Source organism: Oncorhynchus nerka, linkage group LG6 (assembly GCF_034236695.1).
Source record: "Oncorhynchus nerka isolate Pitt River linkage group LG6, Oner_Uvic_2.0, whole genome shotgun sequence".
In the NCBI taxonomy this organism is placed as follows: Eukaryota; Metazoa; Chordata; class Actinopteri; order Salmoniformes; family Salmonidae; genus Oncorhynchus; species Oncorhynchus nerka.
Window position 1 is genome coordinate 43,682,228 of NC_088401.1, and position 61,883 is coordinate 43,744,110.

General features: G+C 42.2%; 2 long non-coding RNA genes across 5 annotated transcripts; one reads left to right on the plus strand and one right to left on the minus strand.

Annotated features, from left to right (window-relative positions):
- Nucleotides 1-31,817: 31,817 nt before the first annotated feature.
- LOC115130464 (uncharacterized) lies at nucleotides 31,818-36,593 on the plus strand. Of its 2 annotated transcripts, XR_003863780.2 has the most exons (3): nucleotides 31,818-34,598; nucleotides 34,713-34,813; nucleotides 34,905-36,593. It is a non-coding gene; the product is annotated as an uncharacterized LOC115130464 (long non-coding RNA). The 2 variants fall into 2 exon arrangements; XR_010464091.1 differs by having other exon boundaries at nucleotides 31,818-34,813.
- Nucleotides 36,550-46,484, minus strand: LOC115130463 (uncharacterized). Of its 3 annotated transcripts, XR_010464090.1 has the most exons (7): nucleotides 42,471-46,484; nucleotides 41,925-42,345; nucleotides 41,683-41,747; nucleotides 40,626-40,678; nucleotides 40,481-40,527; nucleotides 38,411-38,529; nucleotides 36,550-38,076 (listed from the first exon to the last, which is right to left on the minus strand). It is a non-coding gene; the product is annotated as an uncharacterized LOC115130463 (long non-coding RNA). The 3 variants fall into 3 exon arrangements; XR_010464089.1 differs by having other exon boundaries at nucleotides 41,925-46,484; XR_003863777.2 differs by lacking the exon at nucleotides 38,411-38,529 and having other exon boundaries at nucleotides 41,925-46,484.
- Nucleotides 46,485-61,883: the final 15,399 nt, after the last annotated feature.

A 61,883-nucleotide genomic window follows, 5' to 3' on the forward strand; every position in this document is an offset into this window, starting at 1 on the left:
ATACAGAGACAGATAGAGAAAGTGACAGACAGAGACAAAGAGAGACAGAGAAAGAGACAAAGATAGAGACAAAGACAGAGCGAGACAGAGGTAGACAGAGAAAGAAAGAGAAGGACAGAGAGAGACAGAGAGAAACAGAGAGACAGAGATAGACAGAGACAGAGAGACAGAGATAGACAGAGACAGAGACAGAAAGAGACCGAAAGAGACAGACAGGGAAAGAAACAGATACAGAGATAGAAAGAAACAGAAAGAGACAGAGAGAGACAGAAAGAGACAGAAAGAGACAAAGAAACAGACAGAGACATACATTGAGACAGAAAGAGATGGACAGAGAAAGAGACAGAAAGAGATGGACAGAGAAAGAGACAGAAAGAGATGGAGAGACAGACAGACAGACAGACAGACAGACAGACAGACAGACAGACAGACAGACAGACAGACAGACAGACAGACAGAAAGAGACAGACAGACACAGAAAGAGACAGACAGAGACAGAAATAGACAGACAGAATGAGACAGAGACATTAAGAGACGTACAGACACATAGACAGAAAGAGAGAAATAGAGACAGAGACAGAGACATAGACATAGAGACAGACAGAGAGAGACAGAGACAGACAGAGAGAGACAGAAAGAGACAGAGAGTGTTAGAGCCAATTTGGACATATTTATATAAAAGACTGAACATACGGAGCTCCATGTATATTTGTGTAAATATATTAAATATTAATGTACATGATGAAATATTAGGTACGTACCTTTATGATTTATATTTACCTGATTGAGATATATTAATTTGTTGTTAGTGTAACTCAGTTTTTGCCCCCCCCCCCCCCCACTGCGAATGAATGAGCTGCCCTGTTCAATGCGATCGTTTGATCATGCATATTATGGAAGCGCAAATGTGCTTTTAATTGGAATGTTTGATCAACTTGGGAATGGAATTCAAAACACAGCGTTGTGAAAACAATTAAGAAGTTTAAGTTTGGGAAACACTGAGATCCTACGCAAAATGTAGCCTAATCTTATGTCTAATATTTGGCCTAACGTGGAAATGCAATGCATCAACGCAACGAATGCAATCTAAGGATCTAAAGATACTGCGTGTTTAAACTTCATTAACTTCTTGGATATAGGGGGCGCTATTTTAATTTTTGGATGAAAAACGTTCCCGTTTTAAACAAGATATTTTGTCACGAAAAGATGCTCGACTATGCATGTAATTGACAGCTTTGGAAAGAAAACACTGATGTTTCCAAAACTGCAAAGATATTGTCTGTGAGTGCCACAGAACTGATGTTACAGAAAAAACCCAGATAAAAATCCAATCAGGAAGTGCCGCATTTTTTAAAACCGCCTCATGCCAATGACTCCTTATATGGCTGTGAAGGAGCTAATTTTCCACATTTCCCCAAGGTGTCTGCAGCATTGTGACGTATTTGTAGGCATATCATTGGAAGATTGACCATAAGAGACTACATCTACCAGGTGGTCGCTTGGTGTCCTCCGTCGCAATTATTGCGTAATCTCCAGCTGCAGTATTTTTCCGTTTGCTTCTGATGAGAAGCCAACTGCCACCACTGATAGATTATCAAATAGATATGTGAAAAACACCTTGAGGTTTGATTCTTAATAACAACACTGTCATCTCAGATTTTCAAAATATGCTTTTCAACCAAAGCTACACAAGCATTTGTGTAAGAGTATTGATAGCCTAGCATAGCATTAAGCCTAGCATTCAGCAGACAACATTTTCACAAAAACAAGAAAAGCATTCAAATAAAATAATTTACCTTTGAAGAACTGTTTTCAATGACGAGACTCTTAGTTAGATAGCAGAAGTGTTCATTTTTTCCAAAAAGATTATTTGTGTAAGAGAAATAGCTCCGTTTTGTTCATCACATTTGCAAGCAGCATGACCTCCTTCACATCACTATGGGTTGGTGTCCTGTCCACTATCTCTTCAATACATTTAACCAGTGTACGATATAGGGAGCCAAAAAGACCGGAAAATGCAGTCACTTACAACGCCAAACTTTTTTCCAAATTAGCTCCATAATATCGACAGAAACATGGCAAACGTTGTTAACCTCTTACGTCGACCCGACACGCATGCGTCCCATCTAGATATCTGGAAATGCAAATGCGCTACGCTAAATGCTAATAGAACTCAAAAGTTCATTAAAACACACATGCAGGGTACTGAATTAAAGCTACACTCGTTGTGAATCCAGCCAACAAAGTCAGATTTTTAAAATGCTTTTCGGCGAAAGCATGAGAAGCTATTATCTGATAGCATGCAACACCCCGAAATACCCGAAGGGGACGTAAACAAAATAATTAGCATAGCCTGGGCGACACAAAACGCAGAAATAAAATATAAAACATTCATTACCTTTGACGATCTTCTTTGTTGGCACTCCTAGATGTCCCATAAACATCACTATTGGGTCTTTTTTTCGATTAAATCGGTCCATATATACCCTAAATATCGATCTATGAAGACTGTGATCAAGGAAAAAACACAGTTTTAAAACGCAATGTCATTTTTTTAAATTAAAAAAGTCGACGATAAACTTTCACAAAACACTTCGAAATACTTTTGTAATCCAACTTTAGGTATTAGTAAACGTTAATAATCTATCAAATTGATCACGGGCGATGTGTATTCAATAGCTCCAGGTCTTGAAATCATGTTCAGAAATTTCTACTCCAAAACATCCTGTCGGAGACCGGAAGGAATGGGCTCTCTCTGACTCGTTTGACCAAGAAACAAAGCGCAGGCAATTGACAAGTCTGGCGACATCGTGTGGAAGCTGTAGGACTTGCAATCTCAGCCCCATCTAATTTGCTTTCCAATAGACAATACATGCAAGTGGCGCATTGATATATTTTCCAGTTTTCAGTGATCAGTTTTTCTTGCGCTTTTCGATGAAACGCATGTTCTGTTATAGTCACAGCCGTGATTTAACCAGTTTTAGAAACGTCAGAGTGTTTTCTATCCACACATACTAATCATATGCATATACTATATTCCTGGCATGAGTAGCAGGACACTGAAATGTTGCACGATTTTTAACAGAATGTTTGAAAAAGTAGGGCGTAGACTTAACTTAAGAGATGTACCTTTATCGTTCCTTTGCGCTTATGGTGAACGCCATGGTGTGGTATGTACAATACTTTGCCTTTCTCTCTGAGGAGCTGTTCTTGTGGTACCTTCTCGGGCGTAACCTTTTGTTATCATCTCTTCCATGAAGCCGTTGTACTCTGCAGCGTAACCTTTGTCCTTCTTGAACTTCCTGATAATATTTAGAGCCCGCTGCTTTGCCATGTCACGATTGTTTGGCAGGACTACATTGTTTTTGCGAAAGGGCAACGGTAAGTAGTAGTGATGGTCTTTGAGGGTTATGGAGCTTGATACGATCTCCATAAACCTACGATCCTCAGCTGACATCTCACTTTTCTCTTCATACCCTCTTTCAGAGAAGTCATGGTTGTACTGATTTACAAGAAGAACCCCCAGGTTGGCCATTGAGATACGATTGGCCATCACCGTAGGATGCCCAGATTCTTCTGCCATGGTAAAATCGTTAAGAGGACCGTTCATCACCCATCCAAAGAGGGTTTTCACTGCATACGGTCCGGACGGTTGCCTTGACTATTTATGATTTGCCAGGGTTCCATTGCCTTTGGAGCATTTACACCAATCAGGAGTTCGACGTCAGCGTCAATTTCCTTCAACTGAACCTCTTTCAGGTATGGCCACCTTTTGAGATCTTTCTGAGTGGGAATATTCTCTTATCTTATTTTGGGTGTAGACCTTTGGTAATGCAGGAAATGTGTCACGTTCCACATTGCCAATCTCTAATCCAGATATCTCAAAGCTCTTGGTAGGACTCTCCTGCCCCATTGTGCGTAGCAGAATTTCAGTCTCACTGCCTTTAGCCTGCCTCATGAGTCTCTCCGTACAAAATGTTGCTGAGCTACCAGAATCGAGAAATGCATAGGTTAACGTAGACTTGCTTCCATTTGTCATCTTTACTTGAACTGGCACAATCGCAAGTGCACAATCTGTACCGGCCCCGGTATCTTCACCAGCTTCCAGTGAAACAAGAGCACTGTTGACAGTCTCCTCCCGGTTTACTGCTACACCCCTCGTATCTGCCTTCACAGATCTAAATCTCTCTCTTCCTTCAATGTGCAGGATAGTGTGGTGCTTTCTTTGACATTTCTGACAGGTCATCCTTCTTTTACATTCTTTGCTTAAGTGTCCTCTCATCAAACAGCCAAAACAAAGGCCTTTTTGATCTCAGAAACTCAACCTTGGCTTCGTGTGGCTGTGCCTTCACCTGTTGGCAGTCGACCAGGAAATGCTCACCAGCGCAAAATACACATGAGATACTGGGAGCATCAGAAGGGTAGGTGCCTGGTTTCTTGTCTTTGAATGTTTGTGACTCTGAAAAAACTCTAAAAGAACAATCTGCCACTACATCTACTGCAGTGGCAAAGCTGCTTCCCCAACTCTTGGATTTGAACTGCTGTTTAAAGTCAGCTTCTGTTTTGGTTTTAAAAAACGTTTTGTTGGTCAGGGATTCTTGGATATCTCCGTACAACAGTATTTTGGCTTGTTTTTCCATGAACGTCACAAGCTCACTGAACTGGGCCCTCAGGTGGCTTCTCTCTAAAAATATCACATGCCGTAGACCTCCATTTTTCCCTTAGTTTGTAGGGAAGTTTTGACATGATCAACTTTATGTTGGAGGGAAGATTAAACCTCTTGGGGATAGGGCAGAATACTGCCCCCTTTGGAGGAAGTGCGTGCCCATAGTAAACAGAAAACAAATCTGTCCAAAATTGCTAATATATGCATATAATAATTATTATTCAGATAGAAAACACTCTAAAGCTTCTAAAACCGTTCAAATTATGTCTGTATGTAAAGCAGAACTCTCAGGGCAGCCATTCTCGCAAACTCTCTCTTGTCATCAGAAAAGTTGGGCCAACTTTGACGTCATCGCCCCCACCCTTCCCAACCAGCTACGGATCTGGGAACAGTTTCTATCTCTTCAGCGCAATGTGTCCTTTCAATGGGGCGTTTCATTGTGAGAATCGCGCGCTCCTTCGCCCTTTGGCGGGCTAAAATCTTCGTGTCACGCGAAAATACATGTACTCTATTGCGCGCGCCTGGTCTGGAGCTCTCTTTGTTCCAGGTTTCACCAAACGATGTCGGTTTGTCTGTTCGAGCTGATAATTGTTATGCACGTTTATAACATCCTAAAGCTTGATTCTGCACTTAGTTTGACCAGTTTAGTCGACATGTAATATGTAATTTTGAAGTTTTGATGCGCATCCACTAGAATTTTGGCTGCATTTCAACCGGAATTTGTCGCGTTTGGTAACCCAAAGACACAGACTTGAAAACCAAACGCAGTTTTTGGTAAGTATGACTCCTTCCACGTCTTCTGATCAAAGAACATCAAAGGTAAGGGAATATTTATGTGGTAATTTTGGGGTTTCTGTGGACTCCAAACATAGAGGAGACATAATGCTAATTTCTGAGCGCCGTCTCATATTATAGCCTAGTGAACGAATTCTGTAACGTTAAAAATAAATGTAACACAGCGGTTGCATTAAGAAGAAGTGTATCTTTCTATCTATATGTAGAACATGTATATTCAGTCAAAGTTTATGATGTGTATTGCTTGTTATCTGACATTATCTGCCGGAGCTATCATCATTTCTCCGGACATTTGCGTAGCATTTTTTGAACATGGCGTCATTGTAAACGTAGATTTATGGATATAAATAGCATATTATTGAAAAAAAAACATAAATGTACTGTGTAACATGTCCTATTACTGTCATCTGATGGAGATTTTCAAAAGGTTAGTGAATTATTTTTCTTTTAATCCTGCGTTTGTTTATTGCATATTTTGCTCAACTTGGCTATTCAAATTAGCTGTGTCTTTGGTGGTGGTTTGACATAAATATGTGCTATGTTTTCGCTGTAAAACATTTTAGAAATCTGACTTGCTGGGTAGATGAACAAGGTGTTTATCTTTCATTTGAGCTATTGGACTTGTTAATGTGTGGAGGTTAAATATTTCTAAGAATATTTTTTGCATTTTTGCGTTATGTTATTGAGCTTGAGGCTGTAGTCACGATACCGGATCCGGGATGGCTCGACGCAAGAAGTTAAGCTCTTCCATGTTCTGTAGGTCTTGCATAGCGTTACAGCAACCTCTAAGATAGAGTGCATAGCCACCCAGTCCCTTTCCATCATCCGGTTTGATGTTTATCCAGTTCCAAGCTTTTTCCATGTAAGCAGTGGTGACTTTGTTTTCATTGCCAAAGTGTTCCTTTAACAACCTCTTAGCCTCTGCATAGCCTCTTCTGGCTTCCATATGCAGAGAACTACGGACCAGATCCTTGGGCTGACCAGAGGTGTACTGTTCCAGGTAATAGAGCCTATCCTGGTGACTGCTTGTCTTATCTTCTATGCACGCATAAATGGCCTAAAGTTTACAGGATCACCGTCAAACATAGGTATCTCCCTAACAGGGAGTGTGCCCTGTTTGTGCTGTAGTACAAGGAGGTCAGCAATTTCATTCTGCCTTTGCATGACAGTAGAGAGGTTATCATGGCTGGTATTATGGCTGATACCCGCAGTGTTGATTCTGTGTTGATTGCTAGACCTTGATGTTGGCTGCTGAAGGGTGTGGTTTATGACAGTTTTCTGAATAGGTTTTCATGGCTTTGTGGTCGGTTGTTGTAAACTCTTTGTAGTGGGGTCTTTGGAACTGCACCTAATGCAGCAAACTCAACAGGTGATGGTTCAGGTTCCTTATAGACCTCGGGTTCCTGGTTCTCAAAATAAGAATTCATTCCATCTTCTTGGCTTAGAAAATGGGCTGCCACAGCATGGGATCGAGAAGTTGACTTAACACTCTCCAGAACCTTCAGTTTGGCATTATATGCTGCTATGTTCGTTTCCAGTGCCATTTTTTCCATCCTAACATTCACTTGAGCTTTCTGTTGTTCCAGTTGAGCTTTCTGTTGTTCTAGTTGAGGTTTCTCCAGTTCCAATGCATGCTTGTCCTGTAATGATGCTTGGCGAGCTAGTAGAGCTGCTAGTTCTGCCTCAGCTTTTAGGCGTGCAGAGGACACTGAGGATGCAGTCTTAGAATACTTTGTTTTACTTGATGTTTTTGACACATTGAAAATGCTGTCTTGTGGTTCAATGAGCGTTTGTGGCTCGATTTCAGCTTTTTTCCATATTTCCACCTCTTTCAGGAAATGTTCATAAGTTCTCATTCTTGGTTGATAATAGTTAATGCTCTCCTGTTCGTGTTCCTCCTCTGTGACCAGCTCTAGCACAGAATCATGAGCATTCTCAAAGTCATTGAGAACAGCATGAAATGCTTCAAGACTCTCATCCACAGTTTCAATGTTTCCTCCATCAACAAGAAGGGCTTTTATTTCATTCATTTTGCATGTACACACTCCAAGTTTGCCTCTCCGGGCTGCATAGAGTGAATTTAGATGCTCCTCTGCCCTCTCCAGTGGAGTCTTATTTGGGATCTCATCCTCCATCATTCACTTTTAGTTCACTCAATTTACAATGACACAGTTGTTGGTTTTTGATTGTTAAACGTATTGCCCCTTTAGACCTCCTTTAATGCTTTAAAACACAGTCCTCCATTTCAGCATATTGACCCATTTTGAATTGCACATGTGCAAGTTCGGCATTTTAGATGTGTTTTAAACATTTCATCCCATTATAAGTTGTCCCTTTAACCTCTAGCGTCGAGAAATCCCGTATCCGGGAGCGTAATCATAGCCTCAAGTTCATTACCATAACGCAACGTTTCCTATTCATGAAAATCGCAAATAAAATGAAATAAATATATTCAAACACAAGGTTAGCCTTTTGTTAACAGTGAACTCCTTCAAGGCCCTGACCTGGCAAACACGCTTATAGGAGTCTTGCTAAGATTTCGGCAAGAGCACATTGCCATGATGGCAGACATCGAAGGAATGTTCCATCAAGTACGTGTCCATGAAGATTACTTAGACTTCCTGCGATTCCTATGGTGGCCGGACGGTGAAACTAACAAAAGATTGGAGGAGTAAAGAATGACGGTTCATCTCTTCGGTGCTATATCCTCTTCAAGTTGTGCAAACTTTGCACTGCGAAAGACTGCAGAAGACAACTGTGAGAGGTACAATGAAGAGGTGATTCAAACAGTCAATTCCAACTTCTATGTTGATGACTGCCTCAAGTCAGTGGCCACAGAAGAACAAGCCATAGCTCTCACAAAAAACCTCAGGGATGTGTGCGCTCAGGGTGGGTTCAAATTGACCAAGTGGGTCAGCAACAGCCTCACTCTGCTGGTTTCTATCCCTGATGAACACAAAGCCAAGCAGATAAAAGAACTGGACCTGGAAAGAGAAAATCTGCCTGTTGAAAGAGCACTTGGAATCCGATGGAACATTGAAAGTGATGCATTTACCTTCCGAGTCACTGTCAAGAACAGACCCCTTACAAGAAGAGGTATTCTCTCAACTGTCAGATCTATTTATGATCCATTAGGTTTCCTCGCCCCATTTGTATTAAAGGTAAAACAAATTCTTCAAGTGCTCTGCAAGCTAAAGTGAGGATGGGATGAAGTCATCTCTGAAGAACACTCCATTTCATGGCAGAGATGGCTCTCAGAGCTGGACCAGCTCTCCAGATTCTAGATAGACAGGTGTATGATGCCTGAGAACTTTGGTCAAGTCAAGACGGCACAGCTGCATCACTTCGGTGATGCAAGTGAACAAGGTTATGGCACGGCAAGCTACCTTAGGTTCACAAATGGTATGGAAAAGGTTCACATTGCATTCATACTGGGGAAATCAAGGGTGACTCCACTCAAGCAGATGACAATCCCCAGACTGGAACTTGCTGCAGCAACATTGGCAGTGCGAGTGGACAGGATGTTACGGTTGGAGCTCCAGATTGAACTTGAGGAGTCAACTTTTTGGACGGACAGCCAGTCTGTGCTAAAGTACATCCGCAATGATACCAAGAGATTCCATACCTTTGTGGCTAATAGGGTTGCTACGATCCGTGACCTATCGAAAGCAAAACAGTGGAGGTATTTGAACTCCAAACACAACCCAGCCGATGATGCCTCAAGAGGATTACATGTTGAAATGTTCCTGAACTCAAAGAGATGGCGCAAAGGACCAGAATTCCTGGAGAAACCAGAAACTCAATGGCCGAAAGTCCCCGAGGAGCTTAGCTCCATCCCTCCGGATGATCCAGAGGTCAGAAAAGACGTAATCGTAAACAGTACAAGTGTAGAAGAAAAGAGTCCAACCAGCAAACTGATTGAGTACTATTCAACATGGAACAGCTTGAAGAAAGCAGTTGCCTGGGTGCTGAAACTGAAGAAACGTCTTCTACAGTTAAGCCAGAAAAGGAAAATTCTCTCTCAAACTGATCCAAGATCAGATCAGAGTCTGACAAACTCACTGAATGAACAAATTGACAAGTTCAAACTGACGTTTGGAAAAGAAAGTCTGTCTGTGGATTACCTAGATGAAGCAGAAAAGGTCATCATCCGATTTGAACAACGACAGTACTTTAAACAAGAAATTGCACTAGTTGTGAAAGGAAAACAATGTGCCAAGAGAACGGCTCAATCTGTAAGCTTGATCCAATTGTTGCCAATGGCATTCTGAGAGTAGGAGGAAGGATAAGCAACGCTGCTATGCCTACAGAACTAAAGAATCCCATGATCCTGCCCAAAGACTCCTACATCTCCAGACTGATCTTACTCCACATCCATGGGCAGGTTGGCCACTCTGGGAGAGGTCACATGCTTTCTAGACTTCGCCAGCGATATTGGATACCCTGTGCCAACTCCTTAGCAAGGAAGATCCTTAACCTCATAGTCCGCCCCATCCCGCATGCGGTATCGTTACTACAGCCTCAAGCTCATTACCATAACGCAACGTTAGCGATTTCTAAAAATCGCAAATGAAATGAAATAAATATGCCTGCTCTCAAGCTTATCCTTTTCTTAACAATCCTGTCGTCTCAGATTTTCAAAATATGCTTTAGAACCAGAGAAAATCAATAATTTGTGTAAGAGTGGTGATAGCTAGCTTAGCATTTAGCATTAGCATTTAGCACGCAACATATTCACAAAAACCAGCCAAGGAATCAAATAAAATAATTTACCTTTGAAGAACTTCAGATGTTTCAATGAGGAGACTCTCAGTTACATAGCAGATGTCCAGTTTTTCCTGAAAGATTCTTGTGTAGGACACATCGTTCCCTTTTGTTACTATGCATTTGGCTACCGAAACTAACCGAAAATTCAGTCACCTACACGTCAAACTTTTTTCAGAATTAACTCCATAATATCGACTGAAACATGGAAAACGTTGTTTGAATCAATCCTGAAGGTGGTTTCTCATATATCTCTCCATTGAAAGCACCGTCCTTGAAGCCTGCTTTGTTGTCTGATTCGAATGGAAAAACACAGGGAGCTGACTTTTGCGCACCAAATGCCACGCAGACACCAAGAGGGACACTTGGCAATTGTAGTCTCTTATGGTCAATCTTCCAATGATATGCCTACAAATACGTCACAATGCTGCAGAGACCTTGGGGAAACAAGATAAAGTGTCCGTTGATTCCTGTCGCATTCACAGCCATATAAGGCGATCATGGAAAACGTAGCCTCAAAAATCCTGTTCATTTCCTGGTCGGTCATACATCTTGGTTTTGCCCGAAGCATTTGTTCTAAGGGACTCACAGTGAAAATCTTTGCAGTTCTGGAAACGTAAGACTCTCGTCTTTCCAAAACTATCAATTCCAAGCATATTCGAGCATCTTTTCGTGACAAAATATTGCGCTTAAAACGGGCACGTCTTTTTATCCAAAAATAATACTGCCCCTAGAGTACTAACAGGTTAAGAGCTGTGTCTTCTGCAGGCGGATGCAAGCTAGAGCTGGAGAACAGAAGATGGCCGACCTTCCACAAGATCGGGTGTCACCTGATTTGCCGCCTTTCACCCATGTGGGCATAGATTACTTCGGCCCCATAGAGGTGAAGTGAGGCCACGTTCATGTGAAGCGGTATGGTGTGATCTTTACTTGCCTTGTGAGTCGAGCTGTCCATCTAGAAGTTGCTAGTTATCTGGATACTGATTCCTGCATCAATGCCCTGTGCAGGTTCATCTGTCGAAGGGGCCCAGTAACAAGTATCAGAACAGACAATGGCACCAACTTTGTTAGAACACACAGAGAGCTAGGAGAAGCTCTGAAAGAGCTGGATCACAACAAGATTCAAAATTAATTACTGAAAGAAGGAGTGACATGGTCATTCAACCCTGGGAGAGGTTGATCCGACTGGTGAAAAAAATCCTCTATTCAGTACTTAAAGAGCAAGTACTGGATGATGAGGCTTTGCAGACAGCCTTGTGTGAAGTTGAGGCGATTATGAACGACAGACCAATCACTCCTGTAACAAATGACCCTAATGATCGAGAACCCCTGACTCCGAACCATCTGCTTCATCTGAAAGCTAAGCCAGTCCTGCCACCAGGACTATTCCAGAGAAGTGACCTATACTCACGAAGGAGATGGAAGCAAGTACAATATATCACTGACATCTTCTGGAAGAGATGGATCAGGGAGTATCTTCCACTTATGCAGGAGCGGAACAAGTGGAACAAAACTAAGAGAAACTTCAGTCCTGGTGACCTCGTGGTCATCATCGATGACACCGCCCCAAGGAACTCTTGGCTAATGGGGCATGTGGTGGAGGCTTTGCCAGGGGCCAAAGGTCTTGTCCGGAGCGTCATGGTTAAGACTAAGACCAATATTTTACAGAGACCTATCAATAAACTCTGTCTGCTCCTTGAGAAGACGGAGTGAAACACACACACACACACACACACACACACACACACACGCACACACACAGTGCTCCATCTTAGAATCACGTGCACCTCTGATTCGTTGATGTCGTACTCTTACATTCTTTGATGTCATAGTCATACATTTTTGGACGTCAAACTCTTGACATTTTTGGAAGTTGAACACCTTCACACTTCAACTCAGACTGAGATCTATGGACTATTTTCCTATATGGCACCTTGTATATAGCTATGAACTGTAATAGTGCTCTGGTATAGAATGTTTTGTTTATTGGCTCTACGTTTGAATATTAAGTAATTGTTGTGCATTCAGTGCAGTCAACAATTAGGGGCCGGTATGTTAGAGCCGATTTGGACATATTTGTATAAAAGACTGAACATACGGAGCTCCATGTATATTTGTGTAAATATATTAAATATTAATGTACATGATGAAATATTAGGTACGTACCTTTATGATTTATATTTACCTGATTGAGATATATTCATTTGTTGTTAACTCAGTTTTGGGCCCCCCCTCTTGCCTATTCATTGTATTGTGGTAAGTGTGTTAGGCCCAACTTCCTGCCTTTATCCTTGCTAGATGCGGGAGTGGTATAGTTTTTTGACCATACAGACATACAGACATACAGACATGCCATGATATGTATTTTCCATAAGTTGATTGGTGAATCATTTATTTGTTAGATAAAAGAAGAATAAATGTTTTTGTTGCACCATATCCCTGGATGTCATTGAATATTTTTGCCGTTTGGAAACCTTGAGTGTGGACTGTATGCGTACCAAACAACCCCGCTTCAGGCTTGGGCAGTGGCTATGGTGAGAGAGACAGAGAGAGACAGAGAGACTGACAGAGACAGAGAGACAAACTCAGAGACAGACAGAGACAGAGACAGGCAGAGACTGAGACAGACAGAGACAGAAAGACAGAGACAGAGACAGGCAGAGACTGAGACAGACAGACGGAGACAGAAAGACAGAGAGTCAGACAGATAGACAGAGACAGACAGAAACAAAGACAGAAAGAGCATCTCTGTCTCTCTGTCTCTGTACCCCTCTAGCATTGACGGAAGTCACGCCTCCACGGGGATAAGTGACCCCTAATGGTAAATTATTGAATTTTTAAATAAATATTTAGTTGAGACTCAACGTTGTATCACATTTATAACAAGTCCAGACAATTTCAACCTGATTGGATATCATTGTCTCATTCAATTGAACTAAGAGGTCAAATTGCCAGACTTACATTTTTCAGGAGGATCTTTTGAATAATATCCAAATGGATTTGTTTCTACTAATGAGACAATTTAAAGTGGTGGTTAGAGAATATATATATTTGTTTTTTAATCCATTGAAGTCCACCGTTGTCTCACATTTGTAACAAGTGGTTAATCTCCTGATATCCAGCCAATCTCCACTGATTAGAAATCGTTGTATCGTTCCCTTTAACTAAATAGTAAATTGACTTCCAAACCTTTTTACTGTGGATAATTTGGTTAAGGTCCAAACTGATTTCTTTGTAACCAATGTGACAATTTAAACTTTTCCTCATCGATGCTCTAGATACTTTTGCAATCCTCTCTGGACTAAAACCAAATTATGATAAATTACGTATTGGATCACAAAAAAATTCTCATTTTACATTACTGTGTAGTTTACCAATTAAATGGTCTGACGGAGATGTGGACATACCCGGTATACAAATCCCAAAAGAAAGAAATTATCTCACTCCAATACATTTTTATAGAAAGTCAGCAAAAATAGATTGTAGTATCTGGGATCTACATCTGTTTATATTAGTTACTGTGCTGTTACTAAGCAGTAATGCATTACGGCAGTGTTACGTTACTACACCTAATAGGAAATGCACATGCACACTGGAATGCCGGGAACTGTAGAGCAAGAGGGGTTTTTGACTAAACGACAACTAACTGTACTCCCGTCTCCTGCCTGGTCATTTCTCCACAACACAAATATTACAGTGGCGACGAGGTGATTAAACTACATAAACGGACATTGCTTGAAGGGAAGAATGTTGCGTGAGTAATGAAACTCAAAAAAAGTATGTAATTCGTCAGTTATTTTTTATTTTCTTTCGCCAGTAGAGTAGGCTAGCACTGCTAGTACAGTATTCAGGAGCTGCCAAGTAGCAAGACTATTGGAGTCCAGAATAGCGACACTGCCCTCTGGTGGTTAAATAAAAGAAACTGTCATTGAACCCATTGAAATTAGGCGATCTCAGTGGAGAAATATTGTCAAGGAAGGAAAAAAAGGAAGAAGGGACGTAACACGGTGTGTACATTAATACAAATGAGTGCAGTGAATGAAGTAATTGCAGAAACTTCTGAAGTGAAGAAGTAGATGAATATTCAGAAAATTAAGGAATATAAGGAAACTGAACAATTAACTGTGAAAATGGCAACCATTGGTCGAGTACCAGAGTTTGAGGCTACAAAAGAGGATTTTGATTCCTATTTGGAGCGTTTTGAGCGTTGGCTGGCTGCAAATGAAATCAAAGATGGAAAGAAAGCAGACGTATTTCTCAGTGTTTTGGGTTGAACTGAGTATGGATTGCTGAAAGGTCTCATTGAACCAATGAAAGCAGTGGAGTTGAACTATGCAGAACTGACTGAAACTCTTTCAAGGTATTTCAAGCCTAAGCCAATTCTCATTGCAGAACGTTTCAGATTTTACCAACGTCACCAGAGTCAAGGGGAAACCGTGGCTGACTACATCCTTGCTTTGAAAAGGCTGGCAAGTACATGTGAGTTTGCACGATTTCTTGATGATGCTCTCCGAGACAAGTTTGTATGTGGTCTCACAGGTGAAGCATATCACAGAAGGCTCCTGTCAGAGAAGGACCTGACCTTTAAGAAAGCCTGTGATATAGCACTTGGACTCGAGCTTGCCCACAGGGATACTATTGAGCTATCGCGACATGCAGAACGTCAGAAAGGTGTTCACAAGGTCAGTGATGCACGTGGTGAAAAAAGCTCACAAAAGTCACACTTTTTTCAGTCCCGTCCTCAAGGTTACACAAGAACAAAGCAGCCCACATTTCAAAGGTCTAAGCCAAGTTGCTACAGATGTGGGGGAGATAATCATCAGCACAGTGAATGTCGATTCCAAAAGGAAAAGTGCCACAATTGTGGAAAGGTTGGACATTTACAGAGAGTGTGTAAAGCCTCGAAACGCACAGCAAGAGCGCACAAAGTGTCAGACACAGCACAAGAAGAGGAAGGTACAACTGAAACAGTAGTGGAACTGTTCACAGTGTACACAGCTCAACAACTAAAAGATGGAATCTATCTCAACATGGAGTTAGCGGGAAAACCAGTAAAAATGCAGCTGGACACCGGAGCGTCTGTATCCCTGGTTCCAGAGAGACTCTACAAAGAAAAACTGAAAGAGTGCCCTCTTCAGCCCGCGTCCATCCGCCTTTCTTCATACACTGGTGACACTATTCCTGTGTTAGGGCAGATCCAGGTACCAGTCTGGTATGAGGGGAAGGAGTGGACGCTACCGCTTGTCATTGTTAAAGGAGAGAAATCAGCCTTGCTAGGCAGAAACTGGCTACAAAAGATCAAGTTGAACTGGGGAGAAATCTTCAGTCTGAGAAATGACAAACCAGTGAGTCAGGCTACACTCACTAACATGCTGGAGAAGCACAAATAACTTTTCAAAGATGGCTACGGTGAAATACAAGACTTCACAGCAAAAGTCAGAGTGCAAGAAGGAACCAAGCCTATCTTTCACAAACCACGTCCAGTTCCCTATGCTCTTAAGGAAGCAGTAGAGAAGGAACTGGACCGCCTACAGAAGAATAACATAATAACGAAAGTAGCGAGGAGCGACTGGGCCGCTCCGATTGTTGTAGTCCCAAAGAAAGACAAGACCGTCAGAATGTGCGGTGACTACAAGGTCACAGTAAATCGCTGCATACTACCAGAGGAATATCCACTACCAAACGCTGAAGATCTGTTTGCCACTCTAGCTGGTGGGAAGGTTTTCAGTAAGCTGGACCTGGCATTCGCTTATCAGCAACTGAAGCTGGATCCGGAGTCAGAACAGTATCTGACCATCAATACACACAAGGGGCTATTCAGATTCAATCGCTTGGCCTATGGAATCTCGACAGCTCCAGCGATATTCCAACAAACAATGGATCAGATCTTGGACGGTATAGACCATGTTGTGTGCTTCATGGACGACATCCTCGTGTCAGCACCAACCATTGGAGAGCACCTTGTAGTGCTGGACAAAGTGATGTCAAGACTGGAGAAATACGGAGTGAGAATGAAACGCAGCAAGTGTGAGTTCCTCCAGGACTCAGTGGAGTATCTCGGATACAAGATTGATGCACAAGGCCTGCACCCAACCAACAGCAAGGTGGAAGCAATCGTAAACGCTCCAGCACCCACAAATATCTCAGAGCTGAGGTAATTTTTGGGGCTCCTGAACTATTACGGAAAGTTTGTGGCAAACTTGTCCACATTGTTGCATCCGCTTCACCAACTGCTGCAGGCCGATACAAAGTGGAATTGGTCCCCACAATGCGATGAAGCATTCAAGACTTGCAAACAGCGTCTGCTAAAGAGCAAGTGGCTTGCCCACTATAACACAGAGATGAAGCTGAGACTCGCGTGTGATGCATCTCCATACGGAGTAGGAGCCGTCATCTCACATGTTCTACCGTCAGGTGAAGAACACCCTATTGCATTTGCATCACGGACTCTGTCACCAAGTGAGAAAAATTATGCTCAAATTGAGAAGGAAGCCCTGAGCATAATATTCGGAGTGAAGAAGTTTCACAAATACCTCTACGGAAGGAAGTTCCAACTGCTGACAGATCACAAGCCTCTGTTGGCCATCCTTGGACCAAAATCAGCTATACCAACCCTTGCGGCACTTCGAATGCAACGTTGGGCTCTGATATTGTTAGCCTACGACTACGAGATTGAGTACAGACGATCCAGTGATCACGCAAATGCCGATGCACTATCAAGACTACCATGCAATAGTGACTCCGACAGTGAAGATGATAGAGCAGTCTTCCAGATCTCTCTCATTGATGAACTGCCCATATCTGCTTCTGACATAGCAGAGGAAACAAGGAAAGACCCAGTGCTTTCCAAAGTCTTGGACTTAACATTAGGCGGTTGGCCAACCTTCGTAAATGACGATAACCTTCGTCCATTCATCGACAAGAAAGACCAGTTGTCCACTGATCAAGGGTGTGTTCTGTGGGGATCAAGGGTGGTGGTACCTCACAAATTCCAGAGGAGACTGCTATCTGACCTGCATGAGGGACATCCAGGGATCACTCGAATGAAAGCACTCGCTCGCAGTTATCTGTGGTGACCTGGACTGGATCAGGACATTCAACAGCATGTAGGCCACTGCTCACCTTGTGAAGCTGTTCGCAAACAAGCCTGCTGCTGCACCTCTTCATCCATGGTCCTGGGCTGCTACACGTTGGGAACGCATCCATGTGGATTACGCCGAAATTGACAAGCAACACTTCCTTGTTGTCGTCGATGTCCATTCCAAGTGGATGGAAGTGTTCCCTACTCAACTGACCACAGCTGAGAAGACCATCAATCTTCTCAGACACCTGTTTGCATCCTTTGGACTAGTCAAGGAGCTCGTATCGGACAATGGCCCTCCGTTCACGTCAAACAATTTTGAAATGTTTCTCAAGAACAATGGGGTAAGGCACATCCTGTCACCACCTTACCATCCGGCATCAAACGGAGCAGCGGTGAGAGCCGTGCAAACCTTTAAGAAGGCCTGGACTAGACTCGAGGTTCAGTCTGTGCCCATCCACCAAAGGCTTCCCCGGTTCCTGTTTACTTACCGTAACACCCCACACACAGTAACGGAATGTACACCAGCTGAACTGTTTCTGAAACGCCAACCACGTACCCACCTGACATTGTTGAAACCAGACTTGTCAAGCACTGTGGCAAAGCACCAGCTACAGCAGAAGAAAGCTCATGACAGACACTCAAAGACTGTCAGAGAATTCAAAGAGGAAGAGAGGGTGATGGTACGTGATTTCAGACACCCCAAGCGCCTGTGGAACTCAGGTGTGATCTTGCAACGCAGAGGACCTTTGACTTACCAAGTCCAAATTGGTCATCGCCAGGTCAACGTTCATGTGGATCATCTGCTACGGTCCAACGCCCCAGCAGAGACATGCCGAGAGAACAAGAACAATAACGACCCCAGGACTATTCTCCTGACTGTGGACGTACGGGAGAGACAGAGCCTGACCTTCCACCCGAACCTGGCCCACCACAGGAAGCCCAGGAGGAGCGGAGATATCCTATTCGACAGCGAAGGGCACCTCAAAAGCTTGACCTGTGAGTTGAGCTGGTTAAGGAGGTAACGGACAGTAAAACAAACACTTTAATATGTCCTAGATAAAAGGAAAGAAAAAGGACATTACCTGGGTTAGTTATTAGGACACAAACTCCATCTTCGGGGCAGAATAATCCCCTGGATTTGTGCTGGGCTCTGAAAAGTCTGCTTCAACCCAGTAGTTGAAAAATGTTTAAGAATGCATTGTTCAGATATTGCATTAGTAGTTACCTAACATATTTACCTTGTTCTCTGGGAGTTAAACACTATGGGGGAGGAGTGTAGTATCTGGGATCTACATCTGTTTATATTAGTTACTGTGCTGTTACTAAGCAGTAATGCATTACGGCAGTGTTACGTTACTACACCTAATAGGAAATGCACATGCGCACTGGAATGCCGGGAACTGTAGAGCAAGAGGGGTTTTTGACTAAACAACAACTAACTGTACTCCTGTCTCCTGCCTGGTCATTTCTCCACAACACAAATATTACATAGATAAGATTTTGCTACCATGGAAAGGAAAATACCTGTCTATTTGTGGAAAAATCACCCTGATTAACTCCTTAGTTACATCACCGTTGACCTATTTGCTTATGGTTTTGCCTACTTCTAGTGACCTGCTTTTTAAATTATATGAACAAAAAATATGCAATTTTATTTGGAACGGCAAGCCAGGCAAAATTAAAAGGGCCTATTTATATAACGAGGGCAGCAATTATTAAATATTAAAGCATTAGACATCTCACTAAAGGCATCAGTCAAACAAAAGATATACTTAAATCCAAACTGGTTCACTAGTAAATTGGTAGCAATGTCTCATCCTATGTTCAAGAATGGCCTTTTTCCCTTTATTCAGATTACACCTGCTCACTTTCTGTTGTTTGAAAAGGAAATAATCTCCAAAATATCGTATTTCTTTAATCAAGCCTTAGAAAGTTGGTTGCAATTTCAGTTTAATCCACCTGAAAAGACAGAACAAATAATACAACAAATATTGTGGTTAAACTCAAATATACTAATTGATAAAAAATAAAAAAATATTCAAAGAGATAAAAAAAAGGTATACTTTTATAGTAAATGATATCATAAATAGGACTGGTGGAGTTGTGTCACACATGCAGCTAACACAGACATATGGAAATGTCTGCTCTACCCAAAATTACAACCAAGTCATTGCAGCATTACCACAAAAGTGTAAGAGGCATGTAAGAAGGAGAAAAAAGTAAGGAACTTGTATGTCGGCACTGTATTAAAGAACATAAATGGTTAAAAAAAAGTGTGATAAATGAAAACATATTTCAATTTCATTTAAGGACCAAAAAACTGACAGCTGTGCCTTATAAATTACAAATAGTTGGGAAGGGATTTTTGATGTACCCATTCCATGACACATGGTTTATGAATTGATACCCAAAACAACGACGGATTAAAAACGTTTAATTTTTCAATTTAAATTGCTATCCAAAATTCTTGCCACTAATAGAATGTTGTATATAGGGGAGATACAATCTTCCCAGCTCTGCAGATTCTGCTGTGAGGAGGCAGAGTCATTAGATCATTTGTTTAGGTATCGTCCATATGTTGCTCGTTTTTGGTCACAGGTCCAAAAATGGCTGAAGAATTGCAACATTTGCCGAGAACTATAGCTGCAGATAGCAATACTGGGTGATTTGAAAAGCCATAGTCAATCAATCAATAATATAAATATTATTTTAGAAAAATATATATTTTTAATTTACAATCTGTAGAAGCTATGAGAATGGAAAGGTTTAGTACTTTTGTGAAGCATCACAGCACAGTTGAAAAATATATGGCAAATAGAAATCCAAAATGGATGATGTTGAGAGATAGATGGAAGGGGTTGAATGGAGCTGAAGGGTGGGACTAATAACTAGATAACCAATGTAAAACATACGGGGTCTGTAAAATGTATATAGGTTCAGAAATGTTGTGAAATAGCACAGTTACAAATAGAAATCAAACTAGATGGACATCAGAAATATAGGACGGACTAAAAACAAACAAAATATAACTAATGTAAAATAGATTGTGTCTGTAAAATGTGTATAAGAATTATAAACTGAGGGTAGAAGCCTAAGTGATTATTAGTTTACCCTAATTGGGGGAAGGGTGGTAATGTTTGCAGGGAATAATAAAGGTATATTATTTAAAAAGTATGTGTCTATATAGGTATGTGTATGTATATATGTGAATATGTAGGCATACATTAATGTATATGGATATATATTTACCTCCAAAAATATATGGGGATTGGAAATTATGCCGCAATAATAAGCTAATACACCCCTTAAAAAATGTTGGGAAAAAAACAACTGATATCCAGCCAATCTCCACTGATTGGAAATCGTTGAATCGTTCACTTTAACTAAGTAGTAAATTGACTTCCAACCATTTTTAATGTGGATCATTTGGTTAACGTCCAAACGTGAAGGTAGGTAGCAACACATCTGCCACGTTGATTCTCAACACTGGAGCTCTCCAGGGGTGCTTGCTCAGTCCCCTCCTGCAATCCCTGTTCACACACGACTGCATGGCCAAGCCCGACTCCAACAACATCATTAAGTTTGCAGACGACACAACAGTGGTAGGCCTGATCACCGACAATGACGAGACAGCCTGTAGGGAGGAGGTCAGAGACCTATCCCTCAACGTAACCAAGACTAAGGAGATGATTATGGACTACAGGAAAAAGCCTAAAACTAAAAAGATTTGGCATGGTTCCTGAGATCCTCAAAGGATTCTACAGCTGCACCATCGAGAGCATCCAAAGCTGCCTGTCATCCAGGACCTCTACACCAGGCGGTGTCAAAGACTCCAGCCACCCCAGTCAGACTATTCTCTCTACCCTGCATGGCAAGCAGTACCGGAGTGCCAAGTCTAGGACAAAAAGGCTTCTCAACAGTTTTTACCCCCAAGCCATAAGACTCCTGAACAGGTAACCAAATGATTACCCTGACTATTTGCATTGTGCGCCGCCCCCAAACCCCTCTTTTACACTACTGCTACTCTCTGTTCATCATATATGCATAGTCACCGTAACCATACCTACATGTACATACTTCCTCAATAAGCCTGACTAACTGGTGTCTGTATATAGCCTTTGCTACTCTTATTTTCAAATGTATTTTTACTGTCGTTTTATTTCTTTACTACACACCTACACACACACACACACCTTTTTTCACACTATTGGTTAGAGCCTGTAAGTAAGTATTTCACTGTAAGGTCTACACCTGTTGTATTCAGCGCATGTGACTAATAAACTTTAATTTGATTTGATTTCTTTGTACCAATGTGACAATTTAAACTTTTCCACATACCTACATACAGCAACGCTTTCAGGTTAAGTAAAGTTTCATTCCCAAATAGCCTATACAGGTGTGATTTATCATTAACATTGATTAATCATTTAATTAAATTTGCTTTTGCAAAATCATTCACGTTCAACTCCCACATTACTGATCCTGTATTGATGGTTCATTAACATATTTAAATAGATTAAAATCATCTTTGAAGCTTCCACTGACTCGTTACCCAAACTTTGAAAAAAAATGTAATAAAATGTTTTAGTAATGTGCAAGCTGTTAGAGGGGGTGGTTCCCAGTCCCCCGCTAATTAGTGAACCCTCCCCCACAAAAGGATTGATCACTGACCTCAGCAGCGATACAAACCATAAACTATGCCATTAGCGGAAACACATCAGACATTGTAAATAACGCCCTCCAAATCAACCATCGGGCACAGGCATTGTACAACTTCTCTCCACTCTAACCCTTATGTATCGCCATCAGAGATTGGCATCGGTCCAGTACCGCAGTGTTCAGCAGAAGCATGTGCTCGAAATAGCTGATATGAAGGGACAAGTGGAGAGAACCGACGATCTAATGACTAAAGTAGGAAATGAAAACATTCTGCTAGCCAAGGAACTGTGTTTGAAAACTGAACAATTAAAAGTAATTGCAAATACTTATGAACGAGCACAAACACTTCAACAAAATAGTTTTCTAAAGGAACAACTCAATTTAGCCTGAAATAAATACATTGTAGTACACTCCAAACTAGATAAATCTGTTGAGTTATCTACAAACAGGAGCGCGCAATTTGATAACATGCAGGCAGTTTTGATAGACGTTAGTCAAAGCAATATTGTTCTAGGCCAAATGTTGCAAACCAAATACAATCAGAAAATTATTACAATTGCTTTAAGTTGGATGACAAATCAGCAGAACTCATGGAAGTCACTGACCAAATTAATGATGAGAGAACTCATGTGATGAAGATGGAAATATTGATTTCTAAGCAAGCGGAGGAAATCTGATCACTTAAAACCTGTTTGGGATAGGGGGCAGCATTTTCACGTTCGGATGAAAAGCATGCCCAGAGTAAACTTCCTGCTACTCAGGCCCAGAAGCGAATATATGCATATTATTAGTATTATTGGATAGAAAACACTCGGAAGTTTCTAAAACTGTTTGAATGATGTCTGTGAGTATAACAGAACTCATATGGCAGGCGAAAACCTGAGAAAAATCCAACCAGGAAGTCGAGGTTTGTAAGTCTTTGCCTATCCAAGATACAGTGTAAATTTGGTCCGATTGCACTTCCTAAGGCTTCCACTGTGAATGGGGAGCGAATAAGAGCTGTTTGACTAAGAGGTCTGGCAGAACGCCATGAGCTAAGTCATGCACATGGCCGTGAGAGCGAGCTGCGTTCCATTGCATACCTAAAGACAAAGGAATTGTCCGGTTGAAACATTGAAGATTCATGTTAAAAACATCCTAAAGATTGATTCTATACATCATTTGACATGTTTCTACGAACTGTAATATAACTTTTTTGACATTGTCTGGACTAAGTGCCTGCATCTCGTGAATTTGGACATAAATGAGGGACTTTATCAAACAAAACAAACATTTATTGTGGGACTGGGATTCCTGGGAGTGCATTCCGATGAAGATCAAAAGGTAAGTGAGCACTGTACTCAGATTATTGCAAAATCACCGGCTGTTTTGGGAGCAAAACATTACTGCACATAACGCGTCAATGTAAACTGAGATTTTTGGATGTAAATATGAACTTTATCAAACAAAACATACATGTATTGTGTAACATGAAGTCCTATGAGTGTCATCTGATGAAGATCATCAAAGGTTAGTGATTGATTTTATCTCTATTTCTGCTTTTTTTGACTCCTCTCTTTAGCTGGAAAAATGGCTGTGTTTTTCTGTGACTAGGCACTGACCTAACATAATCACATGGTATGCTTTCGTCGTAAAGCCTTTTTGAAATCGGACACTGTGGTGGGATTAACAACGATTTAAAATGGTTGTATAATACTTGTATGTTTGAGGAATTTCTATGAGATTTCTGTTTGAATTTGGCGCCCTGCACTTTCACTGGCTGGATTTCAGCCGTAAGGAGTTAAAAGTGGAACGATGCGACACCATACTTCAAGGTTTCACTCAGACTACCTCGTCTCTCACATTGAGACTCATGCTGATTCTACACTTTCAGGACGTATCGCTTGTTCACCCTGTGTATGTTACCAGCCTCGAATCTGAACCCCTGCTACTCAGTGCAGAATTGATGGATCGTTTTCTCCCACTGATTGATTGGAAAAGCAACCACGTATGGTCACAGGTCACTGCCATTTACTCTGACCACGCTGTCTTCTCCTAACGCTAGCTGCAACACAGTCATCCACGAGGGGTATCTATCAAAATCAAATCAAATAGTTTTTGTCACATACACATGGTTAGCAGATGTTAATATGAGTGAAGCAAAATGCTTGTGCTTCTAGTTCCAACAGTGCAGTAATATCTAACAAGTAATCTAACAATTTTCCAACTACCTAATACACACAAATCTAAAGGGGTGAATGAGAATATGTACATGTACAATATGTAAATATATGGATGAGCGATGGCTGAGCGGCACAGGCAAGGTGCAATAGATGGTATAAAATACAGTATGTACATATTATATGAGTATTGTAAGATATGTAAACATTATTAAAGTTCCATCATTTAAAGTGACATTGTTTAAAGTGACTAGTGATGCATTTATTAAAGTGGCCATTGATTGTGTCTCAATGTAAGCAGCAGCCTCTCTGAGTTAGTGATTGCTGTTTCACAGTCTGATGGTCTTGAGATAGAGACTGAAAAACAGCTTCTAAGTTACAGCTTTGATGCACCTGTACTGACCTCGCTTTCTGGATGGTAGCAGTGTGAACAGGCAGTAGCTCAGGTGGTTGTGGTCCTTGATTGTCTTTTTGGACTTCCTTTGACATCTGGAGTTGTAGATGTCAATGAGGGCAGGTAGTTTGCCCACTGGTGATGTGTTGAGGGCAGTGCAGTTGCTGTACCAGGTGGTGAAACAGCCCATCAGGCATTTGATTGTAAGGAATTCTAGGTCAGGTGAGCAGAAGGACTTAAGTCCTTAAGTTCCTGTATATGAATACACCATGAGTTGTTCATCATTAAGAAGAATACAGGCCCCTCAACGGGGATAACTTTATAATATATCTAAGATATTATTGAGGTGTACCACACTGGCCATAAAAAAGTCCAGTGGACTATCCACCTCCAAAGCAAATGGCAAAAATAGTAATTCCTTGCCGTGTGTAATTTCAATTGCAATGGAACTAGTAAAATGCTCTAATCATGTGTTCGAGTACGGTAACATTTCAGAATAAATGGGTAGGATAAATGGTCCCTTTGAGTACTAGTACCAATGCCAGCACAGTCAGTCCAGCCACAATCAGTAAGAAGGTTGTCAAATTGCTATTGATAACTGACAGAGTTACATTTACATTTAAGTCATTTAGCAGACGCTCTTATCCAGAGCGACTTACAAATTGGTGCATTCACCTTATGACATCCAGTGGAACAGCCACTTTACAATAGTGCATCTAAATCTTTTAAGGGGGGAGAAGGATTACTTTATCCTATCCTAGGTATTCCTTAAAGAGGTGGGGTTTCAGGTGTCTCCGGAAGGTGGTGATTGACTCCGCTGTCCTGGCGTCGTGAGGGAGTTTGTTCCACCATTGGGGGGCCAGAGCAGTGAACAGTTTTGACTGGGCTGAGCGGGAACTGTACTTCCTCAGTGGTAGGGAGGCGAGCAGGCCAGAGGTGGATGAACGCAGTGCCCTTGTTTGGGTGTAGGGCCTGATCAGAGCCTGGAGGTACTGAGGTGCCGTTCCCCTCACAGCTCCGTAGGCAAGCACCATGGTCTTGTAGCGGATGCGAGCTTCAACTGGAAGCCAGTGGAGAGAGCGGAGGAGCGGGGTGACGTGAGAGAACTTGGGAAGGTTGAACACCAGACGGGCTGCGGCGTTCTGGATGAGTTGTAGGGGTTTAATGGCACAGGCAGGGAGCCCAGCCAACAGCGAGTTGCAGTAATCCAGACGGGAGATGACAAGTGCCTGGATTAGGACCTGCGCCGCTTCCTGTGTGAGGCAGGGTCATACTCTGCGGATGTTGTAGAGCATGAACCTACAGGAACGGGCCACCGCCTTGATGTTATTTGAGAACGACAGGGTGTTGTCCAGGATCACGCCAAGGTTCTTAGCGCTCTGGGAGGAGGACACAATGGAGTTGTCAACCGTGATGGCGAGATCATGGAACGGGCAGTCCTTCCCCGGGAGGAAGAGCAGCTCCGTCTTGCCGAGGTTCAGCTTGAGGTGGTGATCCGTCATCCACACTGATATGTCTGCCAGACATGCAGAGATGCGATTCGCCACCTGGTCATCAGAAGGGGGAAAGGAGAAGATTAATTGTGTGTCGTCTGCATAGCAATGATAGGAGAGACCATGTGAGGTTATGACAGAGCCAAGTGACTTGGTGTATAGCGAGAATAGGAGAGGGCCTAGAACAGAGCCCTGGGGGACACCAGTGGTGAGGAGACAGATTCTCGCCACGCCACCTGGTAGGAGCGACCTGTCAGGCAGGACGCAATCCAAGCGTGGGCCGCGCCGGAGATGCCCAACTCGGAGAGGGTGGAGAGGAGGATCTGATGGTTCACAGTATCGAAGGCAGCCGATAGGTCTAGAAGGATGAGAGCAGAGGAGAGAGAGTTAGCTTTAGCAGTGCGGAGCGCCTCCGTGATACAGAGAAGAGCAGTCTCAGTTGAATGACTAGTCTTGAAACCTGACTGATTTGGATCAAGAAGGTCATTCTGAGAGAGATAGCGGGAGAGCTGGCCAAGGACGGCACGTTCAAGAGTTTTGGAGAGAAAAGAAAGAAGGGATACTGGTCTGTAGTTGTTGACATCGGAGGGATCGAGTGTAGGTTTTTTCAGAAGGGGTGCAACTCTCGCTCTCTTGAAGACGGAAGGGACGTAGCCAGCGGTCAGGGATGAGTTGATGAGCGAGGTGAGGTAAGGGAGAAGGTCTCCGGAAATGGTCTGGAGAAGAGAGGAGGGGATAGGGTCAAGCGGGCAGGTTGTTGGGCTGCCGGCCGTCACAAGACGCGAGATTTCATCTGGAGAGAGAGGGGAGAAAGAGGTCAGAGCACAGGGTAGGGCAGTGTGAGCAGAACCAGCGGTGTCGTTTGACTTCGCAAACGAGGATCGGATGTCGTCGACCTTCTTTTCAAAATGGTTGACGAAGTCATCTGCAGAGAGGGAGGAGGGGGGGGGGGAGGATTCAGGAGGGAGGAGAAGGTGGCAAAGAGCTTCCTAGGGTTAGAGGCAGATGCTTGGAATTTAGAGTGGTAGAAAGTGGCTTTAGCAGCAGAGACAGAAGAGGAAAATGTAGAGAGGAGGGAGTGAAAGGATGCCATGTCCGCAGGGAGGCGAGTTTTCCTCCATTTCCGCTCGGCTGCCTGGAGCCCTGTTCTGTTAGTTATCTCCAGAACACTCTTCTGATGGTTAACACACATGCAACTAATAAATAGAACCCTCCATTTGGGAGGGAATTTATTAGAAGTCATGAACCATGATCACACCTCATGCGACTGGTTCAGTGCTTATAGAGTACTTCCGTCATGAATAACATAGCTATGAAATAGACTTCTTCATACCTATCACCACTACAAGGGTGTAAGACACATTGACGTGTAGTAAAACTACTACAGGTCCCCTTAAGGGTCCGAACAAAATACCAGCCTTGGTAAAGTTGAAAATGTGGCCATTGACTCTACAGCTACAGTACTCACCAGTTCCTCCACATAGGTCAATAGGTCATCCCTGTAGACTGCTCGAAGCTGGTGCCTTACAGCTGTAGACGTATCATGTAGTTATCAACTTAGGATGGTGCCCTAAGCAACAAGCCACAAATTAGGAACGCCCTAGAAATGACATTAGACACAATGCCATGATAGGGTCATTTTGCCAAGACCCTGGACGTATATAGAATACAGTCCATTTAGATGATTAAGGTGTGATAACTATATTTTGTATATCTTTTGTTTATACCTTTTTGTTTCATTATATTTCCTTTGACACTTAGGAAGTGATAGAGCCTAAGACAAGTTCCCCATACAACCATCACTTAGTGCCACAATGCCGCTTATTTGGGAAGAAATGTAATTATTTATTTTGTGAGTGTTGGCGCGTTGATAACATCTGCCTATGTTACTGCCCAGATCTACCAGCCTAGACGACCAGATGATGGGTCCGGAACGAATCCCCTGGCCATTCGTGTGGTGCTTTGCAGCTTTCAGAAAGCCTACCTGGGTCAACCACCAGAGGGGGACCGTAATGATGATCCACAACCAGGACATCCCATGGTCATTGTTATGTTGGTTTGCAACTTGCAGGATAATCAGAAGATTGAAACCACCAGAGGGGGACTGTCATGACTTGCCCTTTAGGGTGAGGATCATAGTCGCCAGACCCCCCCCCCCCATCTCTCTCTCCCACAACAGTATTATGATGGTTGTAAATACCTGCAGGACATCTCTCTATCCCACACAATGAAAGGGAAGTTAACAATTCCATCAGTACAACAGAGATTTTGTAGTACTGTGACATCCAAGATTGGATAATTAAACAATATTTCTGTAATCCAAGCAGTTGGAAGGGTCCGTGGGTACTTAAAGAACAATCCTGTCAAATGTGTTACTAATTTGTGATGTAACTAAGGACAAGATAACTGTATCTCTGAATGTGTATATTTCCCAGTTGTCAGGTTCACATCCAAATGTTGGGGAACTTATATGATTAAATATGAAACTATTTGTGAAAATATAAATGTCTAAAGGAGATAATTGTTTTTCATATAAAGTCTTAACCAGTCAGTGACCACACCCACGTGAGCACAAACATTATGTCGGTGTCATGGAATGACCCTTTGTCCCAGAGTGCATAAAACCCACTTCTAGCTAAATTACAATTAGACCAGCAGGACCGACAGCGTGAGCTGGAAGGTACAAAATGGTTAGAAACTCTAAAATGTTCTTGAGTGAAGAAGACTACACAGGAACATTTCGTCTGTAGTTGTTTAAGTACTTTAGTCTAAACTCAACCGAGAACCACTGGGTGGTACTCTGAAAGATCCATTCTAAAGGACATTTCCCTATCAAACGACCATTGGTACATCTGATGTATCAATTATAACAGAGCTACAACTACGAAAGACAGATCTCTGGGGGGAATTACAACCAGAGACTTCTGATGAATTACTCTCCACAGAAAAAGGACTGGGCGATTTCAACAGAGAAAGACGATGAGACATTCAAGCGTAAATATGAACATTGCAATTATTTTATAATGAGCAGCCATTCATGTGCAAAGTATTAGCATTTCCATGAGCATATTTATCAACTGTATGTAGTTGGTCCCTTCTGTCTTTCCTGCTCTTTATCTGTCCCCACCCCTTTCCATTGTCTACCAAGCCATCATATCGGGTTTAGTCCACTAGGGGATTTTCATTGCATTATGCAGTAATCAGTGTGTAAGCTATTCTGTTTGTGAGTTTATGTAATTATGTGTGATTATTTTTGTTAGCTAGTAAATAAATAAATAAATAAATAATTTTTGCTAGGGTTCGTGCAGATATCCAAGGATTTTGTGACATTCAGAATAAGACTGATAGAAGGTAACAATTAATTAATGATTGATAAGAGATCTTTATACCTTTAGGAGTTAATTCAGAAAACAGTAACTCGTTAAATAAACTTTTTCCATGGTCCCCCAAGATTGCTAATGAGTTAATTGTTACAGTATTAATTTTGTCATCGTAATAATTACAAAGTTACAAATACTTGCTTTTGCACTACTCATAGCATCTACGCAAACAGTAAAATGCGAACACTAAACAAGTTGTAGGTGAATTCAGAATTTAAGTTAAGTTTGCCACTTTATTCATTGTTAATATTAAATTCATATTAATGTCAGTCAACAGTGTTGTGGCTAAAACTGGGCTGGATCTCCAGAGTATGCCATGTGGTTAGGCATAGCCTAGTGGGTGCTAACATAAAATTAGAATGAATAGAACGGATTTCCCCTCATTGTATTTCTTTGGGTTCTAAGCTATGCATATCTTGACAGGGCTGCGTTAGGGGAGGAAGCAGGGAGCTGCTGTCCGGACATGGCAGGGAAGTGCAGCAGGCCAATGTTGAGCAGGGGAAGGCCCTTGTACGCTGACAGAGGGTAGAAGTTATACATAATCTCCTGCTCTGCTCCAGGCAGGATCCTCCGATGCACCTGCACAGGGGAACCACAGTCGCACTCAGGTCATGTAGAGCAACAGACTTCTCAAATGGTATGGTCTATTCTAGTCTAATTCTGTTAGAAAATGATCAGTTTTCTAGTATTTGTTGTTAGACAGTCATTTACACTTTAATCCAGATAGTGGTGGAAACTCCAGCCTCAAAGCCGACCAGACAGGATATCGTTAATGATCTTAAAAATGTAAGTGTGTCAAGTCGAGCTCTGACACTCAGTTAATTTGTACCCTGTTGAAAATAGACAAATAAGGAGAGTGTAGTTGTCACGTTCTGACCTTAGTTACTTTGTTTTGTCTTTGTTTAAGTATGGTCATGGCGTGAGTTGGGGTGGGCAGTCTATGTTCCTTTTTTTCTATAATTTGGGATTTCTGTGTTTGGCCTGGTATGGTTCTGCTGTCAATCGTTGTCCCTGATTGAGAACCACACTTCGGTAGCCTGGTTTCACTTTTGAGTTGTGGGTGATTATTTTCATTGTCAGTGTTTGTTCCACACGGAACTGTTTTGGTTTTATTATTTCACGTTGTTGTTTATTGTTTTGTTCAGTGTTCATTATTCTTATATGGACACTTACCATGCTGCGCATTGGTCCTCCGATCCTTCCTACACCTCCTCCTCGTCAGAGGAGACAACCGTTATAGTAGTGGAGAGTTGCAGCGCCAACGTGACAAACTATCTAATGTTCAGCGAGATTAACAACACAATGTCAAATACAGGTAACCTAGTCAAAAAATGTATCATATTAACTGTTACTTGTGGGAATTCCACTAATGGTCTGTATGTAGCCATATGTACTAAAAGTGGAGATCATTTTTGGTTTAGTACGATAACCCGTATCACCACTTCATTGCTCCAGACAAGCGCAAGGAGGAGTTCGAGCACTGATTATGCTTTTGGGTCCTACTGTGTCTCTAACTGACAATGAATGGGCGACATAAACCTAAATAGAAACTGAACATTGTGCACAACTTCAGTATTACTTATAAAAACTGTTATTACACTAAGGTTTTTATTAATTTATTTTGTTAGGATTATTTTGCTCATACTGTAGTACTGTAGCCCACTCCCGACCAGTCACATTGTACAGGGGGACATTGGCCCCCCAATGGTGGAACAAACTCCCTCACGACGCCAGGACAGCGGAGTCAATCACCACCTTCCGGAGACACCTGAAACCCCACCTCTTTAAGGAATACCTAGGATAGGATAAAGTAATCCCTCTCACCCCCCCTCCCCCTGAAAAGATTTAGATGCACTACTGTTCCACTGGAGGTCATAAGGTGAATGCACCAATTTGTAAGTCGCTCTGGATAAGAGCGTCTGCTAAATGACTTAAATGTAAATGTTAAATGTACAGTGCCTGAGTGGTGTGAATGTCTAAGACACGGCATAGCAGTCCAAGCTGTGTTGCTAAAGATGCTGGTTCAATACATGTGCCGCCCTCGACTGGGAGACCCATTAGATGACTGTAGGTTTTTGGTTTCTCTCCGTCTAAAAACAGATATAAATAATTCTAAATTACAAACTGGCTTTATTTACAAATTAGTAACAATGTCTCAATTTTACGTTATTTGAAAACAAAATATTTTCCCCAAAATAATGTTTTAAACAAAGCGATTATTATTATTATTAATTTAGAGTTATATAAAATCCCCTTGCATATTCTCACATATATATATTATTAATCCTGCAGAACAATATATATATTGGTAATATTGGTCATGGCTCCCGAGTGGCGCACAATGGGATTGTCTTACAGTTCCCCAGCTGTATCCACTGAAAGCGTGCGAGGTTCACGGCACAAGAGCGGGGGGCATGGGATGGGCCGCAGAGCCGTGCACAGAAGACAGACCTAGCCCATGGGGAAGGGAGGAGGAGAAAGGGGGATATTTTAAGGGGTAGCACAGAGCAACCCTTTAAACACTTATTAAGGATCATTGGGTCTCCCACGTGACGGTTGAGCTAACGTAGGCTAATGCGCTTAGCATGAGGCTGTAAGTATCAAAAGAAATTCCCAGGACGTAGACATTTCTGATATTGGCAGAAAGCTTACATTTGTGTTAATCAAACTGCACTGTCCAATTTACAGTAGCTATTACAGTGAAATAATACCATGCTATTGAGAGTGCACCGTTTTGAACTTGAAAAGTTGTTAATAAACAAATTAGGCACATTCAGGCAGTCTTGATACATAATTTTGAATATAAATACAATGGTTCTTTGGATCAGTCTAAAACGTTGCACATACACTCCTGCCATCTATTGGCGAAAATCTAAATTGCATCTGGGCTGGAATAATACATTATGGCCATTTTCTTTCATTTCAAAGATGATGGTACAAAAAAATAATTTGTTTTAATTTAATTAAAAGATAATTGAAGGTGATCAAATGGTTGCTTACCCAAAAAAACTATTTCAAACACACACAGGCACGTTGTCCAGCGTCATTATGGCCATTAGCATGTAGCTGGACAATAGACTTTCCTAGGAGGAGGGTAGGGGGGAATTCTATCCTCAAATGTATTTCTTAGTTAGGTTGGCTGTATCATAACCGGTCGTGGCTGGTTACAATTTCAGGTTAATCCACCAGAAAAGACAAAACAAATAATAATAATAATAATAATATTTTTGTTGTATTGTGTATCACATCTGACTGTGATTGGGAGTCCAATAGGGCGTCGCACAATTGGCCCAATGATTCTCTCCCTCTAAAAACAGAAATAAATGTTTTAGCTTTTACAAATATTATGTTGGCCTTTATTCAGATTACTCTATTCACTCACTTTAGTTTTGGTGGTGCAAAAAGTGCAAACCAATCCCAGAACAGCAAAGCACCTTGTAAAGATGCGGGAGGAAACGGGTACAAAGTATCTATATCCACAGTAAAACGAGTCCTATATCGATATTACCTGAAAGGCTGCTCAGCAAGGCAGAAGTCACTGCTCCAAAACCACCATAAAAAAGGCAGACTACGGTTTGCAACTGCACATGGAGACAAAGATCATACTTTTTGGAGAAAGGTCCTCTGGTCTGATGAAACAAAAATATAACTGTTTGGCCATAATGACCATCGTTATGTTTGGAGGAAAAAGTGGGATACTTGCAAGCCAAAGAACACCATCCCAACCGTGAAGCATGGGGGTGGCAGCATCATGTTGTGGGGGTGCTTTGTTGCAAGAGGGACTGGTGCACTTCACAAAATTGATGGCTTCATGAGGAAGAAAAATCATGTGGATATATTGAAGCAACATCTCAAGACCTCAGTTAAAGCTTGGTCGCAAATGGGTCTTCCAAATGGACAATGATCCCAAGCATACTTCCAAAATTGTGGCAAAATGGCTTAAGGACAACAAAGTCAAGGTATTGGAGTGGCCATCACAAGGCCCTGACCTCAATCCTATAGAAAATCTGTGGGCAGAACTGAAAAAGCATGTGCGAGCAAGGAGGCCTAAAAACCTGACTCAGTTATACCAGCTCTGTCAGGAGGAATGGGCCAAAATTCACCCAACTTATTGTGGGCAGCCTGTGAAAGCTTGTGAATACCTTGACAACAAAGTCAAGGTATGGGAGTGGCCATCACAAAGCCCTGACCTCAATCCTATAGAAAATCGGTTGGCAGAACTGAAAAAAGTGTGTGCGAGCAAGGAGGCCTTTACAATCCTGACTCAGTTATACCAGCTCTGTCAGGAGGAATGGGCCAAAACTCACCCAATTTATTGCGGGCAGCTTGTGGAAGGCTACCCAAAATGTTTGACCCAAGTTAAACAATTTAAAGGCAATATTACCAAATACTAATTGAGTGTATATATACTTCTGACCCACTGGGAATGTGATGAAAGAAAGAAAAGCTGAAATAAATCATTCTCTCTATTACTATTATTCTGACATTTCACTTTCTTACATTATAGTGGTGATCCTAACTGACCTAAGACAGGGAGTTTTTACTAGGAGTAAATGTCAGGAATTGTGAAAAACTGAGTGTAAATGTATTTGGCTAAGGCGTTTGTAAACTTCCGACTTCAACTGTATATAACATTTCTTACCGAGCATTTCCATAAATCCATGCAAGTTCCTTCAACTGTCTTCTGACTGATTAGAGCGATGTTGATGTTTTGCCATGATGCCAGCAGATTACAGGTGGCCTTTGCTGATCGCTCATCATCTTCATTCATCAGTGCGTCGATGGCTTGAATAGTCTCGCTGGAAATTGAATACAATGTAAACATGTGCAGTATACAGTAAAAACCAGCAGTCGATTTATTTAAGCATTATTAGGCCGACTTTACAGTATTGTCGCCTACTGTAACTGTTCATTTCCCTGTGCTTTCAAGTTTGGCGTAAAACAAGCATCTGATGACAGTGTTTGCGAATAGCACCCTTCGTGACCAAAATTCCCAAGTCAACCAGTATTTTTGAAATGTCTCCAGTAGATTTTCCGTTCTTCCTGAATGCCCTAATCTGCTCACTTAAATTAATAGAGTTCCTGGTCATGGTGCTACAGTATGTTGTACTACATAATCTAAGTGAGGAGAATCTGCAATCTCCTGTATACTTATAGCCGTGACCAAAATGAGCCAGAACTGAGAGGATCACCAAAAATAAAAGGTATTTTGGTTTCAGTGCATTTTATATACAAAACATGTATATAGCTTATCAATGTGTAGGCATACTGTGTAATAAAATCAATAATTGTGTACTAAAAACGTGAATGTGTTTTAGCAGAGCTTACAACCCTGCAGACAACAATCCGTGGAGATCAGTGGACAAAGGGCTGGACAACGGGCCACACCGGAAAAAAACGCATGGTTGCCAAGAAAGCGGTTAGTTTCGTTAGATTCTTAACATGTTTGCGCAGCATGTGTGTGTTGGAGTCACTTTTAATTCTTAATAAATATATTGTTTCTATCATAGGCCACTGTAATCAATGGGGGCTCAGGCTGGTACCATTCTGCTCATCTGACGAAGGTGCTCATATGGATGAGATTCAAACCTTGAAGACCAAGATCGAGTAATTGAAGGCAGACCATCAGAAAGAGAAACATTCTCTGAGGGCAGAGATACGGGTGACAGCTGATGCATTGTTACAGTGCCAGGCAGTCATGTGGAGAATGATGCGTTGAAAAGGGCGAGGAACGAGATGGATTCACAATCCATGCCAGACACACCTGTGAGCTCTGGAACTCCACCTCTGACAGGCAGAGTCAACATACGTGATGGGTTCGTCAGGTCACCCTGACATTTCCATTCCTCTTCTGACAACAGAACTTGACAAACTGCTCACCAGGCATAGCAAGGGCCGTCCGGACCGTTACGTTGTTCCGCTATTCCAAGGATGTGTAACCGAAGATAGATACCCATAGTGGACACAGAATACCAACTGGGCTGGATCCCGAGGCAAATGTGGCTTACCAGTGAACCTCCGGGAGTCCATCATTAATACTGTGTCTCAGAAGTTTCTGTACAAGTTTCTGTCCAAGCATGACAACCTGCATAAGGACCTTGTGACCTAAGAGAACAGAAAACATGGACATAGAAGCTAGCTTGATGAAAACTTTCTACATAGTAAATTACTATAATGTCAACCCAAGGTTTTACATTACAATTATAACTTAATATCGCAGACCAGATTTGCCCTAACGATTAAGCACTGATTATGCTTTTGGGTCCCAATGCACTACTGTGTCTCTGACAATGAACGGGCAATATAAACCAAAAAAATAAACTAATAATTGTGCACAACTTCAAATGTAACAAATAGGGAGCAGGTTTTCGAACCCTCAACCTTCTCGCCCAAAGTCCAACACTCTATCGAGTGTGACCAAATGTATTAATTAGGGTTGGGGCCAATTGGGCGAAAAATACACTATCAAGCATTGGGGCATCATCTTGATAAATCAATGAGATTTTTATTTTCACTGTATTTCCGTTTGGGTATTGGTTACACTACAATTAGAGTGTGGAAATGTTATGCCCCTTAGATATTATGCTGTAGCCTACTCCCGGCTATCACGTTGTATAGCGCCATACGTTCCGTTTCATTCTAACAGAAACTCTGAGGGTTTGGTTTTTCGTCTCGGAATAGAAACCCCATAATATTAATCTAATTAATTAAGCCTAACTTCTTAAAATCAATCCCATAAACTATGTTATTACAAAAAGGGTTTTAAATTCTCTAGTAATGCCATTATGGAAGACTATCAAATGCTTCTCAAAGATGCCCTCTGGTGGTCAAACTAGCACTAACTTGCATTAATGTAAAACATGTCTGACATTTAATATAACATGCCATAGAATGCTGCAGCAGGCCACAAATTGTACGCTGCAGTGTGCTGCAACTTTTGAAGGAGGAACAGCTGTATGTTTGGTAATGTATTATTGAATTGTGACTGCTTTATATAAAAGTCGCATGTATGTAACATGTGTATGCAAAATGTTTATGTAAAATGTTTATGTAAAAGGTTATGTAAAATGTATGTGTATGTAGCAGAAAAGCAAAATCATTGATATCTGCAAGAACCCTAGCCCTTCTGAATATTCAGTACTATACAAATTGATTTAATCATTTATTTACTAACTAAATAAAAACACAGAATACACATACATGATTTAAAAGTCCCTTGTGGATTGACATGATATGAGGCCTTGTTTCACAATGGAAAGGGGGTGGGGAAAGATAAAGAGAGGGAGAGACAGAGAGTCAACTTATCGCACATACATTTGGACACTAGGCTCACAGTAACCAGAATACTAAGCACCCTAACCACCGCTCATTTGAATTAGAAATGCAATATATATTTATTATCTTTCTCTGTCGTCTCGCTGTTGAAACCAATCGATCCGTCTATGGGTAGTGGATCGAAATAAGGCATTGGTTGTCCATCAGAGGTCATAATGTCCTTCTTTGAAGATCTTCTCTGGTGGTAGAGTGTTTGTTGGAACAGTTACTTCAGACGTACCAATGGTTATGGGGATTCTCCTTCACACCTTTTGTCTTTAGTCAAAGTTCTAGGACCACTTTCACGTGCACAACTGCAGACAGTTAATGTTTCTGGTCTCCTAGGTGAGGTCATCTTCTCTTCCAGTGTTGAGGTTGGGAATTTCAGAGTTTCGCACCATTTCAACGTGTAGACTAACGTCTCACATCTTTTGGTATCAATGGTTGATTATTCAGGGTTTCTGCACCCGACCACTTTACACGCCAGCAGCAACCCGGCATGTTTTGGTCTGATATGTTCATTCTTAGCAAGTCCTTTTAAGCACTCTGTCAAATGGGCGTGTTCTGTCATGCTGACATGAACTCTGAGCTCACTTAGGCGTGGATACTGACTAGATTATATGAAAAACAATTCTCATTAGAAAACTAAAATCACATTTCTATCTTTTCAAAAATACAAATTTATTTCATGTAGCATTTAGATGTAAACTTGACAGATAGGATGTGTTTCCTTCCTAACTTACAGTTACATTGTTATACCATCTTTAATGACATCACAAAATAATATACATTGTGACAGGATTATCCTTTAGATCCCCGGACCACTTAATATTCCTATCTTATGAATATTGTTTCAAAGTTCATTCTCTTGGAGAGAAAACGTTTTGCCGGCAAAAGTCTAACAAAGGAGTTTCAGTCTTCCAATATTACAGGGCAAGGAAGAGAAAGTTCTCTCAAGATTTACGTGTCAAGATTGGCACAGACCCCCCGCTTCCCTTCTTCTGTGAGAGAGAGGGGGTCTGGCTATCTTAGCGTATTTTCCTAGCTAATGGGTCCTTTGATCCACTGTCAGGAGAGTCATGACAATGCTGTTACAGTCTTGTCCCATCGCTGCAACTCCCGTACGGACTCGGGGTCAAGTAAAGTGTTACCGGAAATGTCATCTTGGAGAGCTGGGTGTAGTTGAAGAATGTCCTGTACGAGAGTGTAGTGCCTCTGTAGTATACCTTTTCCGACCAGCTCCATGAAGTGATGTACTTCTTGACGTGGGTAATCAGATAGGAGCACCGTAGCACTGTGCCGAGGATGGAGGTGAGCAGGCTCAACCAGCACTCTGTACAGTAGTCACACATCACATAGTCCAGCAGTCTGCACACAGACAGGACAGTCATTTTAACACACTTAACTTCTTGCGTCGAGCCATCCCGGATCCGGGATCGTGACTACAGCCTCAAGCCCATTACCATAACGCAACGTTAACTATTCATGAAAATCGCAAATTAAATTAAATCAATATACGAGCTCTCAAGCTTAGCCTTTTGTTAACAACACTGTCATCTCAGATTTTCAAAATATGCTTCTCAACCATAGCAAAACAAGCATTTGTGTAACAGTATTGATAGCTAGCGTAGCATTTAGCGTTAGCATTCAGCAGGCAACATTTTCACAAAAACCAGAAAAGCATTCAAATAAAATCATTTACCTTTGAAGAACTTCAGATGTTTTCAATGAGGAGACTCTCAGTTAGATAGCAAATGTTCAGTTTTTCCTGAAAGATTATTTGTTTAGGAGAAATCGCTCCGTTTTCTGCGTCACGTTTGGCTACCAAAAAAAAACGAAAATTCAGTCATCAAAACGCCAAACTTTTTTCCAAATTCGTGGAAGTCTTCTCTCTCCCCTGAATCACATGGCTGAATGCAAAACAATTTATACAATTACGCACTTTTTAGAAACGGCAAAGCTCTCAGTATAATGATGCAGGTCTTTAGATGTTGTACACATGAAATTGTGTTATTCTGAACTTGATCCGCAATCTTATATTCCATTTTGTGCAACTAAAGCCATTTCCCCTACACAGCTAATGGAATATAACGTGGCGGATAAAGTTTGGAATTACACAATTTAACTTCTTGCGACTAGGGGGCGATATTTAAATTTTGGGATGAAAAACCGTCCAGTTTTAAACAAGATATTTTGTCACAAAAAGATGCTCGACTATGCATATAAATTGACAACTTTGGATAGAAAACACTGTGACGTTTCCAAAACTGCAAAGATATTGTCTGTGAGTGCAACAGAACTGATGTTACAGGCGAAACCCAGATAAAAATCCAATTTTTCCATTTTTTGAAACCTCATGCCAATGACTCATTATATGGATGTGAATGAGCTACGAATGAGCTTACGTTTCTACGTCTTCCCCAAGGTGTCTACAGCATTGTGACGCCTTTTTACGCATTTCTGTTGAAGAATAGCCGTAAGGGACCATATTTAGCAAGTGGTCACATGGTGTCTCCCGCAAAAAAATCTTGCGTAAAGTACAAAAGGAGCCCTTTTTCCAATCGCTTCTTATGAGAAACCAATTGCCTCGACAGATATATTATCGAATATATATGTTAAAAACACCTTGAGGATTGATCCTAAACAACGTTTGCCGTGTTTCTGTCGATATTATGGAGCTAATTTGGAAAAAAGTTTGGCGTTGTAGTGGTAGCATTTTCCGGTCGATTTCTCAGCCAAGCATGATGAACAAACGGGAGCTATTTTGCCTACAAAAATAATATTTTGGGAAAAAAGGAACATTTGCTATCTAACTGGGAGTCTCCTGAGTGAAAGCATCCAAAGTTCTTCAAAGGTAAATTATTTAATTTGGTTGCTTTTCTTATTTTCGTGAAAATGTTGCCTGCTGCCAGCAGAGCCTAGCATAGCATTATGCCATGATAAACTTACACAAATGCTTGTCTAGCGTTGGCTGTAACGCATATTTTGAAAATCTGAGATGACAGTGTGATTAACAAAAGGCTAAGCTTGTGTTTGAATATATTTCATTTGCGATTTTCATGAATAGGAAAAGTTTCAAGGGGTATTTATGTCCGCTGCGTTATGCTAATTAGTTTGAGGCTATGATTACGCTCCCGGATCCGGGATTGCTAGTCGCAAAATTAATGTATACAACATCTAAACACATGCATCACTATACCGAGAGCTTTGCAATTTCTAAAATTATGTATTTGGGTATTTTTGAAACCTTTGTTAATGTATTTTCAGGGCTCCCATACTGCACAACGAGGATGAGGAAGTGATTTGCTCTTTGGGGTAAGTTCATCAAAAACAAGTAATATCACAAAAAAAGTGTCTGGACTCTTCAATAACAACCCATTTACATAAAAAAATGTAGGTTTGGTTGTGAAAAGGAAAACGTATTTAATAACGAAAGGAAGAATCTTTCAGGACCCAAACACAGATAGGTAAGTTGCACAATTATTCTCTTACCTAGAACTTTATATTTTCAACCTGATTACATTTATAATATTCCAGATATGACTGCCAATATAAGTGAGTTATGGCTTAATTACTGAAATGCACAGTAAATGGTGACTTCAATAAATTGTTGGCAGCCATGATTGTCTAGTCATAGTAATTGCCTTTAAGTCTCAGGCATGCGCCCCTGACACTAGGGATTTGATATTATACCCTAATTTACTTAGTAACACATTTGACTTTAGTAACACATTTGACTTTTGTCCCACTGTGTCTGCTGAGTAAGGCTTACTTTGGTGTAGTCCTTGGCTTGGTAGTACTTCTCTCCCATCTGCGCCACTGGCGACAGACAGAGAAATTGATGAGCACATGTACACACACAAGTGATGATTTTTGATATTTTTTTAAATTGCCCCTCCAGCCCAGGTAGAACTCACTCCGGTGGCTTTTCATGCGAGGACACTTGTATTTCTTGAACTGAGCCACAGCGCTGCTGAGCAAAGCAATGATAAGCACTTGTGTGTGTGTGTGTGTGTGTGTGTGTGTGTGTGTGTGTGTGTGTGTGTGATATATATATATACATATACACATAGAAAAGAGCAAATCAGACTGTCACACAGACAGACTCTCAAACACACACAAACACAATTTGCTTGAAATAGGCATAAATTGATTAGCAGGTAATGGAGATCTTATCATAAAGGCATACATGTAAGTCATTCAGTGATAATAAGGTATAGGCTATAGATCAAAAAATTATATGGACATTTGTATCAATCTGAGGAAGCAGCAGAATATTTCTTGAAGTAGCTTTTGGCATAATAAACCAAGTTAAACCAAGAATAATCAGTATCTGCTTGGCCTAATAATCCTATAACCTATTAGAATTTCTTAATTTCCTCCTTTGTCATAGGAGATGAAGAGAACTTTGTTCTTAGAAATCATGTACCGGCTGTAGTTCTCATGGTTTTCTTACTAAAAGTGAATAATCTATAACCAGATACTGCCTTACATCCCTAGAGAGGGAAGTCTTTGGCCCTAAACAAAATATGTTTCAGACCTGGCAAAATGCTAACACTTAATTAATAAATATTCAAACCTCAGCATTCATGGAGAAAACCTGAAAATTCCAAGTCAAAACCAGTCATTTTCAGTTCTTAATGTTACAGTATTTGCAGTATCATCAAATTGCATCAAAATGTTGAATTGGATGTGCTTAGTGGTTTTATTCATTGTCATACACCATAAAACTTGACCTCACTTGACCTGAGAACCTCGCAGGGCTTCTTCCACTGTAAGTCAGTGTATTTACCATGAGGTTTAGAACTTGGTATCCATTAACCTACCGTAGGTCTACACTCATTGACTTTGCATGCGCTACCCTGTGCAGCAATGTGTAGCCTTTGTGCCCTGAGAGAGGCTTCAGAGTTTGTAGAACATGACAATGTTTGTGCCGTGGTGAATGAGTGAGTGAATTAATAAACATGCGCTAACCGAGTGGGGAACATCCTTCTCTTTCACTTGCAGTGCCAGGATGCCTCCTTTCTCCTTCCCTGCATCTGGGGGATCGACACATGCACATACAAAATATTTAAAAACTGAGCAACTGTTCTTAGACAGCATTCTTGGTTTCACGCCTAAAAACATCATATCTGTACACACAAGTTTAAACACAAAAATATTAACTTTCAGTACCTAGTATTATCAAAAATTGGTGTAGAGGTGGGCATACTCACTCCTGTCTCCAGGGTCTCTGGGTCGGGATAACAAAATAGTCTCAACAGATGATAACTGTCATGGGTGGGGATGCATGTGTGTAAGCTTGAATGATTGTACTGTCTTGTAAATGACAGCCTTCTGCGTCACACATGCATTGCCAAACCTCATGGGCACAAAGGTGAGTTGCTTGCTGCTTGTGTTCCTGGGCATCAAACAGGTCACAAAAGGACTGGAACCTGGGAGTGAGGAAATGGGTGAAGATTGGTTATATTAAGGATGGCTTCAGTGGAGTGGGAATTGACCTCTTACTGCTTTGACATCCAAGCATTGTGCTCAAACGCCAGCTCTGCTAATCTTCTTCTTGCACAAATCAATATGCTTCCTGAACTGAGCGATGGCATCCAAAGGTGTGTTGTGTTGGAAGCATAGTCGACAGATCTGAAAACGGAAAATATTTGTATGTTAAACATGTAACCCAACCGGTTTACTTGTGCACACAAGATTATAGCAAACTGTATATGTAGCACAACGTCCGCATTACAGTTCATAATGATCCAAAATACCTTGTAGTTTATGAATCCATCATGTTGGTCACATGGGCTCTCAGCTCATGTACAAGGCTGTAGGCAGTCCTGTAGTACTAGGATCGCAAATAGTACTAATGATGTGTTGCACGGTTATCAAAAATACATACATTCACTAGAGGGATGCATTGTAAGACTGGTAATTTACAAGACACAAGCCAGCAGAGCTGAATTGGACTTACTAGAGTCCATTCTGTGTATCATGCTTGAGTTCACTGAAGAATGCAATCTTAAACTGGTGTCTCACAAACAGCAACAACCAAATGCACAAGTTGATGACACTGCATTAGCTTTGCTCCAACTTTATAGTCAATGAAAATATGAACTGCATGGAGAAGCTTGGAAAGCACTTGGCAGATTCATTTATTAACATAGTGGTGGTTGTGAATACCATGTGAATACCATTGTCAGCGCCGTGTGTATAGGTGGCAGGGAAGTCAGGCGCAGGAGAGTCAAAATGGAGTGTAAAATGGAGTCTTTTAACCTCTTCCTTCTACCCCCTAATTTTTCGAACATTCTGTTAAAAATCGCGCAACATTTCAGCGCCCTGCTACTCATGCCAGGAATATAGTATATGCATATGATTAGTATGTGTGGATAGAAAACACTCAGACGTTTATAAAACTGGTTAAATCACGGCTGTGGCTATAACATAACGTGCGTTTCATCGGAAAGCGCAGGAAAATCTGATCACTGAAAATGGAAAAATATATCCCTGCGCGACTTGAACCCATTGATAAAGGTGAACCACAATTAATGGGGCTGAGGTTGCAGTACCTACAGCTTCCACACGGTGTCTAGAGTCTTGTCATTTGCCTACTATTTGTTTCTTGGTCAAACAGATGCAAGGCAGCGCAGTTCTTCAGGTCTCGGACCGGATATTTTGGTTGAGTTTCTACCCGGACATTTTTCCAGACGGACAGCTATAGACTTCGTCTTGTGATTAATTTGATCGCTTATTAACGTTTACTAATACCTAAAGTTGCATTACAAAAGTATTTCGAAGTGTTTTGTGAAAGTTTATCGTCGACTTTTTGAATTTTAAAAAATGACGTTACGTTATGAAACGCTTTTTTCCCCGTTTATCACACAGTCTACATATAACGATATCTAGGCTATATATGGACCGATTTAATCGAAAAAAAGACCCAATAGTGATTATGGGACATCTAGGAGTGCCAACAAAGAGGATGGTCAAAGGTAATGAATGTTTTCTATTTTATTGTGCGGTTTGTGTAGCGCTGAATATGCTAATTATTTTGTTTACGTCCCCTGCGGGTCTTTTGTGGTGTTACATGCTATCAGATAATAGCTTCTCATGCTTTCGCCGAAAAGCATTTTAAAAATCTGACTTGTTGCCTGGATTCACAACGAGTGTAGCTTTAATTCAATACCCTGCATGTGTATTTTAATGAACGTTTGAGTTTTAACTAATACTATTAGCATTTAGCGTAGCGCATTTGCATTTCCAGAGCTCTAGATGGGATGCAAGCGTCTCAGTAGGAGCAAGAGGTTAATAAATGTCCACGGAACATGCTCCATAACACTAAAAGTACAGACATGAACAAACATGGGTACGAGGACCTGTCGCGCACCAACACAACAAATAAACAACACTGACAATAAAACAATCTCTGACAAAGACATGAGGGGAAACAGAGGGTTAAATACACAACAGGTAATGAATGGGATTGAAAACAGGTGTGTGGGAAGACAAGACAAAACCAATGGAAAATTAAAAATGGATCAATGATGGCTAGAAGACCGGTGACGTCGAACGCTGAGCACCGCCCGAACAAGGAGAGGCAATGACTTCGGCAGAAGTTGTGACAACCATGGAAAACATACACAATATACTTCCATGACTCACCTGATGAGTTGTTTTAATGAGGAATTATTTGTGGGATTTGACCCTCCTAATCTCAGTGCATTAGGAGATCTGCACTCTTAGAACACATTTTTAAGAACATAATCTTACTACACTGCCTACAATGCTCGTCGGGTGTGGCAGGGCTTGAAAAAAATTACAGACTACAAAAGGTAAGCACAGCCGCGATCTGCCCAGTGACACAAGCCTACCAGATGCGCTAAATATGCTCGCTTCGAGGCGCTGAAATATGCATGAGAGCATCAGCTGTTCCGGACGACTGTGTTCACGCTCTCCGCAGCCAATGTGAGTAAGACCTTTAATAAACAGGTCAACATTCACAAGGCCGCAGGGCCAGAAGGATTACCAGGACGTGTACTCTGAGCATGCACTGACCAACAAGTGTCTTCACTGACATTTTCAACCTCTCCCTGTCTGAGTCTGTAATGCCAACATTTAAGCAGACCATGATAGTCCCTGTGCCCAAGAACACGTCTGCAGCCATGAATTGCTTTGAAAGGCTGGTCATGACTCACATCAACACCATTATCCCAGACCCTCTCCAATTTGCATACGCCCCAATCACTATTGCACTCCACCTTGCCCTTTCCCACCTGGACAAAAGGAACACCTATGTGAGAATGCTGTTCATTGACTACAGCTCAGCGTTCAACACCATAGTGCCCTCAAAGCTCATCACTAAGCTAAGGACCCTGGGACTAAACACTTCCCTCTGCAACTGGATCCTGGACTTCCTGACAGGCCGCCCCCAGGTGGTAAGGGTAGGTAACAACACATCTGCCACGCTGATCCTCAACACGGGTGCCCCTCAGGGATGTGTGCTCAGTCCCCACCAGTACTCCCTGTTCACTCATGACTGCACAGCCAGGCATGACTTCAACACCATCATTAAGTTTGCCGATGACACAACAGTGGTAGGTATGATCACCAACAACGATGAGACAGCCTATAGGGAGGAGGTCAGAGACCTAGCCGTGTGGTGCCAGGACAACACCCGCTCTCTCAACGTTATCTAGACAAAGGAGATGATTGTGGACTACAGGAAAATGAGGACCAAGCACTCCCCCATTCTCATCAACGGGGCTTTAGTGGAGCAGCTTGAGAGCTTCAAGTTCCTTGGTGTCCACATCAACAACAAACTAACTAACATGGTCCAAGCACACCAAGACAGTAGTGAAGAGGACACGAAAAAACCTATTCCCCCTCAGGAGACGGAAAAGATTTGGCATGGGTCCTCAGGTCCTCAAAAGGTTCTACAGCTGCACCATTGAGAGCATCCTGACTGGTTACATCACTGCCTGGTATGGCAACTGCGACCGCAAGGCACTATAGGGGGTAGTGCATACACCCAAGTACATCAAGACAAAGTCAACGCTGGTCCGACCAATCTGATTCCACGCTTCAAGACTGCTTCGATCACGTGGATTGGGATTTGTTCCGCATTGCGTCCAACAACAACATTGACGAATTCGCTAATTCGGTGAGCGAGTTCATTAGAAAGTGCATCGGCGATGTCGTACCCACAGCAACTATTAAAACATTCCCAAACCAGAAACCGTGGATTGATGGCAGCATTCACGTGGAACTGAACGCGCAAACCACTGCTTTTAACCAGACACAAGAGGTATGTGGCACGGTCTACAGTCAATCACGGAGGATTACAAAAAGAAAACCAGCCCCATGGCGAACCAGGATGTCTTGCTCCCAGACAGACTAAATAACTTCTTTGCTCGCTTTGAGGACAATACAGTGCCACTGACATGGCCCGCTACCAAAACTTGCGGACTCTCCTTCACTGCAGCCGACGTGAGTAAAACATTTAAATTTGTTAACCCTCGCAGGGCTGCAGGCCCAGACGGCATCCCCAGCCGCGTCCTGAGAGCATATGTGCAGACCAGCTGGCTGGTGTCTCTACGGACATATTCAATCAAATCCTTATCCCAGTCTGCTGTTCCCACATGCTTCAAGAGGGCCACCATTGTTCCTGTTCCCAAGAAAGCTAAGGTAACTGAGCTAAATGACTACCGCCCCGTAGCACTCACTTCCGTCATCATGAAGTGCTGAGAGACTAGTCAAGGACCATATCACCTCCACCCTACCTGACACCCTAGACCCACTCCAATTTGCTTATCGCCCCAATAGGTCCACAGACGAGGCAGTCACAACCACACTGCCCTAACCCATCTGGACAAGAAGAATACCTATGTGAGAATGCTGTTCATCGACTACAGCTCAGCATTTAACACCATAGTACCCTCCAAACTCGTCATCAAGTTCAAGACCATGGGTCTCGACCCCGCCCTGTGCAACTGGGTACTGGACTTCCTGACGGGCCGCCCCCAGGTGGTGAGGGTAGGTAACAACATCTCCACCCCGCTGATCCTCAACACTCGGGCCCCACAAGGGTGCGTTCTGAGTCCTCTCCTGTACTCCCTGTTCACCCACGACTGTGTGGCCATGCACGCCTCCAACTCAATCATCAAGTTTGTGGACGACACTACAGTGGTAGGCTTGATTACCAACAATGACGAGACGGCCTACAGGGATGAGGTGAGGGCCTCAACGTCAACAAAACAAAGGAGATGATCGTGGACGTCAGGAAACAGCAGAGGGGCCACCCCCCTATCCACATCGACGGGACAGTAGTGGAGAGTGTAGTAAGTTTTAAGTTCCTCGGCGTACACATCACGGACAAACAGAATTGGTCCACCCACACAGACAGCATCGTGACAGACACCACCCGATGTCACAGGAAGGCCATAAAGATCATCAAGGACAACAACCACCCGAGCCACTGCCTGTTCACCCCGGTATCATCCAGAAGGCGAGGTCAGTACAGGTGCATCAAAGCAGGGACCGAAAGACTGAAAAACAGCTTCTATCTCAAGGCCATCAGACAGTTAAACAATGCCACTTAATATAATGTGTACATACCCCATATTACCCATCTCATATGTATATACTGTACTCGATACCATCTACTGCATCTTGCCTATGCCGTTCTGTACCATCACTCATTCATATATCTTTATGTACATATTCTTCATCCCTTTACACTTGTGTGTATACGGTGGTAGTTGTGGAATTGTTAGGTTAGATTACTCATTGGTTATTACTGCATTGTCGGAACTAGAAGCACAAGCATTTCGCTACACTTGCATTAACATCTGCTAACCATGTGTATGTGACAAATACATTTGATTTGATCACTGGGGCCAAGCTTCCTGACTGGTTGCATCAGATGTGCTAAGCTTGTAGCGTCATACCAAAGAATACTCAAGGTTGTAATCGCTGCCTAAGGTGCTTCAACAAAGTACTGAGTAAAGGGTCTGAATACATATGTAAATGTGATATTCCCCCCCAAAAAACAATTGTACAATTGTACAATATAAAAACATATATATATTTTTTGCTGTGTCATTATGGGGTAATGTGTGTCGATTGATGAGGGAGAAAAAAAAACAATTAAATACATTTTAAAAATAAGGCTGTAACGTAACAAAATGTGGAAAATTTCAAGGGGTCTGAATTCTTTCCGAATGCATTGTAGGCGGATGTGTGGATTGAGAAACATCCAATGCAAAAAAAAGAAGATATCTCTAGCTTAAACTGACACATTTTCTGGGGATTTTTGTATTATGCTAATTCGATATATGTGGGGGCAGCAGCTTCTCTTCCTGGGGTCCAGCTTAATTAAGGCAGTTTATACAATTTGAAAAACGTTACAATTCATTTAGACTGTGTCCTCCCTCTCAGGCCCCTACTCCACCACTACCACATATATACAGTACAAAATTTGTTTACGTGTGTGTATAGTGCATATGCTATTATGTGTGTGTGTGTGTGTGTGTGTGTGTGTGTTCATGCGCTTATGTTTGTGTTGCTTCACAGTCCCCGCTGTTCCATAAGGTGTTTATCTGTTTTTTAACTCTAATTTTACTGCTTGCATGAGTTACTTGATGTGGAATAGAGTTCCACATATGCTGAGCACTAATTTGCTGCTTTTCCTTAACTCTGCGGTCCGACTCATCCCAAACATTCTCAATTTGGTTGAGGTCGTGGGATTGTGGAGGTCAGGTCATCTGATGCAGTACTCCATCACTCTCCTTGGTCAAATAGCCCTGGAAGTGTGATGGGTCATTGTACTGTTGAAAAACAAATAATAGTCCCACAAAGCCCAAACCAGATGGGATGGCGTATCGCTGTAGAATGCTGTGGTAGCCATGCTGGTTAAGTGTGCCTTGAATTCTAAATAAATCACAGACAGTGTCACCAGCAAAGCACCCCCACGCCATAACACCTCTTCCTGCATGCTTCACGGGGGGGAACCACACATGCGGAGATCATCCATTCAACCACACCAGTTGGAACCAAAAATCTCCAATTTGGACTCCAGACCAAAGGACAAATTTCTTGTTGGTGTTCTTTAGTAGTTTCTTTGCAGCAATTCGACCATGAAGCCTTGATTCACACAGTCTCCTCTGAACAGTTGATGTTGAGATGTGTCTGTCACTTGAACTCTGTGAAGCATTTATTTGGGCTGCAATTTCTGAAGCTGGTAACCAATGAACTTATCTTCTGTAGCAGAAGGAACTCTGGGTCTTCCATTCCTGTGCCGGTCTTCATGAGAGCCAGTTTCCTCATTGCGCTTGATGGTTTTTGCGACTGCACTTGAAGAAACTGTCAAAGGTCTTGAAATTTTCCAGGTTGTAATGCAACAAATAGGAAAAACGCTAAGTGGGGTGAATACTTTTGCAAGGCACTGCATGTACACTACCATTCAAAAGTTTGGGGTCACTTAGAAATGTCCTTGTTTTTGAAAGAAAAGTGCATTTCTGTCCATTACAATATCATGAAATTGAACAGAAATACAGTGTAGACATTGTTAATGTTGTAAATAACTTTTGTAGCTGGAAACAGAAGATTTTTATGGAATATCTACATAGGTGTACAGAAGCCCATAATCAGCAACTGTGTTCCAATGTCACGTGGTGTTAGCTAATCCAGTTGTATCATTTTAAAAGGCTAATTTATCATTAGAAAACCCTTTTGCAATTGTGTTAGCACAGCTGAAAACTGTTGTGCTCGATTAAATAAGCAGTAAAACTTGCCTTCTTTAGACTAGTTGAGTATCTGGAGCATCAGCATTTGTGGGTTCGATTACAGGCTCAAAGTGGCAAGAAACAAAGCACTTGCTACTGAAACTTATCAGTCTATTCTTGTTGTGAGAAATGAAGGCTACTCCATGCGAGAAATTGCCAAGAAACTGAAGATCTCGTACAATGCTGTGTACTACTCCCTTCACAGAACAGCGCAAACTGGCCCTAACCAGAATAGAAAGAGTGGGAGGCACCGATGCACAATTGAGCAAGAGGACAAGTACATTAGAGTGTCTAGTTCTATTTCAAGAAAAAATAAAAACATTCTTGATTTCCGTTAGGATGGAACGGAAAATATGGCGCTGTACAACGTAACTGTCGGCAGTACAGTGCTGGACTATTTAGCTAAAAAATCTCTGTGTTGTGTGGGCAGGGCATGCGGAACACCGGGGTTCAATTCCCTGACGTGAGGAAGGAGTAGGCTGTCCTTGTAAATAAGAATGTGTTCTTAACTGACTTGCGTAGTTATTCAATCTGGAGTCCCTGCGCTCATAAATTCAGAGCAACGTCAGTTTGTAAATTCAGACCGTTTCACTCGGACGTTCGGGCCGAGGAGTAGTTCTGGCCTTACAACGGCAGTCAAGCAACCAAGCTAATTTTGGCTAGCTTGCTAGCTACTTCCAGACACAAATGAGACCACTCTGACCATTTTACTCGCCCTAGCAGAGCTGGTTAGGCAGTTTTCGTGTAAACCACAGCGTTGTTGACTGTAACTGTGCTGCTGGAAACAATTTAATTACGCTTGTTTGCTGATGTTTACTGACACCGGCCATATTCAATGGGTTTTGAGTGCTCGTAAATTCATTATTCTGTGCTCTGGTACACTCAGATGAGAGTGCTCTGAAGTCGGAGTAGATAGCGAATTTTCGAAGCACCCAAATGTCCATTGAGAATGCACAACAACTATACCATTTAGCTAAGCTAAGAATGATGGCAATAATCAAGTCTATTATATTTCAGTAGTTAGATAGCCTATAGTTAATATACTGGCAAGTTTGATGGATAACTACTAATGTTAGGTAGCTAGCTAACATACCGGTACATACACTGCTCAAATTTTTTTTAAGGGAAGACTAAAAAAAACACATCCTATATCTGAATGAATGAAATATTCTTATTAAATACGTTTTTCTTTTACATAGTTGAATGTGCTGACAACAAAATCACAAAAATGATCAATGGAAATCAAATGTATCAACCCACGGAGGTCTGGATTTGGAGTGACACTCAAAATGAAAGTGGAAAACCACACTACAGGCTGATCCAACTTTAATGTAATGTCCTTAAAACAAGTCCAAATGAGGCTCAGTAGTGTTTGTGGCCTCCACGTGTCTGTATGACCTCCCTACAACGCCTGGGCATGCTCCTGATGAGGTGGCGGATGGTTTCCTGAGGGATCTCCTCCCAGACCTGGACTAAAGCATCTGCCAACTCCTGGACAGTTGTGGTGCAACACATGCATGGAGCGAGACATGATGTCCCAGATGTGCTCAATTGGATTCAGGTCTGGGGAACGGGCGGGCCAGTCTATAGCATCAATGCCTTCCTCTTGCAGGAACTGCTGACACACTCCAGCCACATGAGGTCTAGCATTGTCTTGCATTAGGAGGAACCCAGGGCCAACCGCACCAGCATATGGTCTCACAAGGGGTCTGAGGATCTCATCTCGGTACCTAATGGCAGTCAGGCTACCTCTGGCGAGCACATGGAGGGCTGTGCGGCCCCCCAAAGAAATGCAACCCCACACCATGACTGACCCACCGCCAAACCGGTCATGATGGAGGATGTTGCAGGCAGCAGAACGTTCTCCACGGCGTATCCAGCCTGTCACATGTGCTCAGTGTGAACCTGCTTTCATCTGTGAAGAGCACAGGGCGCCAGTGGCGAATTTGCCAATCTTGGTGTTCTCTGGCAAATGCCAAACATCCTGCACGGATGTCCTGTAAGCACAACCCCCACCTGTGGACGTTGGGCCCTCATACCACCCTCATGGAGTCTGTTTCTGACCGTTTGAGCAGACACATGCACATTTGTGGCCTGCTGGAGGTCATTTTGCAGGGCTCTGGCAGTGCTCCTCCTGCTCCTCCTTGCACAAAGGCGGAGGTAGCGGTCCTGCTGCTGGGTTGTTGCCCTCCTATGGCCTCCTCCACGTCTCCTGATGTACTGGCCTGTCTCCTGGTAGCGCCTCCATGCTCTGGACACTACGCTGACAGACACAGCAAACCTTCTTGCCACAGCTCGCATTAATGTGCCATCCTGGATGAGCTGCACTACCTGAGCCACTTGTGTGGGTTGTAGACTCCGTCTCATGCTACCACTAGAGTGAAAGCACCGCCAGCATTCAAAAGTGACCAAAACATCAGCCAGGAAGCATAGGAACTGAGAAGTGGTCTGTGGTCACCACCTGCAGAACCACTCCTTAATTGGGGGTGTCTTGCTAATTGCCTATAATTTCCACCTGTTGTCTATTCCATTTGCACAACAGCATGTGAAATTTATTGTCAATCAGTGTTGCTTCCTAAGTGGACAGTTTGATTTCACAGAAGTGTGATTGACTTGGAGTTACATTGTGTTGTTTAAGTGTTCCCTTTATTTTTTTGAGCAGTGTACTTCTGTAATTATATGCTATGTGGTTCGTAAGCACACCTAGCTCGGATATTAGACTATTCTTCAGTAAAGGTTGAATAGACTAATGTTCAGCTATTCCCTAACTGGCCCTCTTACACACGTCATTCTCCCAGAGTGGCTCGCGGGCGGGTGTGCTGGCAGGATATGGCAGCACCTTCGGTTGTGCGTCAAGGCTTCTGCATAGAAAGTTTGTATGAAGGTGGTATGGTTATTCACAGGCAAATTGTTATATGATATGGAGGTACATTTGTGTCTCTTTGTCGAGAGCAAAACTATTTTCAATGAAGAATAATTGTTCTGAAAGCAAAAATGAGGCTTCAAAGTTTAAAAAAAATTGCAATCAAATATTTTGATAAAGAGCGCAAAACTTTATGCATTTTATCCCCCCAAAATAATTCAAGAACAAAAAATATATTTGAAAATTAAACCCAAATTTAATTTCGCTATCAACCATCCTCCATTCCCTCATAGGTAAAGAAATGGCCTACCAAAAGTACAGAGAAATCCTAATGAGAGAGCTGCTGGAGGAGCACCACACCCCTTGGCGCCCGTTCACTGGGGGTCGTCCTGCTGCAGACAATCCCCTATGCCTCACTGCGCAGCATTTACCCTGCAAAGTCCCTCAAACTGCTGCTCAAGGTAGTTGCACACGGAGTCACTGCAAAGTCTGCCCGTCTGGCGCAAGGAGAAGGAAGCAGAGGAATGTGTTTTCATCCAGTAAAACTGTTATGGCGTGTACTCCAGCATACAAACGCTAGCCTCAGTCAGATGTCCAGCTCCAGTTATGATATTATTTATTATTATTATATTTTATTAGTTATATTGGCAAATTCTGTTTGGGTGTATGGTTTCTGGAAGTACAGAATAAAGAGGAATTAATAGTAATTAGAATACAATATCAGGATAAAGCAATAAAACAATATTACAAAGTAGTAACATAATAAACACTGCTATGAAAATAATATATTTTATTGACAAAATCACAGATTTCAGTTATAACAGTAACTGTTGAGCTCCATAAGGGAGCAGGGCAGAACAGAGCTATGCTAAATAGGCCAAATGAAATCAAACCATGGTCATATATGTTTTATTTATTAAACTAGGCAAGTCATTTGAGAACACATTTTTATTTACAATGATGGCCTACTGTGGCCAAATTCGGACAACACTAGGCCAATTGTGCACCACCCTGTTGGACTCCTAATCACGGCCGGTTGTGATACAGGCTGGATTCGAACCAGGGTGTCTGTAGTGACACCTCTAGCACTGAGATGCAGTGCCTTAGACCTCTCTGGGATATGTGGGAGGGTACCATAACACCTCGCCAACAGCCAGTGAAAGTGCAGGGCGCCAAATTCAAAACAACAAAAATCTCATAATTTATATTCCTCAAAAATACAAGTATTTTACACCATTTTAAAGATAAAATTCACATTAATCCAGCCACAGTGTATGATTTCAAAAAAGGTTTACAGCGAAAGCACCACAAACGATTATGTTAGGTCACCACCAACTGACATAAAAAACAGCAATTTTTCCAGCCAAAGAGAGGAGTCACAAAAAGCACAAATAGAGATCAAATTAATTGCTTACCTTTGATGATCTTCATCAGATACGACTTCATGTTACACAATATATGTATGTTTTGTTCGATAAAGTGCATTTTTATATCAAAAAATCTAATTTTACATTGGCGAGTTACGTTCAGTAGTTCTAAAACATGTGGTGATTGTGCAGAGAGCCACATCAACTCACATACATACTCATCATAAATGTTGATGAAAATACAAGTGTTATACATGGAATTAGAGATATACTTCTCCTTAATGCAACCGCTGTGTCAGATTTAAAAAAAAAATTACGTTAAAAGGAAACTATGCAATAATCTGAGTACAGCGTTCAGACAACAAAGCAGCCAAAAAGATAGCCACATTGTGTAGTCAACATTAGTCAGAAATAGCATTATAAATATTTGCTTACCTTTGATGATCTTCATCAGAATGCACTCCTAGGATTCCCAGCAGACCTCGTGTAACCACGCCAGCACAGGACATCCACATCCGGCTTCATCACCTGCAGGATCATCTGAGACCATCCATCCGGACAGCTGATAAAACGTTGAGTTTCTCCAACCAAATCATATCTGTACAAACTGTCAGAAACCGTCTCAGGAAAGCTCATCTGCGTGCTCATCATCTTCACCAGGGTCTTGACCTGACTGCAGTTCTGCGTCGTAACCAACATCAGTGGGATAATGTTCACCACTGACACACTGGAGAAGTGTGCTCTTCATAGTTGAATCCCAGCTCCAACTGTACTGGGCAGAGGGCAGACGTATGGCACCGTTTGGGTGAGCGGTTTGCTGATGTTAACGTTGTGAACAGATTGCCCCATGGTGTTGGTGGGGTCATGGTATGGGCAGGTATAAGCTACGGACGACGAACACAATTGCATTTTATCAATGGAAATTTGAATGCACAGAGATACCTTGACAAGTTCCTGAGGCCCCATTGTCGTACCATTCATCTGCCGCCATCACCTCGTTTTTGCATGATAATGCACATTCCCATGTCGCAAGGATCTGTACACAATTCCTGGAAGCAGAAAATGTCCCAGTTCTTCCAAGGCCTGCATACTCACCAGACCTGTCACCCATTGAGCATGTTTGGGATGCTCTGGATTGTGGTTGTCACACCAGATAATGAATGGTTTTCTGATCCCCCCCTTACCTTTTTTTTTGTTGGTATCTGTGACCAACAGATGCATATCTGTATTCCCAGTCATGTGAAATCTGTAGCTTAGGTCCTAATGAATTTATTACAATTGACTGATTTACTTATATGAACTAACTCAGTAAAATCTTTGAAATTGTTGCACATTGTGTTTATATTTTTGTTCAGTGTAGTATCGGTACCAGAATCCGCTGTTGATCTCAGAAGCTATAATTGTATTTATGACATCTGCTCTGGTGGGCCAACGAGAGCACAGAAATGATATTATAACTAATCATTTGATAGAGTCCATCCTCTCTGGGTGTTTTTTTTAAGGATACTGGAAGCTATGATGAATCTTCTCACCGCACAATGATTATTCCAAAGGCAGTAGTGTGGTGTGGTTAAGAAACTCTGGTTATTCTGTCAGAAATAAGACTTCCTTTTGACAATATCAACATTAGCTGGCTAGCTACATCAAACAAAATATTGGCAGATAACATAAACATATTAAATGATACTGTCAAGATGACTGGCTATCGCTGGCTGTCAGCGTCCACTGATGGGTAAAACGTTACATTAGCTAGCTAATGTCGCATTCACGTGCTATCATAGTTATAGTCAATTCCTAGTTCCGACAGGGAATTTGCACTTGAATAACCCTCCAAGTCGTAATTACAATTGGGAAACTGCATTAAAAAAAATGTGGCGCCTGAGCTGCGACTTTTCACCACTGACCTTTTATATTTTCAACCAAAAGATGACAGTTTGACAACTACAACCTTATCAAGATGGATAATGTAGCTAATGTTACGTTTCCCAGCAAGAAGACTAAGTCATTTTGCTCAAAGGGAAGGGGTAACTGTAACTAAAAGAGTCACTGACAACAGCCAAAATGAAACAGGTGGGGTTTAATGAGGAGGAGTGTAGTGAAACGCAACATGGATCTCCCTCCTGCCCCCCTCCCCCTGCCACTACCCTATGTACCACCAGTACAGTTCGACATGAGCAGGTCTGATGAGCTACCAGTGGTCACAGTCACCAGGAGAGGGCGCCAGTCAACCACCCACCTCAACAACATGGTACCAGGAAGAACGGCCTCCACCATCTGACGCAGCTGCAGAATGGGAGAAACTGCTAATAGAGTAAAAGGCACCGCCTTAAGGGGAAGACCATATATGTACTGTCTTGCTGCGGTTAGAGGATGCCTATGAGGCACAGTAGTGCAGAAACCACAAGTGGGACTTGAGCGGTGATCAAAAGGTATGAAAAGAGACATTTGCCATTACTTTGGCGTCTGACTTCTTGAATTCTGAATTCATTTAGGCAACCATTTGACTTTGGGTAATTGCCACCTGACTCAAATTACTTAAAGATTCTAACTTGCTGGATACCAGGGTAAGAGTCCGTTTACCTATCGACCAGTTGACCCTGTGTGCAGCATACGTTTGGACCGAGTGTACCGTTGTGACAAAGTCTTAATTGACCGAGGAACACTGTAGCACCGGCCGGGTTGCTTGCCCCAGACACTGCGGTAGATCAACGGCAGAATTACCACCTGCTGAGAACGGTTGGAAAATTGTTCGAATCGACTCTGTCTCCGACTGACCCAGTGACACGTGTACTGTTGTAACACAGTGCCTTGCCCTGGAATCGCGGTTTCAGGTTATTTGACAATACTATCCAACCTGAGGGCAGGTTAGAGAACCCAGTCTAACTTAGTTGAACCAACGATTCCTCATCGGAGAGAGGAATACATAAACTAAATTCTCAGCACTCTGACCGATTGAAACACCGCTCCTGATCTCGTGGGTCTCCCTGTCCTCTTTTAAAGGTAATTAAGTTGAAGTATTATATTTTAGAGATAAGTGTTATCATTGTACCAGGCATTTTATAGAGCATTTGCATGTTTTTGATTAACGCTGTGTGTGACCGAGTAACAAATGGTGTATTTTGAAGTGTGTTTGATTGTAAAAGACAAAAAACAGTGTTTTCAAAAATAAACGGTAGTCTTATTTTGTCTCGAGTAAAAGGTTCTCTCAAAGACAGTTAATGGCACGGGAGACAACTCTGACACTCCCCGCTACCGGGACACTGGAAACGGGGATCAATACTCTATGACAGAATGAGTTACCATTAAAAGACAAGGAGGAAGGTGTGTCCAGTAGTGATTCATTTAATTGTCTTATCGATCTAAGTTTTATTTTCCAAGCATAGCCGACGGGCAGAGTAGTGAGACTAAGTTGACTAAAGGTCTTCACACTTTAAACTAGATCCATCACAGAGGGGAAATACTCAACCACAGGGAAATCATATAGAGACTGGTAGGACTAGTGCTTAATAACCACTCAAGGAACAATTAGTGGTGAAGCAAAGAGTCTAGAGGATAAAGGTGGGGTTCACACATCCCAGCTAGAGCTAGACCGTTGAGAGTGACAAGGCAAAAGACCTCTCTACGCGGACAACGCTTCGATATAGAAAGAGAGGCAGGGCTACGCGAGCGGTCCTGGTTATACCGAGATAACCTGAAGTATCTATAGTGCCCTGTCCAATCCAGGGAACGGGACGCTAACCACCTCTAGCACCCCGCTGCCGGCCAAGGGGCGGGGCTGAAGGTTTCGTATCGCGACAGGAGTTCTGAAAGACCTAAGAGACACCCACTGTAGTGTATGGAGCTATACACTTAATGATAGTCCACAACTCCCTTGTGCTTAACAGCCAATCAGAATCACTCGAGGGTGAAGGTCAGTGAATATGTAAATGAGCGGTCTTGCAGTTTGATGCATCCCTTCGTGCACGGTGTTAGATCTTACCAGGCTTCAGATATACAAGCTAAAAGTAATAGTACTTCAGTCTCTGTTGTCAAGTTAATTCTACCGTGAGGTCTAGAGCAATACATGGTGTCAGAAGTGGCACAAGGTTAAACAAAAAACGGAGGAAAAGATTCCAGTGCTAGCTCTATGAGTGAGAACGTAGACTTCACCAGTAGGCTAATAAGACGAGTAGCTAGTTAGCAGGCTAAAGTGAGTGAAACAACATACTTGATAGTTATTTATCAAGCTTGGGATTAGCAGCAATGCAGTCATTTACACCACCATCTCTGTTGTTATAACGGCTGGAGATCACATATGCCGACCCGGAAAACAAGAAACTGGCCCGAGGTGATGAAAGCATTTGAAAACTACTGTGTATCACGTAGGAATACTGTGTTCCAGAGACATCAGTTTTGGGCACACAAGTTCAATGAACAGGCAGGTATTGACAAGTTTATAACCGAACTGAGACCGAGAGCACGCAGCTGTGAGTTCAAAGACACTGAGGATCTAATGCTCAGGGACAAAATTGTGTTTTGCGTCACAGACAGTGAACTAAGTGAGAAACTACTCTCCATTTCAGATTTAACCCTAGCTAAGGCCATATATGTTTACCATGCAAAATAAGTTACATCAGCTCAGGCTAAACCTTTGTCAGCTAGCAATAGCACAGAACAGTTTGTGTATGCTATGGAAAAAAAAAGGTCTGCCATGTTAAGTAATCACGAGCACAGTCAGAACAAAGGCAGGCCGTGTGCTTAACCAGCAAGTAGCAGACAAAAACGTGTGGCAAATGTGGAAAAATACAAACCAAAGAGGAGTCCTGCATTCAATGTTGACCTTTAAAAAAGTGGCAAGAGAAATAACTTTGCAGGAGTGTGTAGGTCAGGGACAGATGTCAAGGAAGTGGACATGTTCATAAGTGCAGTGACACAAGCATGCAAAAAAAGATGCTGGCTGGCACCCAACTTGCGAATAGGAGGAAAGACGGTCAACTAAGTTAGACACAGGAGCTGAAGCCTATGTGCTTCCACAAGCAATAGCAGACAAATTGCCCAAGCAATTCAAAGTGAAAGAGACAGACAGTGCCTCCACAGACTATGAGTACAAACATTAAACCAAAGGCATTGCAAGTGCAGCACAAACAAGCCCATCCACAGTTCTATGTTACAGATGCATTTGACACACCACTACTAGGCAGAGGCCTGTGTGCAGCTTGACCTCATCAGAAAATGTGTGACAGTACATGCCATGCTCCAAGGAAGAGCTACTCAAGCGCTATGCATCTGTGTTTAAAGGTTTGAGTTTCCAGGCCACATTGATCCAAAATCCCTCCTATTGTTCATGGATGAAGGAAAATCCCATATGCTGTGCTTGACAGGCTGAAAGAAACATTGGAAATTCAAGAGCAGAAATTCTTCAATCCACAGGAAGAGATTGAAATACAAGCTGATGCATCCAAAGATGGATCAAATCAAAGTTTATTTGTCACGTGCTCCGAATACAACAGGTGTAGACCTTACATTGAAATGCTTACTTACAGGCTCTAACCTACTCTGCTCTGATGCAAGGTCAACAGCCTATAGCCCTTGCATCCAGAGCTTTGTCTGGGGCAGAACATAACTATGGCCACAGAAAAATAACTCCTGGCAATTGTGTTCGCACTGAAGAGTTTCCACCAGTATGTTTATGGTGTCCCGGTCAGAGTTCAATCTGACCACAAACCACAAGACTATAATCACCAAGCCTATTGGAAAGGTGCATGCCCGTCTTCAAAGGATGCTGCTTCAAATACAGAAATATAACATTCACATCATCTACACCCCAGGTAAAGACATGTTGATAGCAGACACGCCAATCAGGGCTCTGCCCCAGAATGCCACACAAAGTGTAACCTCAGTGTTGAGAAAGTAATTCACGCAGTCTCCGCACATCAACCACTGGAGGGTGCTGTTACGCAACAGCTGGGAGCAGTCACAGATGCAGACTATGAGATGCACAGAGATGGATGGCCAAACAAGAAGAAAAGTGCACCACTGAAAGTGCAACCCTACTGGGACATCAGAGACTCTTTACATGGAAGATTGACTACTCATTGTAAACAAACATTATCATTACTAGAGACTTTAGAGATGTTACTTAAGAGGCTCCACATTGCACATCAGGGCATTCAATGCTCCTTAGCGCATGACAGAGCTCTCACCCCCAGGTGGTAACGGTAGGTAACAACACATCTGCCACGCTGATCCTCAACACGGGGCCCCTCAGGGGTGCGTGCTCAGTCCCCTCCAGTACTCTCTGTTCACTCATGACTGTACGGCCAGGCACGACTCCAACACCATCATTAAGTTTTCCGATGACACAACAGTGGTAGGCCTGATCACTGACAACGATGAGACAGCCTATAGGGAGGAGGTCAGAGACCTGGCCGTGTGATGCAAGGATAACAACCTCTCCCTCAACATGATCAAGACAAAGGAGATGATTGTGGACTACAGGAAAAGGGTACCGAGCACGCCCCTGTTATATTCCGAGCACACTTATAGTCGGTGCATGTGACTAATAAAATTGGTCACATGCGTGGTCGAATCTTGCACTTCCTGTCAAGAAAAACTGCCCAACAACCTAAAGGAATCAATCCTACCACACACAGACTCTCCATGTCAAAGAAAAAATCACTGCTGATATCTTTGAGCTCCAAGGACACTCATTCCTTCTGATAGTGGACTTCTACTCCAAAAATTCAGAGGTGCTCAGGCTGCCGGATCAGGTACTGTCATAGCAAAGTTTAAAGCCGTGTTCGCTTGACATGGTATTGCAGCTGAACTGACTGCAGATCATGTACCATTTGCAAGTGCTGAAATGGCCCAGTTTGCAAAAGATTGGGGTTTCAAAATCATTCATTCTAGTCCAGGGTTTCACCAGTCAAATGGAATGACTGAGTGGACCATTCAGTCAGTGAAAAACATGCTGAAGTCGACAGCATAGACAGGTATTGACCCTCACGCAGCTCTCCTGAACCTGCAAAACACACCTTTCACGGGTCTGCAGTACTCCCCACCTCAGCTACTCATTGGACGTGTCCTACACTCCAACCTACCTAAAGCAGCCCTTCAGCCAGTGAATCCCAAAAATGATGGGGAGTCATGGCTTTAAAAACAGACAGCTGCAGCAGAAGACAAGCTATGACAAAACAACGTCACCACTTTGTTCCGGGAGGGGAAAAGTGTGCATGGAGATGGCAAAAGAATGGCAGCCAGCAACAGTGTTGAGAATCAGAGATGAACAGAGATCCTATGATATCATCACACCTGCAGGAGCTCGCTACCGCAGAAACAGAAAGCATCTCAGACCTGACAGAACAGCCAGGTACAGGGACAAAAAAAAAAAAAAAGAGGTCACAAATCACTGATTCTGATTCAGACCAGGAGGTTGAAGAGATGACACAAATGAACACTGATGGAACATGACAAATGACAAAGCACCAGTACCCTCTTTCGTAGAGACTCACACCAGTCAGTATACCAGAGCAAGCAGTGTTTGAGTCAAAAGTAAAGCCTGGTATTGTAAGTGAAACTAGAACACTACAGCAGTTTTAACAAAACTATATTCATGTAAACAACAAAAAAGTATTGTTAAAAAGTTGTTTAATTGTAAGCTGAGTGCGATGTAGTATATGGAGCTATATACCTTTAATGATAGTCCATAACTCTGTTGTGTTTAACAGTCAATCAGTGTCACTCAAGGTTGAAGGTCAAGGGGATATGTAAATGAGCGGTCTTGCAGTTTGATGTGTACACAATGTTGGTTCTTACCATGCTTAGGATATAAAGCTAAAAGTAATAGTACATCAGTCTCCATTGTCAAGTTAATTATACCGTGAGGTCTAGAGCATGACAGCCACCATGAGCTCCCACTAAATCTCCCCAAGAAGAGAAAAACAAAAGAAAAACCCACACCAAACTTAAAGACAGGAAGCAAACCAGAAAGTTGAGCAACACTAAAACAGGGAAGATCAGACAAAGGAATGAGAGAGACAAATAAATAGGGAGAGCCAAATAAAGGTTTTGACCCTCCACATCTCTCAAGACAACTGGAACACTGGGCCAGACACTCTTAAATAGCACCTGGGCCAGCACAGGTGAAACACCTTCCCACTAACGAGATGGTAACCAATTGGTGTGCCATTCGTG